This window comes from Aphelocoma coerulescens, chromosome 2 (genome assembly GCF_041296385.1).
Source record: "Aphelocoma coerulescens isolate FSJ_1873_10779 chromosome 2, UR_Acoe_1.0, whole genome shotgun sequence".
Taxonomy (NCBI): Eukaryota; Metazoa; Chordata; class Aves; order Passeriformes; family Corvidae; genus Aphelocoma; species Aphelocoma coerulescens.
This window is the reverse complement of record NC_091015.1, coordinates 106,367,143-106,439,231: the sequence shown is the minus strand read 5'-3', so window position 1 is coordinate 106,439,231 and position 72,089 is coordinate 106,367,143. Positions and strand designations below refer to the sequence as shown.

Sequence of the window (72,089 nt, the reverse complement as noted above, 5' to 3'; positions counted from 1 at the left end):
GGCTGATCTTCACCATTGAAGTGTTGAAACTGGGCAATATCCATTATACTTGGTTTCTTCTTTATGTCACTGCCAAAATAACGTTTCCTGCTCTTGCTCTCATGTACCATTAATGATGGCAATGAAAGAATATGTGCAATTGCTAAGCACACTACAGGAGGGAACTCGATGTAGTAACCAGTCCTTAAATTGTGTCTCTTGTTTTGTTTCCTTGTTAGGTGTGACAAGTAGACACAGAGAATTGAAACAGTTTTTCAGTAAGGCTATGAAACCCCCTATCAGCCGCCTTAGCAGAAGAAAAGAATAGTGTTTCACTAGAAGCTAGTTAGAATGAAGGATCCCTCAGTGGCAACTCTTAACACATTTTGCCTGGTGAGGGTTTCAGCAGAAAAGGCAAGAGTAGATTTGTGCACAACCACAAACCTGTGCATGTGTAACACAATTGATATTCCAGTGAGCAGCACAGCACAAAGCAAAAACAGCGTGTGTTATTTCTGACAGTAATACAATAATACTGAAAAGACCAGACAACTTCAATGTTACACTTTTCTGTTTTGGAAACCAGAGAAAAGAGCCATTACCTTGTAAAAGGCCTTGTAATTTTCTTCTGCAACATTTTTGCGCTGACTGAATTGCCACAGGCTCATCTCTGAAAGCTTGAGGACAGCCAAAAAATGTCTTGATTAGAGATACTGTGCAGGTGGATAAATGCATGAAAACTTTATGATGCATTAAAGCACCAGTAAAAAAATACCTACGTATGTAGAAAGTGCATGTTGGTACATGCTGTAGCTCCTGGCATCTTGCCTTTACTGTGGCATGTTGCCTCCTGCTTACAACTTGTATTGTGCTATGCATGTTACCATTAAGATAGAATGACAAAAAAAAGGTTTTAGTAAGATGTCAGAGGTTTTGATGGGACCCCACTATTCCCAAGGCAAGAGCCACTCCTGTTCTTTGACTCAGCACCATTCTCTTTCTCTATATCAATTCCTTGTAACAGTAATAGCCCATCTGGGCATATTAGCAAAATAAAAATCTGGGTCTGCACTGAGACTAATCAATGATTCATGAACATGCTCTAGTTCCTTCCTGGTCTGAGCATGCCTTTATGATTGCCATAAAGCAAAACCCACCAAAGTTTAGAGCTAGTGTATGTTTATGCATAGCCACACATAAACGCTCATGATGATTTTGCTCAGGGTTAGCACATGAATCAAAAATAGTTGTGAGTCCATCAGTTTAGAAATAGAATTCACACTTTGATTCATGTTCTTTTTAACTATGTAACACTCCTGTAAAACATTACCTTTAAAGAATAGAAGGGGGAAGGGATTTTTGCTTAGAAAACCCTACAATATTAGAAACTTTTCCATTGACTGATAACAGTGTCGTCCTTCACATATTAATGGCATATTGAGTTTCTCAGGCAGAAGAATTAGTACAGTTGTACTGCACATGGGGTTCATTTGAGAAGCAGTGCAGGGACTGTGGCAGCAGTAGGAGCAAAAATGGGAAGTTCATGTTGTACCAATCCTTTTATTCTCAGTTATTGAAGGAGACATACCGAGAGACACTGTTTATATCACCCTGTGAATGAGGATAATTTTGCAGCTGGCAGGAAGAAATTGCCCTTTTATTAAGAGCAGGCCAAGAGTTCTCTGACAAAAGAGTTCTGCATAAGAAACACCTGTATGTGAGTCATTTCAGGGTTGTCAGCTATTGCTGCGGAGTACCCAGGCATACTCAGTGGATGAACCTTCAACACAGCCAGGAGAGATTTGCTTTCATTAGATGAAGTCCTGTATGGGAACAAAATAGATTTATGAAGCAGGCGCTGCAAATGGACTGTCTCGTGAACATTCTAGGAAAAATTATTTTCTACTGGAAGAGAAATTAATCACCACCATTTGTCTTTTATCTCTGGTACATCCTCGTGACTACTTTGCAAAATAAACCTGCATGCATTTGTCATGTCAGATGCTGAGTGTTTCTCCCACCTCCTTGATGTTTTCCCTCTCATGTGATACAGGGCTTGATCCACCTTCTTTGACAACCATGGAGCTTGGTAAGACTCATTTGCAACTGGTATAGGCTATTTTAAACAAAGTAAAAACAGTCTTCATCACAGCATAGCTTAAATGATTTTTGTTAGGCATCAAGTACGTGAATAAAATCATGTGAGCTATCTTCAGGATACTTTTAAAAGAGCTTCCCTTCCAAAGAAATTCTTAGTGTTTTATGTTCTAGTACAAGCAGGAGAGTCATGTTGAACAGAGAACATGCTGTTCTCTGGGATGATGTACTCTGAAGATGGATGTTGTGCTTTGTGCTTAGATAACATGTGAGTTCACTTGACTTCTTTCAACAAAGCTCAGTATGTGGAAAAAGCCTGGCACCTTTGCCTGGAAACAGGCTAAATTGCAACAGCAGCCTTTACTTGACACTGCACCATGGTGCCAACATGCTAAGCAAATAGAAATACAGTGTAGCAAAAGATGCATAAGAAAATAAACTAAAGAATTTGAAATGATAAATGATAGGATTTGCTGTGTATTTGACAAACAGGAGGGGTAAGAACACTGCTGTCAGCAGGCTTGCAGGGCCCTGCCATGCTCTGTACCTGCTGTGCTGCACCAGGCACTTCCCCTGTACCATAATAGGGTATGAAACATTATGATAAAAGAAGTACATCTAAAGTGAAATGCTTCCTTCTTTAATTTTTTTTTATTAACTATTAGGTGAAAGTGTGTTATCCGTTCTGTGAGAAAGATGTTTTTAAAATTGGCTTTGCTTCCATTTACAAAGAAAAATTGACAGTGGGAAAAAAATTAGCAACATGAAAAGTCAATATTTTAACTGATAGCAAACAATCCTTAAAAAGAGAACATTCTTGAATAGCTGTATAGAAAATCCAAATTAAGCCTTACAGTATTTCGTTTAAAATATCACCCTGATTTGTAAGCAAGGGAAACTAAAACATGGGAAATTGTTTTTTATCAAACAAGCATGAGAAGTCCCTCTGATTTCACCCAAAAAAGAAGAAATTTGGTGTAAATAGCTTAGGAAAAATTAAGGTCCCAGATTATACATTGATATGACGTGACTGGCTCTCAAATTTATAGTAATAACACTAATTGATGCTTGCTTTAACTGTAAGAGTTTACGTCTAGCATCAAGTATTATTCTTAGAGAAAAATTATTCTTCCTAAAGGAAAGACAGTCCACATTTGTATATGTACACAAAAGACATTCATGGACTGCTAGTTTGTGTGAAAATTATTATTTCCGTTGGAACGTTTTTTTTAAATCATGTCAGTGCGAAGAATAGTGTCCATCATCCCACGTTTTTTTAACATTTCTTTTAAATGTTCCCCATCATATATTACTGATTTCCTCATAATAGCTCTGAAAATAAAGAAAAAAGATGTCTTTTACTGCAATTCCCATCAAGACTTCAGAGGAAATGTTTTTGTTATAGGCACTTTGAATGAGTGTGTCATCTTCTAATATACTTCAGAGTTTGATAAACCCTCTGTTTCCAAAATGTTCTCTTAAATGGACAAAGGTATAAAACCCCAAAGATTTAAAGCTCTGTAGGGAAAAAGCAAGTTGCTGCAGGTATTTTGAGTTATAAACAAGGCTAAATTAAAAGCTGTAAACCATATGAGATTACTCCAATTTTGAATTAGAACTGTGCTGTTCCTTATAAAACCAGTTCCTCTACAAAAGCCCATTTCTTTCCATGAACCTCTGTAGAAAACACCATTATCCCTGCACTTCAACTTCCACAGTGCTGAAATTAACCAATTGCATATTAATTGGTTACATATTGTAAAGATTTTTCAGATTATTCTTTTTATACAAACATTGCTACTGCTGAAGGCAAGAGTCAGCCAATGCTACCAGAGAAACAGCTACTATGTGCACTCTGTTAAATAGTACATGGTAGGACTACTTGTCTTGCTGATTTGATCTGCAGTTCGTGGAGAAATACACCAAGAGAGAAAATGAAAACTTTGTCAGGGATATGATTTAGGAATTACTTTGCAGCCATGTTTTTATGATGACAAGTATACAGAGAAAGGAAAAAGGATCCAATATCAGGTAAATCTGCATTAAGCAGCAAAAAGGACAAAATTCTCTCTTGATGCCAAGGGATAAGTTTTAGTCCAAGGACTTTTAAGCAATATCTTGCATGTATATATACATATGTATATGCATTCTAAGACGGATTTTCCCGCAACATAATTCCTCCATACACTTGCCACACTTCTTTATCCTTACCATCTAGTCTTCATTTATATTTGCTTCTTGGTAGCCAGCAAGCGGTGAAGATCCCATCTGTCTTTGAAGTTGATAGCAAAATGTTCACTGTTAAAATGTAGCAGGAATACATTTCCAGAAATAAATGCTTTGTCTGTGAGCAGCGACAGTAGTTGTCTTGACTCACATAATGCATATGTATACTTGCAGAATGTTTGAAGAATCTCACATAGATAAAAATATGAGTCAGGTTTCAAACTGAGATAGACAAAACAGTAGGAGGAAGTACAGCCTTCCATCTCTGTCTTTTGAAGACACAGGATACTTTATTAGACTATATGTTTAGATACACAGGTTGTCTGTTTATCTATCTATCTGACCTGCAACGGTGTACAAAGCCTATTGACCTGTAGTTAACACTTCATCCAGCTCTGACTTCAAGAGAAAATAAAGCAGACATGTGGCCTTAGAAATTCTGAGATGAAAACCAGAATTGATTCCAAAGTGATTAAGCTGCAGAAAACCACATCTGTGACGGCGTTCCTTCATCATGTTGTAAAAACAAGATACACCTGAAATTAACAGGTGAGGAACACACTGATATCAAACTGGTTTGGGGACCTTTTCTGACATGCTGAGTGTTCAGAGTATTTGATTCTGACAGCTTATTCCTGTCAGTAAATAAGGACTAAAAAACCCCATGGCATATACAATTGTATGCTTCGTCATTTGTTGCAAAGGCTCAGAGAATGGTTCAGTGTAGACAAAAGCACAGTGTTTGTGTGAATGTTTAAACAGGGGAACTGTATTTGGTTAAAAATAAACTCCTTTGGAATAGTTCTGCCAATTAAACAGTATCAATAAAGGGTTACTTTCCTGAATTTCTAGACAGAAACCTAAAAAACCCCTTGAAATTCACTGTCTGTCCATTTAATCCACTTCACTCTCATGCTTTAAAAGCGGTCATCACTGCAGTTCCTGCTAGGACCTCCCTATCCTACTCACTAGAAATGCTTCTGCTGGTCCTGAAGTAGATCTTAGAAGATCAAAATCAATAGTAGCTGCTGCTCTGTCTCTAGAAGCTAGGCTATTTCTACCTCTCTTTCTACATACCCCTCTTTTCTCTATCTACATATCCTTCTTTTGCACATCTAGCCAAGAAGGGCACATTTACACTAGCAGTTAACAAGGGGCCAAATATTCAGGTGGGGGGGGGAAATAGTTATGCTGAATTTATAGCTTAGTCTCTCCCTTTCCCTCACCCAAGCCGCAGGGAGACCAAATATTGGGCTGTCAAATACTGGAAAAAATCTTTGTTCTGTTCCCCTGTGTAACAATGGAACTTCACTGGGAGTTGTGGCATTAGTAGACCAGATACTTTTCAAAACAAATTGAGTAAATATGGAATATAAAACACATTTTTCATTCAGACTAGAGGATGAGATTTTCTCAGTTGGCCTTTTAAACAAAATCATACAAAAGTGCTTTTTTACCATCATGGAGATTTCAGAGAAATGGATAATTAATAAAGAAATGCACTATCACTTTTTTTTCAGGTGGCTATGAAGATAATGACCTTATATCCTATGAATAATTGCACAAAACATCTTCAAAAGTGCTGCACAATTTTTTATCATGCAAGATATGCAAAAACATTCAACTGAGTAAATAACAAAAAATGCTAGCATGCCTTTTTCATGTCTCTGGCTGATAACTAAAATGCACAGAACTCTAAAAATATCTGGTGACAGGATATGTAAGCTAAGTCTTTTGAACTTCCTTCTCTAGATATGCAAAGCAATTTAATTAAACGAATCACTGTAGAAAGCATCACACTTTGAAAAGCACAGGCAGAAAGGGACATTTCTGGTATCTATGACCCAGATCAGAAATAACCCATATAATGAGCATTTCTTAAATAATATTAGCTTAGTAAGTGGTTACAGATTTTTCAGGTCAATCAAATCATATCCTCTCCATGTGGAGTGAGATTAAAGAGAGGGCTCATAGTGACCAACTTTAAATGCAGTAAACTGAGCCTTATATGCCCTCTCTCAAGCCTTCCTTTTCCTTTCTTCCTACCCTTCCTGTTTCCCCTTCTCCCTCTTCTCCAAAAAGATCCTTTTTACAACAGGCTCAGTAAAATTGTTCTAAGTATATATAGCGGGTTCAATTATTAAACTGGGCAGAAACACCAATTAAAGTGTAGTGGTTTGGTGCAAAATACTCATTACTTACTTATTTACCTTCTGTGAGATAATAATTAGGAGAAAGCAAAGCAGGCACAAAACTTGAAAGAACATAAAGAAGTTTATTAACAGACCTAAAAGGAAGGAAAAAAATCAGACCAAACCTTCACAACACTTCTCCTCCCCCCACCTTCCACCCTTCTCCCGCTGACAATGTAAAAAGACAACCCTTGAGATTTTCAGTCAGGTTACCACTTCTGTAATAACCTTGTTCAGTTCACTTAGGGAGAGGAGTCTCTCTTGCTCACGCTATGGAGACATCTCCACAAGAATTTCTCTCATGGCTTCAGTATCAAAACGAGACAGCTGCCCGGGTTGGTTCTCTGCTCGCATGTGAGAGTCCCTTCCCCTGACTTACAGCTTTCTCCACAACTGCTTTTGAGGGTCCAATCTTGAGCTACTGGGGTACCATTTTAAGGATGAGCTGTTCAGAAACAAAGGTTCTCTTCACCCATCTCTGGGAGCATCTTCATCTCTAGGAATAGAGGTCTTCCCCTTCCCTGGGAGCAAAAGGGTCCTCATCAGCTTCATCTCTAGGACTATCTCTGGGAGCATTTCTAGGAACAGAGGTCTTCTCCTTCCGATTGGAGCAAGAGTCCTCATCACTTCCATCTCTCCCTGTTCAAACTTCTCCTCAAATTACAGCTGCTTCAGCATTTGCTTGTTTCAGCACAGGTACTTTTGCTCATAAGTACAGTTTGAATGCTCCATCCCCCATGCTTTCATGAAATTACAATGGGTACTCTGATGTATCATAGTCTATCACCACCATAGCTTCACAACAGAATTTCAACTTTAAGCATCTCCTCTTTCTCCTCCCTCAGGGTTTCAGCTCTTCCTTCTTTACTGACTTTGGTGTCTCTATGGTGTTTTCTTCGCCTTCCCTCTTCCTCAGACTTGGAAGAGGACTGATGTCTTCAGGCTTCATCTGTTCTGGAAGAAACTTAAAGCACTAAAAGAGTTAATCTCACCTGGGCCCTGCAGCTGGAGTTTGCTTATCGCTGTAGGTCACACGATCTTTGCCAGGCAGCGGGGCTGCGGTCTCAGACGAGCCCTGGCCTCACCAGGGGCTGCCTGCACAGAGCAGGGCTGGGGGGGCCATGGATGGAACAGGGCCGTGCCTCGGCTGACCCGGCCGGGCCGAGCAAGGCCTGGCCCGGCCCTGCTGGGCTGCCTGCAGCCGCCCTCCCCCCGTGCTACCTGTCCAAAAGCTGGAAGGCAAGGGGGCTTTCCCGGGCTCTGTTCGTTCTTAAATGTGGATCACAGAGGTGTGTCAGGCTTCCTAAGTGGCCCAAAAAGTTGCCAATATTCAAACTAGCCAGTTGAGAGGTTCTGTTAGGTCATAAGCTGTAAGCACCTCTTTGCAAGATAAACACTTCCGTAGCTATGCTAACCTATGACATTCTACATCCCACTCTCCCCCGTGCAATTCACCAGAGAAGTCAAATTAAGAGATTAAGAAACTCAGGGTAAAAGATTTCTAGGAGTTTAAAGTACTCCTCGCTGGAATGTATTGCCAATAGCACCCTGCTTGATAAAACAAGTGGCTCTGTATAAGCAGCTCTATGGGAGCAGGTCTGCTGGTTGCTGTATTATGACACTGAGAGGGAAGTAGAAGATGCTTACTTAGGTAACTGATCTAAGACCCATCTATAGTCAGTGTAATCACTTACTTGGAGGTCAGCAGAATTGAAAAGGACCCAAGGTTCTAAAGTACACAGACATTCCTAGGTGTCACTATTATTTTCTCAATGGTTATGCATTTTTCTTAAGTGCCCTCTTCAAAGATTATAAAAGAAAGTCAAGTACATCTTTAAAAAAATACCCTTTCCAATTGCTTGGTTCTCAAATCACTCCCTACCTTGCAAACATATCAAGAGCTGTCTTGACAGATTTTGACAGACTACTTTTAGCAAAAAGGCAGCCACAGGTGTTTTGATTACAACAGATTCACAAAACTTCAGGCATCATAGAGCTGTTGTATTTTCAACTTCTTTTGAATTTATCATCGGAATTAACATGTATTATTAGGTTTAGGTTCCAGAACCTACAATCCTGTGCTGGACTGCTGGCATTTTTTATGCTGAGGAACCTATGCATGCAAGCCCAGCGAGCACATTTATGCAAGGAGAAGAAGCTTACTCAAAAAAAACCTAAAAACCAAAAAACCAAAACCAAACAATGACCTTTGCCTCAGCTGAATTATTTTTTGAGTTTAACAAATGGAGACAAAACTTTGATAAGAACGAGTGCTCTGTTTTAGGAGAACAACTCCTCCTGCTTATGCAGCTTCTTTGAGGAATTAGCTCACTGGTGCCTCAGTTTTCTGAAGTGCACCTAAACCACTAGCAAAAACACTAGATGTGCGAGCATGATCATTGTATTTGAATTTCAAATAAGAAATTAGTCTTTTCCAGTCTGAGGGGAATTAATTGATTTTCAAATAAATCCCGTCTGAGGAGAGAAGGCAGCCCACTAAGCAGCACACAGGATCAGCATCAGCATAGTAGGAATGCAATTATTATATCCCAACAAACAAGACAGGGTGAGAAAAATAACTATCAAGATGAGATCAAGCTGACATTGGTGTGTTGCAGCAGGAACTGCTTCTGCTATAAATCCTACTCATGAAAAATTCTTTAAACTGGAAGCTGCAGAGGAAAATTAGATATGAGTCCTCAAAAAATGTAACCCTTTACAACCTGAGAAGATGATGTGATGAGGAAGAACATCATCAACCACCTTTGGTCCAATTTTGCTTTCACTTGGATGGGTAAAAGCCAACTAAACCAGTGGTTCCAGAAGGCAGCACTAATAGGAAGAAGAAATAAGTCCACTGTCTTCTGCAAACTGCTACTGAAACCTCGGAATTCACAAGTAGGAATCAAACACTTGCTCACAGGGCTTCAGTCAGTGAATTGGCACCACAAGCAAACACCGGTGTTAGACATGCATGCAGCAGTGCTTACACACACAAACGTTTTGCTTGAATAAAATAGATAATGCATAATTAAGAAAAAAAAAAAAAAAAAGATGAGCTAATCACAAATTTTCTTGGAGGAATTTTTAACAGTTTTGTTTTAGTGTTCCAAACTGGAGATTCTGTGAAATAAAAAATACACATACCTCGGCATAGCTCTGCTAGGGCAGACTGAAAAAATGTAAAGACAATTCCTTTCATAAATACACTGACAGGAAAACTGAGTTCTCACAGTTATAAAAATGAATCATTCTGGAGCTGTCCTCCAGAAATATATTTTGCTGGTAAATAGCCTGGAAAGAGTCATCTGAAAGATAGCTCCATTAATTTTCAGACCTCACATTACAGGAGGCAAGCACAGGGAGTAGGTAAGTAGTGTCGTCTGGAATCCACCCATGTAACATGCTCTAATTATAACTTGTGTGTCATCTTTCCAATAGACTGTGTGTTTACGAGAAACTGTCACTGGCTTTTGACATATGTGAGAGCAATTGGGTTGATCAGTGGTTTTAACCTATGGCATCTTGAGAGGATCTTATTTCTATTTATGTTTTTACTTCTCAGTACAGTGCATACCGTCAGGTGCTGTAGAGCTCTGATGTGGGTGAGTAGCCTAGCTTTCCTTGGTAGTCAGCAGAGAGAGTTGACCTCTGGAGGCCATTTTAGAGTACTTAAATTCATCATTGTTGTTTACTTATGGAACTTCGATTCCTGAGAGAAGGCACATAAATCAGGTAATTTCCGAGCATTAAAAAAACACCTCCTCATTAAAATTTCAATAGTGTATATTGATCTCATAACTAAGTCCAGATCTTGATCAGAACTTGCTTTTATTCTTTTTCTGCCAAGGTGAGCAAGTGAGCAAGAGCTTTAAAGCAGCTTTATCTGGTGACCTTATTTGTAGTGACGGATTCCTATAAAATGAGTAGAATGAGCAGCAGAACATAGCCTTGTACATGTGAGTGTACTTTAAGAGAACACTCCCATTCATACAAATTACTGGGAAGCTTTTTCAAATAAGCGTCTTGAAAGTGTTTGGTTTTTTCACCCATTTTTTTTACCTGTTAGATTGATTCACATGAGTAATGAGGTGGTATAAAAAGAATGGCATCCTCTGCTGCTGATTTGTGCCCTTTGTGCAGACCCAAAAAATGCCCATCATGGGCCAGTATTTAAATTCATTGAGAAAGAAAGTCAGCTTGATGTGAGAATTTCAAAGAATCATATGAAAGAAAACCTTGCAAATAGCAGATTGGGTGCCTGATCAAATTTTCTTTCTAAAGTCTCATATTTTTAAAACTAATGTCATAAAAATACAGAATTTCTTTATTGATTAATAGGGAAATTACACAGGTGATGTCTAGCCTGGTGAGCAGCTGCCAAGTAAAGTTAAGTACTCAGTGAACTTTTCACTTGGGGATTGAGGTCTGGATAAGAATCTTGGAAATCCATCCAGACCTCTGTGGTTATTGGTTACTCAGATTTATTTTTTTAAGGTTTTTTACATTAATTTGATTTTATACTGTCTAGAAACTTACTAACATATTTTTGTCATAGTGCCAAATGTGATCTGAAACCTTTCTGTTTTCCTGGACTGAAAAATAAGGGCATGCATGTGTGCCCACGCACACAAATAAACAGAAACAGCTCTCTACCCACAAAACACCAGAAAGGAAAATAACCATATGAAACCAGAAATGTCAAAGTCTAGGTAGAGAATCACAGAACTGATTTAACACATCCTAGGTGTTCTTCAAGTTCGAAAGTGTGTTGGTTCGTTTTTAATCACCATTCTCTTAGAACAATGGACTTATCAAAAGGCGAATAAAATTGGATGTTTTCAAGGAAGCAGTGGTTCAATGATAGTGATGAAATTCCTGCTGCTCCATGACACTGAGGGGACTGTACCTTATCCTTCTACAGTGATTGCCTGCAATACACTGACCTAGAAGGTCGTGCCTGGACCTGTATTTCTTTATGTAGCTGACAAAGAAATTAATGTGAATAATTTTCAACTCAGTTTGTTATTTATAAACATCTTTACAGCATTTGTGTGTTTCATGTGAAAGAAAGAGGAAAAATACTGGAACATTTTTAACAAGCAAACCCACCACTTCAGCTGATTATTAGTTCTCAGAGAACAAAGCTTATTGAGAGCCATTATCAGTTTGAAGTAAATAGTACTGTTGTGATTCAACCCCAGCCAGCAAATAAGTACTCCTCTGCCCCCAATGGGGAGAAGAAATGGAGAAAAAAGAAGTAAACCTCGTGGGATGAGATAAGAACAGTTTAATGGCTGAAACAAACTCAAATATACTCATAATAGTAATTAGAATAATAGCAATAATCATACTGTTTTTATTTAAAAGGAGGGAGAGAACGTAATAAAGCCCAAGAGAAACAGGTGATGCATAATTTAATTTCTCACCACCCACTGACCAATGCCCAGCCCATTCCTGAGCAGCAATTAGCAGGACCTGATCAACTTCCCCCAGTTTATTGACTGAAAACAACATTCTAGGGTTCTTTGCCCAGTTTGGATCAGCTGTCTTGGCCATGCTCCCCCCACCAGCTTCTTGTGCACCTGCTCACTGGCAGAGCATAGGACACTGAAAAGTCCTTGACTTAGGGTAAGCACCACATAGCAACAACCAAAGCATGAGTGTGTTATCAACATTATTATCACACTAGATCCAGAACACAGTACTGTAGCACCAACTAAGAAGAAAATTAACTCTATCCCAGCCAACACCAGTGTCTGGGTTTATTAATACAACTATGTTTTATTTATGATTAATAAAGTTCAATATAAAAGGCTCTGACTTGTAGCAGCTTTTTAATAAAAGTGAATCTAGCAATGCAAGAAGTTAAACACCATTATTTCCCATTGAGATGTATTTCCTTAGCACAAACTCAAGCAAATTTCAGGCATGATTAATCAAAGGACTCAGTCAAGACCTGTTCAAATCTGTTGTTCTTATGAATTCCCTCCTAAACACCACTTCAAATCGCTAAGATTACTATTATGCAACTGCATTTATTATGAAAGACTAGAATGGGCTAAGGTGTCTATTTATTATTATTTACATGTCAAATACTAGTGTCATCAACTGTATAAGGAAGTTACAAATTTTTTGTGCAAATGCTTCTTTATTTTTCAAATCGCTTTTCTCTATTTGTCATTACTGTCAGTAAAGGAGATACTAGGGCAGATCCACTGCCAAGTGTAACACTCATAACCCAAGCAAACCCATTGAGAAGGGATACTCAGACCACCAAAATGTCAGCAGTAGTCCACTGCTGCTTAAGTGACTGATTTAACAGTTGTTCACACCAAGCACAGCAACAAAACCTCTTCCAATTATTCTACTTGCTATAAAACGTCCCCACACTTACTGTAACAGGCCTAACTTTGGCCCAAATTCAACAAATTATTTAACCTGCAATTACTGCTCTAAAAAGGTGATTTTCTTCCTGCCTTCAGGCAAGAGCTGCATTTTTGCTGTGTCATGGGACCAAGTAGCACTGCCCAAGGGGAGCTGGTTGGTCAAACCACACGGTTAGTGCTGGGGACCCAAATTGCAGAATGTCATGGGTTAGCAAACATAGTCCCAGAAGTGATTTTCTTGCAAAGAGGTGCTTACGGCTTCCTCTATGACCTGACAGAACCTATCACCTGGCTAGTTTGAATATGGACAATTTTTTAAGCCACTTAGAATTTTTACTGCCGCTGTGGTCCACATTTAGGAATGGGCAAACCCCAGGAGGCTCTCTTGCTTCCGGCCAGAGGACTGATAACTGGCCTGGGCCCTGCTGGGCCCTGCCGGGACCTGCTCGGGCCAGGCTGGGCCACAGCCATCCTGGAGCCGATGGGCCCTGTTCCACCCGTGGAACCCTCCCAGCCCAGCTATGTGCAGATGGGCCGCTCCCTCTCTCCAGTGTGGATGAAGATTCAGCTGAAGCTGCTCCGCTGCCCAGCAAAGATCATGTGACCAACAGTGATAAGTGACATTCCAGCTGCGGGGCTGGGTGAGATTAAGCCTTTTAGTCCTGTGAAGAGCTGAAAACCTGAGGGAGGAGAAAGGAGATGCTTAAAGTTGAAATTCTGTTGTGAAGCTATGGTGGTGATAGACTATGATACATCAGAGTACCCATTGTAATTTCATGAAAGCATGGGGGGTGGAGCGTTCAAACTGTACTTATGAGCAAAAGTACCTGTGCTGAAACAAGCAAATGCTGAAGCAGCTGTAATTTGAGGAGAAGTTTGGACAGGGAGAGATGGCAGTGATGAGGACTCTTGCTCCAAATCGGAAGGAGAAGACCTCTGTTCCTAGAATACTCCTGGAGATGGTCCTAGAGATGAAGATGATGAGGATGCTTTGCTCCCAGGGAAGGGGAGGGCTTCTATTCTTAGAGATAAAATGCTCCCAGAGATGGGTGAAGAGAACTTTTGTTTCTAAACGGCTCAACCTTAAAATTGTACCCCAGTAGCTCATGATTGGACCCTCGAAAGCAGTTGTGGGAAAAGCTGCAAGTAATGTTGCTCACATGATGTGAGCAGAGAAACAACCCAGGCGGCTGTCTCCTTGTGATAATATCTCCATGGTATGAGCAAGAGAGACTCCTCTTCCTAAATGAACTGAACAAGGTTATTACGGAAGTGGTGAACAGACTGAACATCTCAAGGGTTGTCTTTTTACATTGTCAGTAGGAGAAGGGAGATAGTTGGGGGGAGGAGAAGTGTTCTGAAGGTGTGGTATGATTTTATTTTGGTTTTTTCTTCCTTCTTTTAGGTCTATTAATAAACTTCTCCATATTCTTTCAAGTTTTGTGCCTGCTTTGCTTTTCTCCTAATTCTTATCTCACAGAAGGTGAACAGTAATGAGTATTTTGGGCCAAACCACTACACACAACAAACACATTTCCAGCAGTTTTACCCTAACCCCACTCGGTCTGCTTGAGGCACTGGACATCCACCTGCTGCTGCAGCACATGGTATGTATTCTGAAGTGTATCATATCCCCAGCTCAGCTTCAGCTGTAAGGCAGCCTCCAGGCTCAGCCTGAGTGGGAAGAACTGAATTACAGGAACAGGTGTCAGCTGGGGATTTGCTTCAAAAACACACTCCTGAGCAAAATTAATATGCTAATGTAGATATAGCCTAAGTGAACCCTTGAGTTTCCCTGCATTCAGTCTTAATTTATCTGTTTTTTATGTTCTTCACTTTTGCCCTTGATAAGAATTTAGGCAATCTCCAGAGCCTCATTTATGCAGGCTTAAATCTGTGGCTGAACTGCAGTGGTAACTTCAGGGGAAATGACCTTATCCAAAGCTGTTTGGATATGCTACATTCCACTAATACAGGGATTGTTCTTTGTCCATAATCCTTTAACCAGTTTCTCATTATATTTAAACTCACTGTTTTGCCCTTCCAGCAGATTAGCTCCTCATTGTCATTCAAGGGAATATTGGACTTTAAAATAAATGCAAAAACCAGTTCATTTGCAGGGATTTAATTCTGTATGAATCTGTACTTCTAATTCTGTTCAAGTTAATGGCTATTTCTTTCTAGGTGTGTGTGAGAAATATTTGCAATCTGAATCTAGACAGCAAATTTGAATCTAGATATCTTAGAGCAAAATACTGTTCTATAGTATGGCCAGCATGAAAAGTAGGGAATATTTTGTGCTTAAAAAATATGTTTAAAAGGAGAAGCCCTTCAGTGATTATCTGTCTTTTAACACATAGTGAAAAATAACTGACCTTCCCCCATGTCAAAGATGATTAATTAAGAAAGGTAATTTTATCCCTCAACTATTTCTGTACTGACCTGAACCTGACAGAGTTCAGTATTATTTAGCTTAGCTTTATTCAAAAACTGAATCTAGTTCTTAAATGAAAATGCACAAACTCAGGAGACAGCTGAAGCAAGACACATGAATTGTGGGGTATTTCTTAGACTCTTAATGTTAAATCTTATAAACTTTGTGAATAAAAAAGTTATTAAAACTATTCTTAGCATAGTTTGTGATAAGAATGAGTGCTTCTAACACAAATTTTAATGACCAGTTTGGCATTTAGTTCAGTAGGTTGGCATTACTCTGAAAGTAGAACCTGACTTATTACCTAAAACTATTTTAAATACTGTCAAGTTTTGCGTTAGCTACAGTATGATGGTACTTTCCATGATGCCTTGCATTTCTGTGCCTTTTGTGTCCAGTCTTGATGAGATAAAAAATATTAAGGGGGAATCAAGGCATAAGGATTCTACCCTGGAAATAACAGATGTCTAATGGAATAACCCATGGGATAGGGCTGGTCCTGAGGCCTTGGCGTGAGCTGCTGCATACACAGCCCACAGGCAACGCACAGTTTAGATCTTTATGAACCAGTGCTATACCTCAGCCGGTCACTGATATGGAAGGAGGTGGATTCTTCAAATGGAAAGAGTCATCCTGAAAGCACAGGGATTTGATCCTGATCATGACAGTTTAAGTAATGTGAAGAATCCAAAGAGGGGGATCTCATTGAGGGTGCTAGTTGAAAAAGTTCGACAACTTTGGCGGGGGAAGTCATTGCAGACAACCAATATGATTGATAAAAGCAAGCTCCCTTTTTTAGCAATCCAGAGGCACTTATATAGTATATCAGCTTGTTAACTCTTAATTGGCTTAAACCTATCAAAGCGCATTTCTGCTTCTACATAATTAGCCTACATTGGCAAGCTTCTACTAGTTATGTTATGATTAAAGAATTCAGAGTTCACCCTCCCTTCTCATGGTCAGTACATCTTATCTGCACAGCTGCACATCCCTTTTTGTTCTCAGGCCTGTTTCTCACACAGGTGCTTTCTCACACAGGCAATTTCTCACACTAGCCTTTGCTTGCAGGCCTTTTGCTTGTACAGTTCTGTTATTGATTTGTTCCCTTTATTAACAATCCATGTCCCTGATCCTCTAATCATTCTGCAACAGGTGCTTAATGCCTCTGAACTCAGCTTCTCATACATCTGGTGTTGCAGCTCACAGCCTCATTTCATCTGCTGCTGTTACAGATCTTACTCCTGCCTCCCCATACATTCCTGCATTACCAAGTAATTAATACCAGTGAAGTGTTTAATATCATTATAGAATAAAAAACTTAAAGCAATTTCCTTCATCTTTTTGAGTTCTTGCAGCTTTTTCATAAGATTTAATGTTGCCTTTGAAATCATAATCAATGATGCTTCTTTTTCAACATAAACATAATCTCCTTTGAGTAATAAGTGATTATAAAAATTTTATCCCAGAAAAGCAGCATATAAATTTTATTTATACCAGTAAAGGAAATCCCTGAAGAAACAGATATTTACAGAAATATTACCCTAAAATTAGAATTTTTTCAAGAAATTACATCTCATTACACCATGTTTTTCTTGATCATCATATAATGAGTTTGAGCATAAAGTTGGTAGCTCAAGCATAAAATTCACTTGCTACAAATCTATCAGCTTTACCAGTCCTACTAAACATCATCCCTGTCTAGTACCATTTAGGTTTATTTGCAAAAAAAGTGGAAACCATGATAAACCAAGTTTGGCATTTAAGTCTTTTGCCAAGCTACTTGATGGTAAATTTTTCCTTTGACTTCAATTCTGCAGAATTAAATTTTCTTTTTTTGCAGTAACAATGCCTTATTTATACAGGCAATATCCTCTGTGAGTACCTTACAAAAAGGTTCAAGATAATTGATAAACTGGAGATCACTCCATTAATGAAGTTTTGTACAATTTCCTTGAAAGTTACTTTTGAGATGCTAGTCCTTTCCTTACAAGCCTATTTTCTATTGTTTGTATGGTCCTTGAGATAAAATTTAAACCAAGTTTATTTTATTGCCATTTCATGTTTGTGTTTGAAGATCTGCCACAAGACAGCCTTGTTAAAGGGATTTGTACTAAATATGTAGTTCAACCTTAAATTTTCCCTAGGCCGAAAGATTTTAGGCAGCAGGCATAGAGGAGGCAGCCAGCATCAGGGAGGAGTTGAACCCTGGTCTCTACCACATCTAATCACATTTCCATGCTCTGCTTTTTCCTAGTTTTTGTTCTTCTTTCTTTTTTTGCCTCTCTGACAGGTCATAATGTCATATGCAATGCAAGCAACTAATGCTCTCGGCTGTAAGAATTGACCTCAGTCCAATCTTCATCTGTGAAATGGGATGTAATGCTCTTGCTTTTCCAATCATGGAAGGTAGCAAGTGCTCTTTTATAAATCTTCCCAAGCAGACAAGAACTGCAGTTCCAGTGGTTTAACTGTCATTAGTGATAAAAGTGTACTGATTGAAAGGAATTTTTTTTCTTTTTTAGGGTAGCAATAGCGTCCTATTTATAGTAAATTGTTAGGAAGGGAAGGAAAAAGAGAATTAAAACCATTTCATCATAAGAATTGGTTATCTGGCTTTAGATCTTGGAATGCTTTAACAAAATGTCTTTCAAGGTTTTGGTGGTACTACCACTTAAGCACCTGATTAGCTATTTGGCTAGCCCCAGAAAAATCAGTAAGATATCCTATGATACTCCTATGTATAGAAGCCATATGGTTACTTACAGGTATTTTCCATATGGTTATCTTAGTAGCAACTGAGTTTTTGCATTTCCTTTAAACACATGAAATAATTAGATATTGTTTGATCATGGACACTCGTCAAAATGTTAGGAATATAAACAGTAATTAAAAGCAGAAGGATTTTTTCTGGTTTAGCACAAATAAAACCTGGAAGAATTTTTCAAATTGCTGATAGGAGGTTGTTGTTCAGGAAGATCAAACAGCTGAATGTCTGAATTGGAGCACAAGGTTTCTATTCTTATCACTAATTGACTCACTTTCACTTTGTGGGAACAGATAAGAAAACAATTCTTGTTACTTGGTTGTTTTCAGAGAAATGATAAGACACAAACATGAGCAAAGGGATACACAGTTCACCTGTGGCCATCAGGTCCAGTAAGGAGAATTATATTGAGACTGGTTTCCCATTAGGTATTCATACATCTCTGGCCAGTAATGTACCTGAGCAACTGAAAAACTCCCTGGGAATTTACTAATGGCAAGGAAGGGGAAAAAAATTAAATCTGATTCCTTGCTCAGTATATAGCATCAAAAATGGCCGTGGAAAGAACTGAGTCTACAGCTCTCAGACCTAGTCTTCCAGCTATAAGCTTCTCCCAGAGATAGCTTGTTTCTTTTTTAGGGTTTACAAATACAATCAAAGCTGAAGAATCAATAGTGCTAAAATGTAAAATATGCTGTCTTTTTCTTCTCTGTCCAGTTTAAAAATCTAGTAGGAACAGCAACTATAAACAGAGGATTCTTACCATTTCCTCCTATTTTTTAGTGGAAGTGCAGAAACTCCAGCCACAGAGAAACACTCATTCCATTCTGTGCCTGTGACAATCTGCCATCCTTCATGACTGGATCTTGTCACATTGTGAAACAACTTGTGAATCAGAGAGGCTGTACCATAACACAGAGAGTGGGAGGCTTAGCAAACAGAAGCTGGGTTTCTGCCCGCAGTTTTTGAGGCTTGTTTCAACATGTTGCTCATTATTCAAGACCCACTATCACTCAGAGAAATTGCCAAAGAGAAACCACCCCACAGGTAACACCATATATTGTACCTATACTGTACATTTCAGAGGATAAGGTGCAAACATTCAATCAGATGTTGGGGACTGAGGACACAGTATCACAAGAAAGCCGACTTTTACCTCTGAGAGGAAGCAAGTATGATTCTTCTGATAATTACAATCATATTTCCCATATCATGCAAGTTTTATGGAGTCCAGCTATTGAGAAGTAGTCAAAAGGCCAGCACATCCATTCGTTACTCATTGGATGCACTTGTGGGGTATTTTCACTGAATTAGCTACATCTACAATTAAAATAGTCCTTGATCTGATGTTAAATCATATTATATTCAAGTTCTTCAATCATCTCAAATATGATTTTATTGCATGAGCTACCATGCAATTAAAAGATTATTTAATACCACATCCACAGTGCAACCATAAATGATCGAAACAAGAAAAACAGAAATATTTTTGTACAGCTCCCACAGTTTGTGATAGTACAGGAAGAATGTTAAAAAATTCTCATACTTCCTTACAAATCTTTTAATTTGAAAAACTTGATTCACTTTATACTGTTTAAAAATACAGAAAGGGCCACCACTAATTTTATGAAGTGGTGTTAAAAATCATCTTGCTGGAAAGTGAACCCATGGCCTTCCACAGAAGAATCTGGATCTTCCAGTGATATTGCTGAATTCTTTAGACCATCATCTTAAGAAATTACCTCTTATAATGAATATTCATTCTAATTATAATCCCATATTTCATCTGTTACTATGAGAAAAAGGCTAAGAAAAATATAGTGGTTCACTGTCATTTACATTTAGAAATGTATATCCCATTAAACACATCCAGATCCTAACTGTTTCCAAAACACAGGTGTCCATATACACTGATGAAAACGTCAGACTTCAGATTCCCAATTTAGTACAGGTGTTTTGTTTAAGTGCTTTCAAAAGCCAAATTATTTTTCTCTAAATATTAGCAGTCACTTAAAACTATTAGCTTTCATTTAAAACGGTTAGCAGTCACTTAAAACTGGTTACCCAAACTTTATTTTAAATGCATGTGACCCCAGCAATATAAAGAAGCTTCTGCCTCCCATTAAGTCAATCAGCTAGTAGGCTCCCAGTAATTAACTTCTTCTATTAACTTATTTTCAGTAGTTCACAAAGTGCACTGTAAAATCAAATAGCATCTTGTTTTGTTTGAGCCAAGAATTTTAGGAGATTTTTATTTTTATTTTCCAGTGTTCGTTTGCCTTTTTCTGAACAACATCATGTTGTTCAGCCATGGTCCAGACTAAAATCCACTATGATCCTGAGATCTTTTTCTACAGCACCTCTGCCTCACCTGTTGTTCCTCACTTGAATGTGTGTAGATGCTATTCTGCCACTAAGGGAGTGCCATTTGTGTTCAGTTTTTCTCAGATCTTTTTGATTTCTGAGCTTGCTCTTTAATGTGCTGACAGTGACAGTGTCTGCAAATTTGCTGAATTCAGTCTTCATTCTACAGTTCAAGTAACTAATGAGATTACCAAGAAGGACATATCTGAACTAAAACTTTTTGCCGTTATCCCATTTGATACATGAGTTGGTTTTGACACTGAACCATTGTTAACCTTGAAAACTATATTCAGAAAGAATATGAATGTTCTACTTTCATTTAGACAGCTGTTCTACCTTTGTTTTTCCAGTTGCCACAGTGATATCAGAGAGTTGTTACCAGTACTGAAAGAAGAAAACACATTTTTGAGTCTTTAAATCTATTGTCTTTACTTTGTTTAGTTTGTTGAATTAAAGACAGCCCTTAGGAGATGTTAGGGCAATTTATCAGCTGGTTTGTTTTTTTAAAAAAGAAAGCACTTCAACTACTGTGTACGCAATTCCCCACTAACTACTTAATTTAAAAAAAAAATCTCTAGATGTGGTTTAAAGAAATACAGATGCATCACTTAGTCTTCATTGTCCTCCTGCAGGATTTTAGTAAGGAAACCATTCATCCAAACAGATTTCATTACTGAAATAGATGGAAACGTCAGCTTGTGTAACAGCTTCGAGCATAGGAACAGAAAGGCAAGATCAGTTCTTCTTTGTCATTTTTTTTCCAACGCCATTTCTGCTTTGTCAGTTTTCCACATCGCTTGCCTGAGCAGCTTCTCGCGCTCCCTCTGGTGGCTACCGGGCGGACGCGCTGCCTCCCTTGCAGCCGCACCACAAAACCGACAGGACTGATTTCGTTAGCATTTCTTGCTCCAGTAATAATTAGGAAGCTGTCCATTTATTAAATTATAAAGCTTCGTGTAGTCTACTTGTGTGGTCTAGATCATAATATCCTTCCTGAGCTAAAAAATATTTGAAAAGTCTACAATGATTCCTTTTTTCCCCCCTCAAATTCTTTTTGGGTTTGAAATGTGAGAAATAGAAGATGCAACTAACCCGTAGATTAATATCCCATAATCCCCGTGCTAATGATCCAGATAAAACACCTAAATCCAAAATATCAGGTAAACGGCTTTAATATCTCTCTTTATTCAGGCAAAATTCTCCAATAATCTGGATGTGCCATAATTTCTCTTAGCTGACTGCCTTTTCTCCTATCTCAGATGTGGATGTGTATTTTCTCTTGATCCCCAGGATACTGCAAACTAGCATGGGACCATTTCTGTATCAAATCCCAGTAGATATGGCCCTCTTTTGAGCAGATATCCAGCCAATTATAAGGTTACTATAAATTTCTAGAAATATTTCCATAATCAGTATAATGAAAAGTCTCCTCTAAAGGCACAAGAAGAAGGGTTTTTTTTAATTAGAGTAACAGTATTAATATTTTTATATGGTAATACTTTTTATGAAACCAGAATTATTTGAAATATGAAGAAACACAGGAAAGTTTGCACATGGCAGCCCCAGATCACAGGTCACATGCTCGACAAGTCTACTTCTCCTGGATCGCCTTTGCAGATGAACAGAATTAAGACTAAATATTTTTTCACTGAGGTCAAGCTTCTAACAATTATTGCCTTTTCAGAACTTCTTATGGTTTAAATACCTGTATTTCATTTCCAAGAAATAGCTAAGTACAGAGATAATGAGACACTGAGCGATATATATATATTTTTATGATCATGCCTTCAACACCAAGAAGCTACCTGCTCTCCAATGTATCCAGAAAAAAAATAGTCTCAGGTAAATTTTGACTGCTGGGACAAACCTGTGGAACACCCTTAGGCAGCTCAACACATCACTGCTAATGATGTACCCCTGTCCAGGTATGTGATCTGCTGATGTACAGTCTGTCTTCCTGAAGTTTATGATGGTCAGTCAATCTTGTTTTTATGGGCATAAAATGTGTTTTACTTATAGAAACTTATGAACATAATTTCTCTGATGTAATGACTATATAGAATGCCTTGAGAGAATTTCAGCTTCGTATTAAGTCCTTGTCAACAGTGCATTGTTATCTACTTTGCATAAATACAGCCAAACTGTTGTAGAAAATATGTAATTTATTACACAGTTTTTGACATGAAGCCTTTCTGTTTTAGTGATGACAAATACTAAAATAAGCTATTTTATGTGAGTGTGCAAGTGTCCATGAGTTAGTTTGGTATTGGTTGATTCAAGTTTGTCTACCTTAGGTTTTCCATGGTGTTTTAATGAGAATTTGCTGGTTTCTTTTCAATAACCTAACGTAGCAAAAATTTCAAGCATTGAAACTTTCCTTCAGAATTTTTATGAGGAAATGTGTACTATAAGACAAACCCACTCTCTTCAATCACTGCCATGTAATACTGTGACTCTCCTTGACACAAACATTTTCCTCTGGTGTTGTTTCCTCTGGTGTATAATTGCAAACATCTTGCTCTTAGAAAAGATCACAGTATACAATAATAGGAAGAAATGCAGTAAGCTCATGAAACAAAATTCCTGAAGTGCTTCAATTTCATTAAATTCAATTTGGATAAGCTGTGCTGGGGATTTAACAACACTACTCTGGGTTCTCCGCATATCAGAAGAAATGTTTTATCTATTGATTATTTTTCCTACATGGAAAAAATCGGAGGAGCTAATTCTATCTCCAGAAAGCAACTGATAGATACAACTGATGGATAGTGACCTTGACATGATATTTTTGGGTAAAAATAGCAAAAGAACATATTAATGAATAAAATAATTCTTTCACAACTAAAACAGTTTATTGAAAATTCTCAGATAAAATGAGCTATTGACTCACTCCAGTTGTCTTGTTTGAATATTTTTCTTTTATAAGTCTTTAATAGAAATGTACAAAAAATAATATAAGAAATACGACTAAAGTAATTGAAAAGTGGTTTTACTCCTTAGGTTTCTGTGGCCATACTTTTTACCTTGAGTGTTTCAGTTTTTCCTTAAAAAAAATAAATCAAACACAGACTACCATAACAAAACTAAAAAGCTTGCAATTTATGTTACCATATTAAATTCTTAAATGACTATGTGAATATAGGCTGAGGATTTCTTTAGTAAAAAACTTTTAATAAAATGTCAAAACCCTGATACAAAATTGATACAAACTGACAAGTTTCCAGCTAAGCCAAATTTCAGCAGTGATAGATTTCAAACTCAGTGAACCTAAGAGTTCACTCTAAGCTAATTGTTAAAAAAAAATAGAAACAGATTCACAAAGTTAGGCCAATTCTATAATTTACTGACCTGATACTGTGATTGATTTGTTTATAGACAATTACTTGTGGGATATCAGTGGAAGACGAACGTAATTAGAACTCCAAAGATTTACTTTTTATTAAAAAATAGAAGTTTCAAAGGGTGGTTTCTGGAGTTATTTTAAAAGGGAATGAAAGAAAAGACAAACCAAGAATCTAATCAACTTAAAATGAGTTTGTGTGTCTTCTTTCTCACATCTAAACCAAACTAAAACTCAAAATCCATTTCTTAAAAATATCAAAGACAATACAGAAATAATTCCTCTTCTAACGCTGAGTTGGTCACTATGGTTAATTAAATATATAACTGCCCTATTTACATGTTGATGTACACAGGTTACGCCAGGATTCCTTGGGGTGAAACACCTCAAGAATAATGTCATGAGGGGATTTGATGACCAAAAGCAGGCACAGCTTCTCATGCTGAGCCCTTGACACAAAGGACTGGGCTGCACACCGGCCTGACAGGAAAAGTTGGATGTGTAAAGGCACAAAGTATGGATGCTCCACCATCAAGTCTACTTTCAATGCTTCTTTGAGATAGCTTATATAATCCTCTGGATTCACTAAAAATGATCATTGTACACCAAGGCACGTTGCTGTTTTTGTTCCAGGAGGAAAAGCATAGGAATCTTTGTATATTGGATCAAATTTTTACCTCAAGTTCCTCCACCAGCTGGACATGTGTGAATCTGAACTGTCTCCAGCAAGGGCTGCTTGCCTACAAATATTGAAAAGTATCTGCAAAAGCAGACAGAATACACTGTTTTCCATACTCATAGATAAGAGAGAAGCATGCTGAAGTTGCTGCACTAGGAATGTAAGTAAACAGTAACAGATTTCTGGCTGTAAATGATAGCTGAGCACTAGGAGTGTCTACAACAGTGGTGGGGTTTCCATCAGTGCTGCTTTTTTAGGATAAATAGGTATTTATGAAGATAGGTTAATTGTTCTTCTTTCTGATTTCTGTTTTCCTTCTGAGATGCAGGGCAGTTATATTGGGAGCTCCTCCAGCAAAACCCTCTTCCATGGTGCTCTGCACATGCCCAATGAGTCTTGGGAGATTAGGGAAGGGAAGGCAACCTCACCTATAATTTTGGTGAACTTCAAGTAAACCCTGAGTAATAATATCTCCAAGGAAATGTCAGAAAAATGAAAAATTGGATCAGTTTAATGATCTGGACTCTGAATGAAGCCCACTCCCAGAGCAAATTAAAACACCACACAACTGAGCCTGAATCAATAAGCACCAACTCAAGCAGTTACTAAAACCAATAAAGAAGAAAAGTCTGGCTCAAACAAAACCAAACTTAAGCTACCTCCATCCACTGCAATAAAATGCTTCACTAATTACCTGAAAGTAAAACTGGTCTCTGTTCTGTCAGAAAAGAAATTGCAAGAGCTGGGGAAAGGATTCACTAAAACCCAGAGACCTGGCAGCAGCACTGAAAATTGGCTTCTGCAAGACCTTAAGTTAAGACCTATGGCAACTATGGAATGAATTTGCTGTGTTGAATTCATCGCTTTGATATCTATTTGTTAGTGTCCTTTCCTTGAATTCTGATGCAGCCAAAGTCCTAACAGCAGTAAAATGATGTGCAGCTTACAAACATGTAAAAGAAAATAATCTTCTAGTCATCCCCAGAGCTTTGTAACTGGAATTAATTCTGTCAGGCTATTTAACTACAAGATAGGATATTTTGTAAAGCAGACAGGTTCTGTTGGTAATTGTAATAGTAGTTCTAATGAAGACTATTAAATCTGCCTTAGGGTTTTTGTTTCCTGACTCACAATTTATACGATGACAGTCTGACATACATAATTAAAATAAATGGTGAGCTAGCAGTTTTTGTCTACAAAAATCCTGTTTCTCTTTACTACATCTTTGCAAGGCCTTTGCACAGCTACAGAGGTGTATTTTTACCATTTTCCTAGATACTATACATCTCTGCTTACATAGGCATCCATATAAAAAAAATCAGTATTCCAAGAAAAATCAAAATTATGATTTACACACTTTTTTGGACATCATACCTCCAGGAAAATGTCAACCCATTCACTGTTTTTTCTCCTTCATAGCTGTATTTGGAGCCATCTCCATGCTCCTTGTGAATATGTACAAATCAGATCTTGCACCTCTTTAACGAGGAAGACTGGTGTCAAGCCAAGTCCAGGGTGCTGCTGGAACACAAGCCCTTTCTGAGCACTCTGGAAAGCCTGAAGGAGCCAAGATTGCTGCAATTGCTGCTGCCAGGATGGAGGAGAGTGTAGAGGCAGCAGTAACTGCTGGGAAAGGCATCCATCCGCTGTCCACTGTTTTCTTCTTTTGCCCGAAGAAATGCTCTGCTGACCAAGGTCTCCAGGGCTGGACAGTGAGTTCCTGGCCTTTTCCCCTTACATCAGATGTTCACTGTCTCTGCCTGTGCATGGAGCTGACCCCAGACAAAGCAACCTGCAAACTCCTGGTTGCTTTACCAGCAGCACACACCTGCTTCAGCAGGAGTCACGCTTTCCGAGTTACTCCTTTCCACTGTTGCCTCTTTCAGCCTTGATAATTTGGATGTTTCCCTATATCATGGCTAAGGTAACTTCTTGAGTTCATATTTCTGTTTTTCCTATATAGGAACATGATGCTCATTTTACAGAACTTAAGCCTTTATCAAGCCCTACGACCTCACTCCAGCCAGATGTACATTTCACGAAGCAGTTTGATGGTAGAATAACTGTCCATTTAAAAGACTTCTGCAGATGCTGTGCCCATGACCTGGATACCTGCTGCATTCTCCTGAGCTGAGTAAGATCTGATCTATTGTGTTATATTGTATTACAAGAGTTCATCAAAATACACTTGATTCTGTTTCAGACAAAACACAGCTGTGTTTTCATGCACAGGCAAGTTGCTTCTGCAGCCAACATTAAAAAGCATCCCATGGGGTAATTGGCACAAACCAAGGAAAATGAAACAAGCAACTCTCTTCAACAACTACAGAGCAAGTTCATGTTGTTAGACCATGGTGTTCAGCTTTTGGCATTTTTACAGGGAAAATTTCCGGGCACTGAATAAAATATGGACGCATGTCCTTATGTACAATTTTGAAGTCTAAAACATATCACTTTAAAGCCCTTCATAGTACTTAATATTACTTAAATAGTAGTACAATTTACAAATGGGATTTTGGAAACTTAGCTTCAAATTTACTTCTTTTGATTGCCTGCATTTTAAGTCTTTTTTAGAACTGATTTTTAAGAACTGGAATAGAGAACTAGGAGAAAAAAAATCAGCACAAACTGAGGGATGGAATGGCAATGACTCTCAAATGTATATGGGCAGATGTTTACTTCTTTCTAAATGTCAGTAAGAAGCAATAAACTTCAGTTTATTGGTGACACTGCTCCACTATGGAAACCTGAATGTAGTGACAATTGTGACCTGAGGGTTACATTATTCCCAAGAATATAGACAGAAGCAGAGTTAATGCTCATAGATGCTTGACTTTTACATACTAGTTACTTTATAGAAGGTGAATGAAAGGTTGGTTATGAATCATGGACTTTTTTATTAGGCTTTTGAATTTTATTTAAAGTTCACATCTGCCTTTAAAATGCAAATTTCTACTCCAGGAACGTGTCACAAAGAAAAGTAATGGGGTAGGATTGATGTGACTGTTGCACCTGATCTTGTTTCACAAATAAATAGAAAGAGTCAGTCTTCAAAATAAACCTGTTTTCAGTCTTTTGTTTTATAAACAAAACATGACCAAAGCTGGAGAATACTTTTTGCAGCAAAGAAAACTGGTCAATCAGCTAAGGGCTGAGCTGTCAAAAGATTTCTAAAGGTTAGGGTTACTCATATGCTTTAATATAAATACACTTTAAATGGTTTCTGTTTATTTACATGGGTGCAGTTGAGAGCCTTGAACCTCAACTCCAGCTTCAACTTCACTACAGAAAAGGGCCTGAAAACCCTTCCAAAAGACCCCAAAAGAATTTATACAGGATTTTACTAAAACTCTTCTCTGAAGAAGTTTTATATCCTATTATTTTGTTCTTGTGGAAGAAAAAATGCATAAAGACATATATCTGTGTATGTGTTTGTATCATCAGATGGTGATTTTTGTGCCTCAGTTATTCAATGTAATCAAAAGTGGGACAGTAGCTAAAAGGTACATTGTTTCCTGTTTCTGAGATGCTGATTAAATATTCATTTTAAAATATAAATGCATTTTCCTGACATTTTATTGATTATATGTTTGTTATACCTACATACGTGCATTAAATAGGAACAAAGAACTTAGAAGTAATTATTATTTTAAATAATTTCTTATTTTAAATCAATACATTGGATTTCTTATTCCTGAAATAAAAATGTACCAGTGTAAGTAAAATATTTTAATTATTGGAACCATATAAAAAATGACATACCCAACCATTGGAGTGAAGGAAGGACATCCTTGTATGTTTTCACAGTAATATTTTCTGGATCAAGCCACTGAAGAGTAAATATGAAGGCCTAGACTTAACAGGCTACATAGGTTCCCATCCCTTTCAGACATTTCTCTCACTATTTTCTCCATTGATTGCTATGGAAAATTTTGAAGCCAAACATATTTTTGGAGGTGAGTTATCTGATCAAGGTGACTGTGAATTCTAGTTACAGACAGAAAAACACTGCATGTAGTTTCTTGATCTTTCTGAAGTTCATAGGCTATTCTAGTTTTAGTAGATTGTTTCATGCCAAAAAATGTTCAGGACTAGTTTCAATAAAACTAGATTCAAGGAAATGTGTGAAGCACATACTTAAAAGATCTCTTTTGCAAAGACATGAAATTTATTTTCATAAAGTGCAATGCAATATTTTTACTGCTTTTTTTTTCTCATACTTTTTCAACTAATTTCTGTATTTAACTATATATTTATTTGTACTGAATTCATAACAGCTCTTCCATCCCAACTTTTGCATGAAAATTTTACTCAGTCTAGATAAGAAGAACAGTGGTTTAATATGTCAATACCTGTTTGGTTACGACAATCTTAACAGCAATCATGAGTGTTGTCAGTGTGGGAACTTTCCTTCACTCACATAAAATCTGAAGCCTGAAGGTCTGACAGAAAAGCTACAATATAGTTGTATTCTTGGGGGGGTTTTTCCCCTTATGCTCAGGGTATTCTTATAGGAACTATATACTTTACATAAGATATGTAGCAGAAAAGCAAACCTTGAATCACAAAACTGTCAATTAAATATCCAAAGGAAACCAACAGTCAACTCTCCCATCCAAACAATTAATGTGATTTTAAGGTTGATTTCCACTAAAACTGATTTTGTTTCTATACCCACTTTTCCTGCTTACTCTTCTGTTAAGTGTAACTTATTACTTAAGTGATATCCCTTCTCTAACCTTTCAGGGTATTCTTTTCAAAAGATAATATTTTGCAAGAAAACAGAGTGTGAGTGGTGAGGACCAGCAGAATTTCAGATGGAGGGTTGCATTAACTTCATTAGAACCAGGGCTACACTCCAGACATCCTGGAAAATGAGTGATGTCTGGCAGCATGACATGGTTCAAAAGCAAACCATCAATCATACTTCAAAACGTTTCTTCTGTCTCTCTCACCACATGAAACAACTCAGAGGCAAACACAGGCATCAGCAACACTAGGAAAATCTATAGACTACTGTTCATTTTCACAATATACTCAGAGTATTTCCAAAAAGTATGTGATATCTGATATATCCTAGAAATGTTTAACCATGTTCTTTCTCAAATCCCTCGCGCAAGTAGAGACTAGTAGATTTGCATGGTAATCAAACATGTCAAACAAAATTATAAAGAATGCACATTACAAAAAAAATCCAAACCCAAGTCTTTGAGGAATCTTTACTAGTTTGTTTTTGCTTGATATATTTATAACTTCTTAAATGAGTTACAACTGATGTAGAAACCAGTTCAATCCAAATAAAAGTTTCTGAGATCAATATAAACTGAATTGTACTCTCCCATTTTGTATTCCTTTGGACATAATGGAGCAGACCATATATTAGTTTAATTAAAATCTACATCTGCAGAAGTCGATGGCTTTGCAGTCAGCTGATGTGCAGCTGCTGAGATGCTTCAATATAAGTAGCAAAAAGAAAGGTAGAAAAACCCCCGTCAAACTGCAGACTGAAAAATATGCAAACAAAAGCTCACATCTGGGCAGTTCTCTTGGTCACAGCTGCTGCCAGCTGTAGCGCACTGACTGAATTCGAAAAGAAATGGATAAAACCCTCAGGCAAATCCGTTTCATTCACAAGGTGTATGTGCCGGTGACAATATTCTCATGAACTCGCATCCGTATGCTGGAGTAAGTTTTATGTTTCGCCTCTTTCTGAAAGGACTGGCTTTCCAGGAGCTCCAGTTTCGGCTCCGTGTAGCGCTGCCTGCGGCTGCCCGGCTCCAGGGAGCCCGCCGGCCCCCAGCACGAACGCTCTCCTGCCGCGGCGGAGCTCTCAAACGCCGAGTCGTGATTTGGCAGCGAAAAGCGGCTAGACTTCCTATTCCTATTCCTTTTTTTTTTTTTTTCTTTGCTTTATTGTTTTTTTTACAGGAAGGCGTGACAATGTCTGCCTCCTTTTGTTCTTTGAGATACTGAGTGATTAAAGGAAACCTGTGAAGGAGGTGAGAACAGTGAGCCCAGGCGATGCTTAGTTCCGAGTAACTCTTGCTGCTGGCTACCTGTTGAGGTGGGTTCACGCAGGCGCTTCATTATTTCTGTCTTTCCAAGCGAGTTCATTTAAGCCTGGCCGGACCAGCCGAGCGCCGCCTAGCCCTGCTGGGAGACGCGGCTTCCGAGCCTCCCTCGGAGCGGAGGCACCAAGCTCAGAGAAGTTTTCTGTGGAGAGGACCGGGATTCCGGCTGCCGCCCTGGGGGGGCACCTGCAAGCTGAAGGGAGGGAAGAAAAGGCGGGGGGAAATAAAGAGGGCAAGAAAGCCCCACCTCCCGTTTCCCCGAGGAGACGTTCCCGGGGAGCTGAGGCTCCCGAAGCAGCGCGGCTGCCAGCGCGGGGGACGCGGACACTGCGCGGCTCGGCGGGGCGGGCGCGGCCGGAGCGCCTCCCGGGCGGCGGGGCCGAGGCGGGCGGAGCGCTGCTGCGGGGGGCGGCGGGGCTGCCGCGCCGGCTCCGCTCCCGCCGGCGCAAGCTGCGCCCAGCTCGGCGGCACCTCCGCGCTCCCGTCCCCGCCGCCCGGCGCTGGTGGGGCGGCCGCCCCGGGCTCGCCGGGGTCCGCGGTGCCGGGAAGAGGCGGCTCCGCGTTCCGCCCGCGGAAACTTTGCCCGGCGAGCAAGGGGAAGGATGGAGCCGGGGGAGACCGCGGCGGCGCCCCTCAATCTATCCCGACCCGCGGCAGAGACGCCCCGCGGGGAGTTCAACCTCTCCGGGATGCCGGAGGCCGAGGGGAAGCCCCTCTTCGGCATCGGCATCGAGAACGTCATCACCTTGATCGTCTTCGGTGTGATCTTCACCCTGGGGGTGCTGGGCAACACCCTGGTGATCACGGTGCTGGCGCGGAGCAAGCCAGGCAAACGCCGAAGCACCACCAACATCTTCATCCTCAACCTGAGCATCGCCGACCTGGCCTACCTGCTCTTCTGCATCCCCTTCCAGTCCACGGTCTACGTGCTCCCCACCTGGGTGCTGGGAGCCTTCATCTGCAAGTTCATCCACTACTTCTTCACCATCTCCATGCTGGTGAGCATCTTCACGCTCTCGGCCATGTCTGTGGACCGGTATGTGGCCATCGTGCACTCCCGGCGCTCCTCAGCCTTGCGTGTTCCCCGCAACGCAATGTTGGGTGTGGGGCTCATCTGGGCACTCTCCTTCGCCATGGCCTCGCCTGTGGCTCACCACCAGCGCATCTTCCACCGTGAGACCAGCAACCAGACCTTCTGCTGGGAGTTCTGGCCCAACCCACGCCACAAGAAGGTCTACGTGATTTGCACGTTTGTCTTCGGATATCTGCTCCCACTGCTGCTCATCTCCTTCTGCTATGCCAAGGTGGGGCAAATGTAAAAGGATGGGGGGGACACAGTGGTGGAAAAGGTGTCCATGAGCTGTAAGACCATTTCTGGGCATGTGGAGGGACTTGGCACTGTTGGGAGAAAAAGGAGCAGGGGTGAGTTTGTGCCACAAAGGGAGAGGGCAGGTTTTATAGCTAAGGGATATCTGAGGGGGGACAACATTATGTTCAATGGCACAGAGAGGTCAGAACAGGGATTGCACGGGGTGAGTCGGGGGGTATTCTGGCAATTACTGGGGTCTCTCTGTCAGATTTCCTTGTTGCAGAATGCTAAGAAGCCCCAGTGCTCTGCTGCCTTCTCCATCATCATAGCTTTTAATTTCTTGCAGCGCTGTATGAGAAGTTTGGCTCAATAAAGTACAACAAAGCAACAAGTTGTTCAGGCTTCAGATGAACAGACTGTGTTTCTTTAAAATGTGCAGTGGACTTAAAAAAGACACAAATGACCTGTTTGGTGTTAAGAGCATAAGGTGCATCATGCTGCCTGGTCCCTGCAGTGCAATGTCTTGCCCCAGTTGAAGTTGATGAGAGATTTACCTCTGACTTCAGCAAAGGCAGGTGGTTCTAGGGAGCAGGGCATGAGGACCCAGGTGGCAAAAAGCAGTAAGTAAGGGTGCCTGAATACAAGAATATAAGGACTTTTCTGCTTAAGCAAAGTGTCACATTTTTCTGGAGTAATAACTGCAGCCTTCAGTGTACGATCCTCTGCTTGCTGCTGAACAGGATCTGGAGCACCAGGTGCTACCTGCTGAGTTACACAGAGATCCTCCTGTTTCTGTGCCAGCAGCCTTCAGTGGCAGGATTTCTCCTTAGGCAGTGATTTACATTTGAGAGGATAGGACTGCTCTTGCAAATAAGGACTGCTTAAGTGTTGAGAACTCAGTTCTTCAAATGACGAGTTCAGTAGATGTACTTGAAGTACTTAATTTGAACAAGTAATTTTATGTTCTGCTCAGTTTTATATATGTTACATCAGCTTATCTGTGATGTGCAAACTGAGGCTATAATGTCATCCAAATCTGATGAAACCAAGGCACGCAGAACACAAACGACAACATTTCTAAATTGCTGTTCATAGTGGAACAAATCCAACCTGGCAAATGAAGAAGAAACACGTTTCCATGCATAAACCAAATCCTGCTTTCCCTGAATGAATACGCTGGTATTTCATCTACTGTGTTGAATACGACTGAGCTGTAGCGATAGATCGTCAGTTTGAAGAAAGTATTACCCAGTGCAGGGAGAATGTTACAGAACGTGTGCACAGGGGGCTGTCAGCTACTAGTTCTTCCCTTTTTCAAAGCCAAAGCATCTTCAGTTTCAGCATCAGGTACCGTCCTCTGAAGTCTAATTATATGAGAGAAGATTTAAAAGAAATCTTTCAAAATTAGCATAGTCCTGTAGAGTATAAGCAGGAAAAAAGCAAATATGCTTAACCAAAATATATGCACAGCAAATAAAACACACCATCTCATCACAAAGCACATCTACAGAAGTAGATCCCTCAATGTTCGTATGAATATGTTGTTCAAAAGAAAAAAAAGGCAACAACCCCCCCCCGCCAAGCCAACAAAAGCCACGCTATGTGAAAAACATGCCTGAGAACAAGTTTGTAAAATCAAGGCCACTTGAAGTTACAATGAAATCATGTGCTTAAGCTATTGCCAGGCTAGGATCTCACCCTGGCTTTGTGATGTATTTTGAGCCTGTATGTATGATCCTGCTTGCCATGGTGTAGGGCTGGAGGAGCTAACCTGAAGGGATGAATTTTAGAAGATACCTAGGGGTTAGCTGGTATTCCCATCAATGTCAATGTAGCTGAAAAATGCCATGACTTTTACAAAGCTATCAAAGGTATTTGCACCCAGCAGCTAAAGAGTCATTCCTGCCTTCATTAGGAGCCACTGACAAATCTCCAACTGCAATATTTTGGGATGAGGGGAGTCTTCTCTTCTCAGGCCAAGCAACCCCAACTCTCTCAGCCTGTCTTCACAGGAGACATTAATCTCTGCATTAGTTTCTTATGAACTTCACTGTTTTTCATGAACTGTGGTTCAGCAAGATAACACAATCTTCTGATACAGTAAATTAAGACAAAAGAGACTCATTTCTTTATTTGAATATATTGCCTTTTCCAGACTCCTTTAAGGCAGTTCTGTTTCTTTCATAAACAAATTGCAATTGAACTTTCAGTTTTGAAAGTCTCATTTTCTAACCACTCTAATAGGGAGCCAAGTTCTTTCTCTCTCTCACACACTTCTTTATCATATTAACAGAGATTTGTATTTTCCCCATGGATAACAATGCTGTTACAATGTACAGAACTGCTGAAATAGTGCCAGGTATTTGTCCTCCCAAAATATCTCACATGATATGCTCTTCAGGCAGAGATTTATGAGATCATGCTCTGTGTCTTATGTGTACAGCTACCTCTTTTCTCTCTTCCACAAGTAATTTTTGCTTCAGTTTCATCCAAATTTTTGATAGAGGAGTGAAAATATGAGAAGGAATGATACTTCCCTAGTTTTGTGAGAACAGCAGACAATGAAGAAGGTGGAGAGTCTCGGTTATCCTCTCTCTCTTTTCAGAAGTCAGTTTGCACTCAGCTGTTAAATACCAGACAAGCTGCAAGGGAAGAAGTCTTATGTACCATCAACTTATGGAGAAGACACCTTTTTGGGGACACAGTAAAGAAGTTGCAAATTCATAGGAAACCAGCTCTTGCTGCCTCACAGAACTACTCTTGAAAGAAGCCTACTACATCAGGGAGAGGAGCAGTGATTATGTAGTGATCAGTTGAGTCTCAGCACTGCATACTTACAGACACCTTGTGTTCTGACTCTTTTATTGCTTTTCATTGTACTTGCTATTTTTTTTAATACTGACTTTTTGTATATGTTTTGTAACGCTGCTACAACACTTGCTCACTAGGGTGTTCTTAAAGGGTAAAGTGGTAAATGATTTCCAGTCAGCTTCTAACAGTTGACATCTGCTGGGGTTGTGCCATGTTACAGCTAATTTTGGGTACCTCGGTTTTTCAAGGATTCAGTCCTTGAAAGTCAGGCCTTTTTCAATCAAACCTCTAGGTTGGACACCTGTAATTATTAGCAACATTTCCTTTTATAGTATGTAATGTTAAAAGCTTTCTTTAAAGCAAATATGTCTTGCCTTAAGAATGTTTCCATTATTATCTATCATTCTGAACATTCTGAATTGATGACATGTATGATTTACAGACTTGGTTAAAACTAAGCCATAAAAAGTAAGAGCCTCAATGTAAAATGCAAGCTTATCTGGCTTCGGATATTGTATCTTAAATTTTGCTGAGCAGCAGGGGGAAAACTTTATTAAACTGTACTGAAAGAGAAAAATAGAAGGTATGACACAATAGTCACACACTTACTTGAAAGAGGGTGAAGGATCTCTTGTGACAATAGAAGTAGCAGCATTACTTTAAAACATGGACTGTAGGCAATGGCCCTTGAATGTAAATCAGGTTCATACTACAAAGATGGTTCAGAATGTAATGCTTACATTATCCACAAAACAAGCTGTTCATTCTTGCTAGATAGTGACCTTTTGCAGGCTTTCCTTCTGCATGATTTTCAATGGCTGATAATGAGGGTGTAGTCAGTGGAATGCCAGACAGTAAACATGGTTTTTAACAGTGTAGACTTCAAACTTTCACAGTGTTTGGTAGACTTATGTGAATAGCACAGATAGTTGAAGTTATTTTCTTCACTCCTGTATTGGAAAAATCTCTTTCTCAGCTTGATTTGGTCAAAGTCCTCAGTCAGGCCTCTTAAGCCATCTTGAATGTAGTTTCTGAAATGGCAGGGGGAAAAGAATAACCAAAGAAAAATTTTAAAAGAAAAGTGAAGAGAGGAGAGGGGAGGGGAGGGGAGGGGAGGGGAGGAGAGGGGAGGGGAGGGGAGGGGAGGGGAGGGGAGGGGAGGGGAGGTCTGTAGGGAAAATGAAGGGCCTGAGTCAAATGTCATGAGTGGCAGTCGTGGTCATACAGTCTGGACCAGACTAGATCCTACAAGTCTCCTTACACTCTCTTACACAACAACATAATTTTCTTACCAAAGTACCCTACCCTCATCTCCAGAAAGCAGGGAAGCTGATCTCTGAACAACAGGTACTTGAAATTGGCGTTGAAAATATTACATCTTATGAGACCAGGTTGGGACCTATTTTTTAGCAAGCTGAGTATTTAATTCCATGAGTTAAAAATGCACATGCAAATGTATTAGTGGATATTTTGAAATAAATTCTTAAGAGAAATAGCCTGAGACAAATTAAAAAGCATATTGTAGAAATATTGTTCATTCAGGCTGTTAGAGGAACAATTGATTATTCACTGGCCCAGAGGAGAGGCAATTTGAACAGGGTAGTGGGGGATTGTCTTCGATTTAGCTTGTAGTGTTTGTGGGTAAACATGGCTCTTTTTTAATACTCCATGACATTCTGTGTAGGTCTTTGAGAGCTGTTCCTCTGCTGTTGATAAGTAATTGCATTTTGCCCATTTCTTTTGCTGCTACTTTTCATGCCATCTGGTACAATACTACATAAAGCCAACATGTTTTCACTGCAAATATTTATTTTATGAAATGTGTACGTAATCCAAAAGAGGGGAAGCTAAGAAGGTTCATTTGAAGGTTATAATCTAAATTAACAACAAAACCCTCTGCCACCACCTCCCATCCCCCTCAAATATCCAATCTAACTGTTTTGTCTACTGCATCTTTCTTTGAACTGGAGAGAGATGCAATGCAAAACTTTGGGCTAAAAGTTTCAGAACAGAAGAAAAAAATGTTTGTAACTTTAAAAAAGATTTTGCAGTTCTGATTCCTGAGAAGAGTTTATCTGACTTTAGTTTTGGGCTGTGAGAGAGAATCACAGAACAGTGCAGTCACTGGGTAGCACGTGATGGGATTTGCAAAGGTCCAGTAGAAACAGCCCACCACTGTAAGTTATGTGAAGGGGGTATGATAGATGAAGCAGCAGTGATGGGAAGTGAACTTAATTGCATTCCTCCCATGCCCTTTTATTTGGTTTTATGTTTTTCAGTGATGGACTCAGCCATTCAGCTGGTTTGTACAGGGGGATGGCAAGTGAATAAAAAGTCTGTGAGCCAGTCAGTCATCTCCTTGGTCTTCTGCTGAGGTTCTGTCCTTTCCTTTGGGTCTGCTTCATACTGAAGAAGAAAGAAATGAAGTCAAAATGTGACTTTCTCAGGGAAAGCCCATTTATTTTTCTCCTGCTTTTCCTTAGCTCAGGAGGCCTGGATAGTGTTTCCAAATAGGAAGTGAATGCAGGGTGAGTCACATGTTAGTGCACAGATAAGCACAAATTATATCTCTGCACTCACAATATTAAGTGGTTACAAGTAATTTCTTATTTTTATTGTTGTTGGTGGTTCTCTGGTAGCTAAGAGTAGATACCTAAAAATGCAGTCTGCTGATGAGCTCTGGTTATTCACAAATACCATCTTACTTCTTTTAATTCAATATGTATGTCTCTAAGACTCTAATACCAGAGTGGGATCAAGTCTCTAGATAATCTTGACTGATGCCTGTCCTGGTAGTGATTAGCTGTGCATCCCAAAGAAAGCAGAGAAAATATCCCCAGATGATATAGAAGAATCTGAATTTGAACCCTTTTCCCCACCTCAAGATCTCTATGCATCCTCTATCCCAAACCTTATGTGTAAATGATTACGTTAAAATTTGGACCCTGCTCTTGGATGATGAGCCTTTTTGTGACATATTTTTAAAATTTACTTGTGAAAGATGCATGGTGAGTATCATCACACTGTTGGTAAAGGTCATGCCTCATGTGTCATGCCTCGTGTGTCATGCCTCATTTTATTATAAATTATTTTTGAAAGCCTAAGCTTCTTTCAAAGATCAAAAGTGCTAACATCTTGATTATATTAATCAAGCATCCATATGAAGAAAGCAAATTATGCAGGTGACTCAGAAAAGCTCTGACTCAAAACCCACACTTTTCTGATGTTTTCTACACACACTAAAGGTCAATCTAAACCAACAGTCCTTGCCTTTTTATGGAAGAAGAGAGATTGCTAATTCTATGTGCAGGATAGGTTTCCATCTGTTTCCTTGTTAATTTGTGATATGTATTTGTTATGTAATACATCCAAATATTTATAAAATAATTCAGGTGTGGTCTGCTTCATATTTGTTGGTTCACACAGATGCAGATACATAATTCCTTTGGTTTTCCTACTGTGCATGTTTGAAACATGTAAGTTGGTTCAGCGATGTTTGTAAGCAAATCATGCAGTACTGGAGAGCATGAGAGTACTCTAAGATACATGGGTTTGAATTTTGTTTGAATAGAAAGTGGTGAAATATGATAAAGAGATGCAAATTAATCTTTTCAGGTTCTTAATCATCTGCATAAGAAATTGAGAAACATGTCAAAGAAATCAGAAGCATCCAAGAAAAAGGTATGATTCATTCACTACTAATACCTGTGCAGTGGTTTGGCCCAAAATACTCATTACTGTTTATCTTCTGTGAGATAAGAATTAGGAGAAATGCAAAGCAGGCACCAACTTTGCAAGAATATAAAGAAGTTTATTAACAGACCTAAAAGAAGGAAAAAAATCTCCCACTGACAATGTAAAAAGACAACCCTTCAGATGTTCAGTCTCTTTACCACTTCCATAATAACCTTGTTCAGTCCATTTAGAAAGAGGAGTCTCTTCTTGCTCGTGCTATGAAAACATTATCACAAAGAGACAGCCGCCCACTTCCAAATATTGTTCAGTCCATTTAGGAAGAGGAGTCTCTCTGCTCACATGTGAGTCCCTTCCCCCGACTTGCAGCTTTTCCCACAACTGCTTTTGAGGGTCCACTCCTGAAGTTTTTTGGGGTACAATTTTAAGGTTGAGCCATTCAGAAACAAAAGTTCTCTTCCCTCATCTCTGGGAGCATTTCATGTCTAAGAACAGAGGCCCTTCTCCTTCCCTGGGAGCAAAGGGTCTTCTTCAGCTTCATCTTTAGGACTATCTCTGGGAGCATTTCTAGGAACTGAGGTTTCCATTTGGAGCCAAAGTCCTCATCTGGTCCATCTCTCCCTGTCCAAACTTCTCATTAAATTACAGCTGCATCAGCATCTGCCTATCTCAGCACAGGTGCTTTTGCTTACGAGTTGAACACTCCACCCCCCATATCTTCATGAAATCACAACGGGATACTCTGATATATCATAGCTTCACAACAGACTTTCAGCTTTAAGCATCTCCTCTTTCTCTTCCCTCAGGTTTTCAGCTCTTCACAGCAATAAAAGGGTTCATCTCACCTCGGCCTTGCGGCTGGAATGTGGCTTACCGAAGTGGAGAGGGGGGAGAGCTGAGCCATGGCTGCTCACAGCAGCACTGGGGGGGGGGGGGGGGGGGGGGGGGGGCAGTCCATGGATGGAACAGGTCCATCGACTCCAGGATGGCTGTGGCCCAGCCCGGCCTGGCCCAAGCAGGGCCTGGCCGGACCCACTGGCCCCCCACACGGGGCCTGCAGCCACCTGTCCCAGCGCCGGAAACGAGAGAGAGCTGGGGGGGAGTTTGTCTATTCTTAAGTGTGGATCACAGAGGCGGTCACAACTTTAAGTGGCTTAAAGAACTGTCCATATTCAAACTGGCCACTGATAGGTTCTGTCAGGTCATGGGGGGAAGCTGTAAGCACTCCTTTGCAAGAACATCACTTCCGAGACTATGCTTGCTAACCCATGACAACTTGTTCGATTGTACTTTAGTCTTATGGCTAAGCTAATTTGGTATTATATTGCTTGTTACTAAAGATGAAACAGAGAGAAGAAATTGAAATTAAGTATTCAATGAAGTATTCAGTGTCCCTCTGAACTTAGCAGATAGGAATCTTTTCTGATCCAAGTTTTCCATCACATTGCATCAAGCCATTACCTGAGATCCTTATATCAGAGGACTTCAGAGCATCTGAAATTTAGGCACAGAGAGACAACCTGTCTTTAGTGTTAATTTTTTTTTCCCTCACAGGCATTTTCCCCTGACTTGTAAATCATGGGATTTTTATGGTGGTTTTTTTTTGTTGTTTTTTTTTTTTAAAACTAGCTGATTTTGTAGTATTTCAGTGAAGAATTCCTAGGCTGTATGAGGAACCTTTAAAATGAAATTTATTGTGCTTCCCAATAGGAGTCTAATAAAAGACTTTTAATGATTCTCCAATTTTTCTATTGATTTTCCACACAACGTTTTCTTCTCTTACATTCAAGACATAAGTTATGTACCGGATACAAATAGAATCATGAAAAGTCTTTAAAGAAGAATATAACCTTAGAACAATATTTGAAAGATGTGTTTATACAGAGAATTTGTCAGTTAATATAATGTGGTTGTGATTTTTGAGCAGATTTGACCACAGTAATCATTTGACTAACTTCTCAGTTTATGGATGTGGAGGAAAAACCCCTTAGGCTGTAGCTCTTCATTTAATCTGGCCACTATTTTCATACGGGCATGCAGACTGTCTGCAATGCAAATGAGATATACATGGACTCAACAGGAAATAAGTACTCTGTTATTTAGGCATTCTCTATTTTTTAAAAAAATATCCTACTCAATAGATTTTGATTCCTAGAATTAAAAGCATTATGGCCCTGACTCAGTAAAATAATTAACATATATACTTTTGCATTTAATGTTGTCAAGGCCAAAGGTGCAGTTTTCAAAGACATTTTGTACATTGCCATCTCTCATCTAAGTTATTCTCAAACTGGAAATATCTCTGCATTTCCTTGAACAACTAACTCTTAAAAATTGCAGGTCTGACTAGGAATTAACTTTCCTAGCTTCAGGGTAAAGCATTACAGGCATGATCAAGACTGCTTGGATGTATCAGGGTTCAGTAGCCAAAGAGGAAAAAAAACCAAAAAGCCATCCAAAATACTTTTTTGCCTTAGAAAATCAGTTTCTAAACCTAAGGCCTAACTCATGTTTTTCAAAATAACCCTGTCTTCATTAGTGTGTTCATGCTCTCTCTGGTTACTATATTTTTCTTCTTTTCCTTCTACTGTCTTGTGAAGAATGCATTTCAGGTGTAATTATACATTTTTAGCTTTATTGAAACCTTGATCAACATTCCAGTAGAAGAATCTAAAAATAAATTCACTAGCTGTGTGGAAAAAAATAATGAAAAACATTAATTTGCCTAAATTCTGTTTTACATGCTTTTTGGTCAGAAAGCATCAATATTAACATCATATATTTCAGGTGGGTTTTATTTATTAATGCAAGCTCCCAGTAAGTAAAAAAGAGCTGCTCTTTAGTGATACCTTGTTTGCAAGACAAACTGATGATTTTGGAAAGGTAAGCTCTAAAGTTAGGCTTCCGAAGAACGAGGGGATAAAGCAGATGTTGTGAGGTTTCCTAATAAAAAAATTGCTTATTCTGCAGATATGAAATACCTTAAGTAAAAGTTACAAGAGACACATTGTCACCCTTTCAGATGCCCTGGTTATTTTTTCTTAGAATTTTGAACAAACTGGAGTAATATGCCTCTTCTGAAGTAATTGTGCATATGGTATCCTGAAAATTTGTTTTCACTTGGAATATTAAACCACTGAATACATCAATCAGAGAATAAACTGTTCGTAATTTATGCAGTCTTGTTAGAACACATTCTCCTGGTAAGACCTGAAAAAGAAAATATCTCTGTGGCTGTTTTAGAGGCAACTGACTTAAACTCTATAGAGCTAAGTAGAGGAATGGCTTGTGAAAACAGATGATTGCTTTAGACTAAACAAATTATATTAAATACAAATATAATGTCCTTTGTTTTCCGTTGTGAGATTATACTGACCAACAACAGCATTTGTCATAAGTTATTTTGGCCTGTTGCCACAGAAATGAAAATGTTTTTCCTGGAAATTTCTCTTTGCTAACTCATGTTCTGATTAGGTAGGTCAGTCTGAATTACTACTGAGCATTAATCAGTCCAAAAAGTATAGAACTTAGTTCAATGAACTCTACATATTTTCTGTGGTGCAGTATTTATCACTTTGTGGCCACTGGGTTAGTTTTGGCTGTGAAGAAGATGCTAAATTATCTGAAAAAATAAGTTATAAAGTGTTAATGTAGTAATTATAATGGCCCCCAATATAATATGCTTTGGAATTATTATTAGACTTCTATTTGGAGACTTATTTAGTTGAAAGAGATACTTGATAGAGGAATAGATATTAATTAGTTAGGCCACTGTGAAGCACTAACTCCTGTTTCTGAAGTAAGTGAAAACCAAATAAAATACTGACAGTCAAATTCCACTGTTCCCTGACAGGACTCCTTCAGCACCTGAAGGGTCTGTACCAACTGATTCTGGAGCTGTCAGAATGGATGTAATGAAATTAATGGTCCTCTCATAAATAGTGAAAGTGGAGTTTAGAAGCAACACTGAGGATATTTTTTGTTCCATTTTTTAATGTTGTGTTTGGTGGTGAACTTTCATTTCCAGATTGGTTTTGATAATGTGCAATCACCAGAAATTTCAAGCCCTTACTTCTTTTTTTTTTTTGCTAACTGTATTTCAGAATGTTTTCGTATGACTCTCCTACTGGAAATTATGTGTTTAAAGGAGACACCTGCACCTTTAGTAAGCACTTGAGCAGCTCTAAGCTCTTCCATCAGCTGCCTTCATGCATAATAGATCTCCCTTGAAATTATCATCAGAAATTCTTGTGCATTGTACTAAAACTTAGATCATTAGATCTGGATGAGATTTCCCAAAGACCCCTGTTTTCATTATTTTACAACAGGCTTAGGTCCACTTCAGAAAAGTCTAAGCTTTTGTGTAGGGGGTTAGAAACATTCTTTACTGTTGAGGAAAGTTGCATATTTGCTCTTTACTGTGACATTTTCCAAGGCTGGGGTTCTCCTTGCAGTAGTTCACTATGCAAAATAAAGCCCATAGAAGTAGTGGGGTAAAATCAGTAACAAATATTCCAGTGTGTTCCCTGTCAGTATACTTTTTGTTGTGGTTTTTTTTTCCCAAAATAGTAGCTTTGAAGCAGGTTTAAAGCTGATTCTTTGAGTGCTCATCAGACATATGTGTTTTCCTTTCCTTGTCTCAGACAGCACAGACTGTGTTGGTGGTGGTAGTGGTTTTTGGCATCTCCTGGCTGCCTCATCACGTGATCCATCTCTGGGCTGAATTTGGAGTTTTCCCACTGACTCAAGCCTCCTTTCTCTTCAGGGTAACTGCACACTGTCTGGCTTACAGCAATTCTTCTGTGAACCCAATAATATATGCATTTCTATCTGAAAATTTTAGGAAAGCCTACAAACAAGTCTTCAAATGCCAAATTGGTAATGAGTCACCTCTGAATGATGCTAAGGAAAATAAAAGTCGGATAGATACACCACCCTCTACTAATTGTACCCACGTGTGAATGTTGAGAAACCCTGTGTGTTGGCTCTTCCTTTCTGTGAACAAAACACCAAGAAAAAAAAGCACAATGAGCTTTATCCTGGGTTTATCTTGATAAAGCTAATTGGTATTTAATATACTGAGGTTGCATTTGTAGCTGAAGTTTGTGAAACTCATATGAAATAAACCTGGGATGATCCTTTGCATCTTAGATAACTTTGTCAAATAAAGCTCTTGGACCTTTCATAGATATTTGAGAAAAAAAATGTTGAGGTGATATGTCTTTACTCTTACTCACTAAGCATACAAATGTACAAGATGAAGATATTGATGTGGACAGGTAACTTTCTGACATCTTACTCCATGAAAGTGAAAAATGGATAAATTGTCTGTCCTACAGATAATAAATATTGGACTACTATCATTTCAAAGATGAAAGCTTTTGTTCTCTCTTCAGATTGTTTTGAGAATGCCTTTTTTCTTTTTTAAAGTAAACATTGGCTCTGGAGTTGGAATAAGTTGTGTACACCTTGAGGCAATTGGAGAGGAAATGCTAATTCTACCTGTTTAGCTGGTTTTAATGTGTCTTACTGAGCAAGGATGGACTGGTTTTCCACTTCCTATGGCTGCCTTACTGTATACACAGGACTTCTGTGTACACTGTATAGGAGGTTTTTTATGGCCTGTATGTAGTTGTACCAAAATGAGATTTGTGTCTGAGCAAGTCTTTTCTTCATGTGCTGCATGTGCATGTGTATGGATGTTTTCTTAATTTCACAGACCTTGAGATGGAGACACAGTTTTAAATGTGCAAAGTATACACGTTTTAAAATACCATGTTCCAGAAAGCAACTCTAGACAATGCTTAAGGATTTAAAGAGAGCATTCCCTTAAAAGTTGTAGGTGAAGCTTGATATCATGTAGTTTTAAATTGGAAATATAAAGAAGGTTGCATTTAAATTAATGCAAAGTACATAATGTAAATGGTACAATTCTGCAAATTCTTAAATAAAATTAGTAGATTCCATAATTTTATAAATGTACTTAAAATGTCTTTAGGTGGTAAACCACTAAAGAAATAATGGAAGAACACTTGCTCCTTTGAAAACATTCTTTTAGCTGGAGTAAGACATGATCTTACCTTTTTTTATTAATGACCCATAGGCTCATAGAGCAAATAAAATTAAAGGAACCTCTGGACATCCTCTCAAGGCAGGGATACTCTCAGAGTTGTATCACTTCCTTGTCTCAAGATCTGAAAGCTTCTAAGGATCACCATTCAACAATCTTTTTGGAGCAACCTGTGCTAGTGCCTAACCACCCATCACTAAAATATTTTTCCTTATCCACAGCTGGGATTTCCCTTGATGTATCTTGTGACCATTGCTTTCTGCCTTTCACTGTGTACTGAATTCTTTTCTCTAACTGACTAATATGTAATTTTAAGATGGCCATTGAATTTCCCCTCAGCCTTCTCTTCTGAAACAGTGTGCTGCTCTCAGTGTCTCCTCAGGTCCCTGGCTGGATCAGTGGCCGTCAACTGCCCTTCCTCCAATGTATCCACCCCTCTCATCAACTGAGGTATTCAAAACTGAAGGGTGCATTCCAGGTGTGGGCTCACAAGCACTGAGCGGAGTAATTGCTTCCCTTGGCTGGTTCTTGCTAATACAGCCCAGTATTATCATAATTCATGGCTGCTGATTTATATTTAATTTCTGCTTTACAAGCACTCAAGTCCTTTTCTGCAGAACTGCATTGAGTCCCAGTCAAAGTTTCAGGACTTGGCTTTGGGCTTTCCTGAACTTCATGCATTTGATAGCTGTTACTTCTGCATTTCCTGCTTACCAAGGGCCCTTTGAAAGGTACAACTGCTCTCCAGAATATTCACCACTCCCCCAGGTTTGGTATCATGTGGAAAATTGCTGAGAGTCCTGCAGCCTTCTCTGGTCTTTGAAGATGCTAAGTGGTGTTGGCCAGATGCTCTTTCAGTTTCCTTTTTCTCCACAGACTTGCTTTAAAAAAAAAAAAAAAAGAATTCAGAGTGGTGGAATGTCAGCTACAGAGGGTTAGCTCACAGAAAAATATCTATATTTATGTGTCCGTATTGTCTGCTTGGAATCAGTAAAAATATCAAAGACAAGCTACTGCATGCGTGGTGTTTGTGTCCGTTCTTTCATATGAAGAGACCATTTGATGGCATTGCTAGGAACACTAAATAAATAAATGTTTTAAAACCCCGTCAGCTGGAAAAGAAGGGTTTATCTATGCAGGGAATCATTTCCTGGGCTGGGATTGAGGTTTGGAAACTGCCTAGAAAGACGTTCCTTTGAGTTTTCAGATACTCATTACCTTAACACTCAAATTATTAAAGCATTATCAGACTTCAGCTGAATTTACAACATTTTAGGAAAGTCTACAATTTTGAAAATTGTTTTTTTTTGTTTTAAAATATTGCTATTTTATGATTTTAGAAATGTAAACATATAATTGTATAAACAATTACAATAGCAAGATGAGTTTATTTTCTCATCTGAAGAAGAATTTTCTTCCTTAGTTGTACATAGTTTTAAACCTACGTGCTTGTTAGTAATGGAGCTACATCTGCCTGAAATTTTTAGGATGAGGGAGTAGGAGGGTGAGGACTGCAAGAACAACTACTTAGAAAGGTCCCACCTTGTTCCTGGTGAATATCAGTAAAACTTCCACCTGACTTTTCAGGGAAACTTTAAGAAGCAGCTGACACTCCAAGGCTCAGTTTCCGTCCTGAAACATGCCTTTGTTGTTCCATGTCTCTAGTGTGACTTTGTCATACTCAGCTGTGACACAAGGGTTGTGACTATAAAACAGTGTTAATGTGTGCTGTGAACTGTGTCTAACCCTTGAGCAGCTGGACACTTGGTCAGGAAGGTGTCCTGCCACAGAAATGGGTGATTTGGGTAGAAAATCAGGGGATGGCTGCTAAGATCCCCTACAACTGAGTATTTGCTTCCACATTCTGAGCTTGTTGGCAGGGATTGTTGTTTCTGGTGGAAAGCAAAGGAAAAGTTTCACCTCATTGACTGGCTTAGTATGCTTTTTTACATCTTTTTCTAACCAGAAAGGTTGATTTCAGTGTATATGAAGTAAAGGCAAGAGAAAAAAAGAGATTTCTCTGGTTAGGCCAGAGGAAATAATCCCACTGAATTCCATCCTGTTGTGTGACTGAATATGTTACACTGTAAAAAAAAAAATAGGCAACAGGAATGTTTACTCAGATTCCTCTCAAACTAACACACTGCAGCAGGTTTCTAACCACGTTTGCATTGTATACATTACGTATTCTGCTTTGCACCACTTTTGCCTTAAAAAGATACAGAAATCTCATTAAAAGGGGTAAAGAAAATATTCCACCAGGGTTCTTAGTGCCGTGTTTGCTCTGCCTGATTGTGGGTAAGGTGTTTGAGGTATAATACAAAAGATTACAGCAGTGCTCTTCTTCCACAAATAAAGACTAAAATACAATTTCAATATATGTGTGGACCCAGATGTACACTGTGCACTCCTATACATAAATCAGATTTAGGATCCATATCCAAAAAACCCCAATTAAATGGCACTTGGCCAGCATACTGTCCAACATGTGCAAACACGCAGAAAAATGAAGGAACTTGTGCAACTTTATGCTCGGCCGTACTGCTTCACAGGTAATTGTATTTCCCACTTACCTAATTTTGAAGAAAGGAATCTTATTAGTTGCAAGTGAAGCTGACATTTAAGTGCTGCTTCTGAGTCATTAAACTACACTGTTCTCAGTCACAAGTATGTACTAAACATGGTACGTAGTAACGCAATCATTCATAATTGCCTAAAGATCTTGTATCAAAACATGTAGAATTTCTTAAAAATTTTCATATGTCTAAGGTTGGTAATGAAATTTTATGCTGCAATAGAAATTCCAAAAATATGCCCAAACTGGCTGAAATTATATGTAAAAAACATTATGATGGCATAAGAAGCAAACTTAAATTTTGTAGTTGAGTATTCCCATCTGCAATGCTGTCACAGTTACCACTGCTGCCCACTGCCCAGGCTAGCTCCAGCGGTGTGCGGCAGGAGTGGGGAGCAGCTGGAGGCACGGAGCTTTAAAGCTGCTCCTCTGAAGCCTCTGCTCTACCCTGTGGAACACCGGCTCCAGGCACTGTGGCAGTCAGCAGCCCTCCACGAAGGGAAAGATAAAAAGTAGCAGGGAGGCTTGCCACGGGAGGTAAACCAAGGTTTTTGAAGGGTATCCAGGGTGAACAAGCAACAGTTGCAATGCTGCTACACCTTATAGAGGGGGGTTGAACAGGAGGCGTAACCCAACTAGGGACCAATAGGCAGGCTAGGAGGGAGGGATGCTGGAGGGAAGGATTCACATCTCGTCCAATGGTCTTGGTGGGTGGAGGGAGAGGGGTCACATGCCCCAATGGGGCGTCGAGGTTTAGGGGATTTCCAAGAGGGGAGGGATCCGAGGGGGCAGGGTCTCGGGGGATTGACGGGGACCATATAAGGGTAATTAGGGAGGGCTTTGGTAACAGGCACAGAACAGTCCAGAACTTTGGGAGGAGTTTGGGCGATTGGCAGGGAAGGTACCAGAACAAAGGGAGGGGATAACCATTTTTGGGAGCACTGGGGGAGAGGCTTGGATCTGGGGCAGACCAACTGGGAGTAGAAGTGGGGAAGGTAGGGACGAACCATTAGGGTACAAAGAACATGCAAAATACAATAAAAACATTGCATCACCACAATCACAATATTTTGTGATTAAATGTGAACATTTAAAAATTCTTTTAAAGTTTTTTAATTTTTCCAAATTTGAACATTGAAAAAACCCGTATTTTTAAAACCATTAAATCTTTAGCAAAATAGGGCATTTAAATGACATGCTTTAAATTATGGTCTTTGAGCTTTATATTGCCTTTTACTTTGTATGCATGCATCTCTTCCTTCAAACCTTAACTTTATTATTTTCATATTTGATTATATCTCCATTTTCAAAAAATGGCACTATCTCCAAGAGATAAAGATTAAGCTTTACGTATTTAATGTTGCAGTGAAATAAATTTTGCTTTTCGTGTTGTAGGGAAGGACGGGGGGTCTCTTTATAACATAATTTCGTGAATACATTATTTTAGAGATTGTTATCTTCATGGTTGCTTCACAGTGAGGTGTTACACATTGAACCTAATGCTATTTGTGGTATTTTGAGAAAAGAGGACAGCAGAGGAAAGAACAGCTTGTTGCATACAGAGCTTGCGTTAGTGTTCTGTATTCATTTCATGGGCAAATGTCAAGGACCAAAAAATTAAAAATCTGTGTTTGTTTCAATGTGTAATGCATGTAAAGTAGCGTGCCGTTGTTGTGAGATATATTCTACTTTGCATGAATTTTCAAGGAATGGTTCCAGTAGGTCTGTACCATCTCTTCTTGGCTCTGTTATATGAGATACAAATTGCTTTTTTTTTACGAAATGTTTGCATAATAGTTAAAAACAAGCCGCATCTTTGGGAAAACTTCCAGAGAAAATACTGTAAACATAAAACTGAATAGAGTTTGATGGCTAGATGTCACCAGGTGTTAAAAATTTAACTGATATAAAAAATACTCTGATTTGCAAGTACTTAAGTGCAGGAGGTGTGGTCATTCAGGCTGGTAAGAAGTCTGTTGAAATTTATGGAATTCATTGATATTCCTTATTCAATTGTAGTTTAAATCTCTGTAACTTATTTATAGTTTAAGAGACAGATAAATAGACCCAGATCCATATATTTGAATATGAGAAAAAACTATGAGTTCTTCAATGATGTGAAGTCCAAACCTATTTTGCAAAAGCCTGTATGTGGCTCCACTTTTGGAAGAAGACAGTCAACCTGGTGCATATTTGTGTGTATATTTGCTTTAACGTTGTTCAAGGGCTATTTCAATACAGTAAAAATAGCTAGTTGAGCATGAAACCAAAATACAATCAGTTTTATACCTAATGAAAACCTTTTAAACCAAAAGTAAATGCTACAGCATGGATTTAAAATTATGTGCACTTTATCAATTTTACTGTGCAGTACTCAAGAATCCTTTGTGTATGACATTTGTAGAAATGTTGGTGCACCTTGGCCAGATACATTTACTGGATGAAGGCTGAGGTCTCATTTTATAGAAGTGTTTCCTTAAGGGCACCATTCTCCTCTCGGAAAACTTAATACAATTTCCATTGAATGGTCATTCCATTCCTCCCTAAACATTTAACCACATCTAAAATTTGCTGAGGAAAATAAAACCTCTCCTCTAGTAATATATCATCTGAGCTACATAGATGTTTCTGGCAATACTTGCTAAGAATTTATCAATTTGTTGAAGTTTAATATTAAGATTTTGGAAGAAGGCACAAAATTACTGCTAGTGTCTTGTAGTTGTGACGTTAACAGTAGAGGTGGTGGTGTGACAGTTCCTTTACATTGAATTTCACAATTTTGCACAAGTGAACTGGTAGTTTTAATATAGTAAAATGAAAAGTCGTACATTTAGGAAGGAAGAACATGAGTTAAAAATTTATTTTTGTACTGGAAAATGATGAGTCTGAACTTGCCAATGAGCTAAACATGACCTTCAACTCTGTAACTGAAATGACCTGCATAGCCCCTGGAGTCCTGAATTCAGAGGATATTGGTAGTGAAGTTGAGCCACAGGAAGCACTGCTGCATGGGGGGGCTTTCACAAAAACATTTCCTAGAGCTTCTTAAATAATGCCAAATACTCCAGCTGAAATCTGTTAGCAGTTCAGCAAACTCCTCTCCTAACTAGACAACAGAGAGAAAATATAAGGAAAGGCTCATTGATCAAGGCAAGGACAGAGAGAGATGACTCACCAGTTACTGTCATGGGCAAAATAGATTCAGCTTGGGGAAATTAGTTTAATTCATTACCAATCAAATCAGAATAGGATAGTGTTAAATAACCCCAAATTTCAAAAATGCCCTTTCCCCACCCTTCCCTTCTTCCTGGGCTTAACTCCTAATTTCTTTATCTCTGCACCTGGGGCACAGGGAATGGGGGCTGCAGTCAGTTCATCACACATTGTCTCTGCCACTCCTTCCTCCTCAGGAGGAAAACTCCTCACACTCTTCCCTTATTCCAGTGTGGAGTCCCTCCCACCTGTGACAGTCCTTCATGAACCTCTCCTATATGAGTCCTTCCCATGGGCTGCAGTTCTTCACAAACTGCTCCAGTGTGGGTCGTTCCCATGGGGTGTAGTCCCTCAGGAACAGACAGATCCAGAGTGGGTCCCCCATGGGATCACGGGTCCTGCCAGCAAACCTGCTTCATTGTGGGCTCCTCTGTCGATAGGGCCACAGGTCCTGCCAGGACCCTGCTCCAGCATGGGCTTCCCATGGGCTCACAGCCTCCTGCAGGCATCCACCTGCTCCAGCATGGGATCCTCCAGGGCTGCAGGTGGATCTCTGCTCCACCACGGACCTTCATGGGCTGCAGGGGCACAGCTGCCTCATGGTCTGCACCATGGGCTGCAGGGGAATCTCTGCTCCTGCACCCAGAGCACCTCCTGCCCCTCCTTCTTCACTGACCTTCAGGGCTGTTTCTCTCACATATCCTCACTTCTTCCTCGCACTGCAGTTGCCATACCCCATCCCACTCCCCTTAGCTATGTTATCCCAGAGGCACTACCACTGTCGCTGGTGCGCTCGGCCTTGGCCAACAGCGAGACCGCTATGGAGCTGGCTGGCACTGGCTCTGTCACACAGCTTCTGGCACCTTCTCGCTGCAGCCACCCCGGCAGCCCCCCTGCTGCCAAAACCAAGTGACATAAACTCAGTGCAGAGGGCTATTGTTAAGAAGTGCCCCAATAACAGCACATTGCTCTGTATACAGACAGAGAAATACCTGATGTTCTGTGTCTCTGAAACTAGCGGGTGAGTTCACAAGGTCACATACAGTGAAATTAAGCTGTAATGGTTAAATCTTAATTAAGAGGAAGCCTTTACATTGAGCCGTGGATACAAATAACCTTAGAATGCTTAATGAGCAAGTGTAATATGTTCATCTTGCTTTAAATCACATCTGGGTATTTCTTGAAAGATTTTATGTATTTAAATCTCAAAATATGGACTAGGTGGGAGCACTGCTGTGAGGAAAAAAATGTATCTTATGTAACAGAGTATCTAAACCTGACGATCGCAGTGGCCCCTTCTGGCCTCAGTCTGTCTGCACTCTTACTTCTGTAATTAACAGTATGAGAGCTATGCAGATAGGAAGAAAAAAACACGACAAAACTCAGCTATTATTCAGTCAATTCGTGATCATCTAAAGATGTAAAAAGAATGACTCCCCAGGTGGGCTACACCCTGGAAAGGTCTTATGATGATTAAGAAATCTGATTGAAAACTCGCATATGCGTTGCCATTGGTAGAGGAAGAAGGCAAATGATGCTGTATGTTCTTCTCATCTTGCTTAATTACTTTCTGCCATAATTACTCTAAATGTAATCACTTTCCATTACTCCTGCATAGCAATTTATTTTTTCCATGGCAACTACGAGCTGATGTTTGCTGGCCCATTACAAACACCTGCATTTCCCTCCATAAATTGATGTCTAAGTTTTTTATGAATCTGTTGCAAAACTATTGGAAATCTTTACAAGCTAGAGCCTCTGACAGTAAAGTTTTCAATTCCACCTTGCTTAAATGAAACATTATAAAAGCTAATACTTTCTTGAACAAACATAATCTGCCATGATGTTTCTGATAGAGCAGTCAACATTTTGGGCAGATTTGGACAGGTTGTGTGACAGATAAACCTGACTAATTATGGGTGTCCTATGTGAGTTTTAGAAATAATAGTTACAAAATTGCTCCTGTCATGAATTCTTCTCACTTGCAATAGTTGCACAACACTCTGATCGTGGTATCCTGTCCCTTTGGAGGGGTGGCCCCCTAACCTGGTGTCAGCAGGCAGCCTTTGCTGATGATGCTACATGGTCAGGCCAGAACCTCCTCCCATTTATAGCTGCTTCCCAGCTTGCCTACCTGCCATGCAAGGCTTATTGTAGGTGGGAAGGCTGATGTGAATGTGGGCTTAGCTGTTCCTGAGACTTCTACTTTCTCCTTATGAAAATATATACAGAGCAGGGTTTGTTCTGTGTTGTATTTTGTTTTGTTTTCTCCTACCTTCAGTGCTACAAGAGAGGAGCAGAGAGACTTGTTTGTCCTTCATAAGTAAGCATAACTGGATCTTGAGAAGCAAGAAAACCTCTTCTGTACTTTCAACCCTGAAATCTGTGACAGTGCAATATCAGAGTGGCCACAGGGAACATCCTTTCTTCCTTCTCCTTATCTTCTGTCCTTTGCCACTTAAAGTGAAATTCATCTTGTTCTAGTTATACAAATAAGTTACTCCCACAGTTCCATATCTGTAAAGACAAAATGAATTGCTATAGATTTAAGGATATCCTGGTAGTCTGGCCTGATGCACTAATTGAAAATTAGCATCTAATTATTAACCTCAGAGAAGGAGAAAGAAGGGTAGGAGGAGAGGGAGTAAATGTTGAAGACAGTCGTGTGTATGAATGGAATTACTTATGGTCCCACCTTTCAATCTCTGCCTAGGCAATACTTAGTGGTTTGTAGGCAGTTTGCTGCTATAAGGAATGCAGAATCCTCTGGACTTGAGTAATTTAATTTTTTTTCATGTATTTATCTCTGCATGCCTGTAATAAAGCTTGCAGGATCATATTTCTCTTAGGTTGCCACTTGTTGCTCTACAGTGTTATCCTGAGATGTGTTTTCAGATTTCCTTGCATTTATATATTTATATGAAGATTTAAATACTCTTTTTAACTCCTGTGATATTAAAACAAAAGGGTTTGTTTTACCTCCAGTTCTGCAGACACCTGGCCAGAAGGCACAATTCATGTATAAATCACTACTAAATATCTGGGGAAATAACTTAGTGGCACTTGAAATTATTATTGGGGCAAAATGAGACACAGGAAGGATGTTCAAATATGAACCTAATTTTCACTGCAGTATTACAGCTTATAATAATGTGTGACACCTGATTGGAAAGAATACTTATACTATGATTCCATGCTGGAAAAATTCTTTGTGTAAAAGTAATGCAGAACTGCACCACGAATATGGCTTAAAATACTGTTCATAAAAATGCTCATGATCATTTTGCTATGGATGAAATAATAGGTGGATATTCAGGATATTTTTAATCACAGACAACTCATTAAAATGGGCGAGGGTTGGTGTTTTGCTAATTTTGCCACATCCAAATGTAATGTCAATTGAACTAGAATTTTGTATTTAATTTTTTTTCAGTAGATTTAATTAATTTATAAGGGCAATTTTTTCTTCCTCTTTATATAAGATAGCACTAGTATCAATTGTTTAGTTGAGTACAAATGGAAATAAACGGTCTGTCCTACTTCTCCTCTGTATCTTATAGTATCTCCCTCTCCTAAATATACTATTTAGACACTTTTCCTACTTTTCACTGGTGAATACTGATTTTCTTGTAATTGGAAATCACTTCCATCTGTGTAAAAGAACTTGGTAATGGAATGGCTGCTTCATGGCTGACAAAACAAGGAAATTATTCTAGGAGGAACTATGTTGTGCACATTATTTTGTTTATAAAATTTGACTTAGACCTTGTAATTGGAATCCTTTTCTTGTGTCTGAATGTTATTTGCTGTATTTCATTCTGTCTAACTAAAATGATGCAAACAGATCATATTATTTGCTTGATGTCTCAAATTTCTAAAAAATTGTGTGTCCTAGTCAAATTAAAGCTCATGGCACTGAATGCCTGTCCATGTCCTGCATTTCTTTTCTATAAAAACCCCTCACTGTTACTGAAAAATATACTCCTTTTAAATTACTTTTATCCTTCTAACAATTGCTGCTTGAGAGAGAAAGAAGAGGGAGAATATTTGTGAGACTGTATTTCTAAAGCCAAGAACTGTGTCACACACTATTTTAAGAAGCAAAAGGGTAAATTAGCAAAATGCAACTATGGGTGAAACTGATGTATTACTGCTCCATATTTATGTAGACGACTAAGTTGAGTACATCCCTTGTACATCCATTAGAAGGATGTACTGAAGCATCCTTTACTGAAGGAAGTCAAAAGATAAAACCAGGAATATGTAACAGTAAAAGATCTTGAACGAAATAAGTGGGGTACTGGGAATGCCAGCTGTCACTGGGCATTTTGAAAGTTCTCCAGCGTGAAATTTTTGGGATGGATCACTACATGATTTAGCAGGTCAGTTAGTTTTCCCACCAGCCATAGTTCTGTTATGACCTGTAATTTATTTTGCCTTTTTTTAAAATCTGATTTAACTTCCCAGGAAGTTAGAGAGTCTTTCTAATTATTTAGGTGGAAATCACATCGGACTTTCTCCCACTACCAAATAGCGTTCAAATTGCTGTTTCTTCAGTCTTCCATCATGCTGCAGAACGGTGTTTCTGTGAAGACAGAAAATGAAGTATTCTCTAAGGAAGAAGAAAACCTCCTGATTAGCCTTTAACATAATGAAATCTGACCTTTATGTCAGGAAAGCTGCAATGTCTGTCAGGGTGAGACTTGACCTCATTTGCTATTTCTTGATCAATACAATACCAAGCGCTTAAGTTCATCCCTGGAAACTCTCTGGAAACTCCCACTGCTGCAAAAAGCAAAATGAAAAGTAAAGTCTCATTTTTCAAATGTGTAACAATTCAGAAATATCTAGATGATGCATAAACACTCCATCTCATTGTTCAATATACACTGCATATAGAATAGTTATTTCTAAAAACTGATCAAATGATTCCTGAAAAAAACCCACCCTTGGATGTTAGCATAAGCAATTCAGTTAAGAAATTATAAAAAAGCCTCTTAGAGTGGCAGCCAACAATATCCATCAGAGTTTTTTGTCTAGTTGCAGAAAGGAGGACATATGCTTTCATCTCCTTGTTTTCTGTATTTTGTCTTAGTATTGCTTCAGCTTTTACTTTGTACTTTCTGCTTACTTTGCTTTCCCTGTATGAATCATAATTTATTTAAAAAATCAAAATCACAGTTGTACAGAACTAGTCATTTACAGGCCTGATATAATTATTTTGTATTAGAAGTGTACTTTTACATGTAGCATTAATAGCAATAGCCACAATTTCTTGCACCTGCCCCTGAATTCTGTTAAAGTGTTTGTGAGCTGTGTAAGCAAGAGAAACTATCAGTTTACCCAAATTTAAGTGACCAGCCTACGTCAAATAAAGTTTCCACAGAGACATCAAACAGATGTTGCCAGAACATCTCATTGTGCGAGCGTTATCATCTCATTAGGAGCCCTGAGATATTCTGTTCCATTAAACCAGGAGCAGGCAGGCTGGACTAGGTGTCTGAAACATTATGTAGCTCTGTGTGTCTGTTTACTGTGCTTGGTCATGCCTAATCCTCACTGCTTCTAATGAGGTTTTTCATGAAGTTAATTGGATTGCGAGGTTTTGCCTCTAAGAGCTGTGTGACTGCAGTTGCAAGTCTGCTCTGGTTAAATCACTAAAAGCAGGTTCCTGCTGCATTCTGAAAGCTTATTTCAGTATAGCTTTCTTCAGAGGTTTTTCTTTAGTTATTGTTTTCTATTTTAACTGCTTATTGTTTGTCCAAATCTGCTTTTATTGATGTTAAAGAGAGTATTCTTTCTAGTGGTGGGTGCTCCATCCCTGGAAACAATCAAGGTTGGACTGGGTGGGTCTTTACTGCAACCTGATCAAGTTGAAGATGCTCGTTGCAGGGATGTCCAACGAGATGACCTCTAAAGCTCCCTTCCAACTCAAATTATTCTGGATTGCTTTCAGTGGGATTAATAACTGCAAGAAAATGGTGGTGTAAGTAATGCAATGGACCAGTAGGAGTAGACCGGGGCCTGCATGCCCTTGGATATGATGTGTCCCCTGATATCATCCAACACTTGTAACAGAGAGGTGGGGCTGCTGTCCTCCAAGAGACTCCTGAGGAGTGTCTCTCCTTCTTCCCAGGCTCCTGGAGACAGAGCTCTGACAATACAGACTGTCATTGAGGTCCTGCACAATCTCATGTGCCTTGTGCTGGAATGGTGTCTTCTGATGCAGCAGCTTTGGGGAACTTTTCTGAGTGACTGATGCAGGCCAGTTCTTCATCACTCCCATTATTTTTGACATACCTTGAAAATTTTTGCCTAGATTTTTTCTTCTGTACAAATATAGCTCACAGCACATCCTAAACAGTGTGCCTAATACATTTTGTTAATTTTATTGGAGTGATGCTCCTGAAATCCAAAAGAAGGTTTACACAGTCCTCAATGCTGTCCTTTCAGAGGAAAACAACATGTTCTCTCATACACTTCTTAAATCAGGGCCATCAAATCCAAGAATGCTGGGTAAGAAATAATGGAAAGGATTAGCAGTACAACTGTTATATCATACATCAGCAAGTCATTTGGTATTTTCAACAAATGCAAAATTATTTATTGGCTTGCTAGGCTAGCTGCTAACACTTAGGAGCTTAGCAACTAAGTTGCAGAGTCAGATGAATAAAAATATGTTTTGGAGGGAAATATTTTGGGGACTTGTAAAGAGAAACACAAAATAAGATCAGGATTGATTAGGTTAGGTTACAGAGAAGAATGCTTGAAGAATACAGTATCTCTGTGGTGAAAATATCGGCTCAGCATGGAAAAGATATCCATGGCCTTCTAACAATTCTGTGGGCCAAAAATTTATTTTCTGATCATTTCTGTGAAACCCTCAACAGTTAAATTAAATAGACCCATTCCTACTTAAATCTAGTTGACCCATATCTTTTGCTTTCCCAAATATTGTATGTTTAATCTTAATTCACTCTTCCTTTCCTTTGTCAAATGCAGACGTAAAAAAGCTCTTTGACCCAAATTGTAGTGGGTCTAAAATCAGAGAAGACAATTAAAATGAAAGCCTGGTAATCATGGAAAATAAATCTTAGAGCAGTACCAAAAAATACTGGGGTCATATGTATCTCAGAATGTTGTTTTTTGTTCTTTTTCCTTTCAATAAGACCTTTGCTGAAGCTATTGCCTGGGTCACCTGCAAAGGCACCTTATTCCTGCCATGGAGGAAAGTGTTGCTCCTCCAAGGTCCTTGGGTTAGCAGTAACAGCACAGCAGTGTGGGATACCCCAGGGAAACCTGATTGTGTCACCTGCCAGGCACAGACCACTCTCGTGTGCCTGGGGTGGGCAGCTGCAGCAGCTTTGGCTGTCAGCCGTGGCCAGGCAGGGCTGTAGGGACGGGGCCAAGCTGAGCCTGACTGATCCTGGCTCAGGGTCCATGGCCATGCAGGGTCAGGCCGTGGGGAACTGAAGACCGGCCCTGGTGCAGCATCCCTGGGGCAGGGGCTGACATCCCACGGGCAGGTGAGGGGGGCCCCTGGGGTTGGGCAGGGAGAGGCAGGGCTGTGGGTGTTCTTGGGACCCTGGGATAAATAATCAACATTTTCGTTTGCAAACTCATCAACACTTTAACCAGAAGATGGAGCCTGAAATTAACTTGTGCTAATGATACAGAGCTGACTGGAAAACTTTGGAGGAATGCCATATAAACCCTGTGTAGTGGTGACAGAGCAGGTAAGTCCAGTGAATTCAGACCAATATTAATACGCATTTATTCCATGTAAAATCTCAAAATATTCATTGTTTAGTAGGAGCTGAGAAATAATTTTTAAGGATTTGAATACATAAGACAAAAATATTTCACAGCTGTAGCATATTGTAGACAAAATAATCTATATTGTACAAGGTAGTATTTTCCATATAGTACATAAATATAGGGATAGTGTAAAATTGTGCCTTTTTTGCACAATGTACCAGACTGTATAATTATCCACTAGATCAGCCTAAGGGCATGGTTCTGAAGAAAGTATTTGCCTAATCATCTTTCCAAGGTTTTTGTTTTTTTTCTTAGCAGGAGCATAGGAAGCAATAAAAGTTAAATAAGGTTAATATGAGAGAGTTATGGATCATTCATGTTTTATAAATATGGGTGGAAAATAATAAGATTATTAATAGAGCTAGAGCTCTAAAGAGACAACAGATTGCTAAGCATCTACTTTTCCTACTCTGGTGAAGATAACAATAAGAATTTGGGTTTCGTATTTATCTGCAATGACGACCTACACATCATGTGAAAACACATATACAAATGTGCTTTTATAACAACAGTGATTTGAATTTCTATTGTTCTACATATATATATTTCATCTTGGGAATTTTGGTTGCAATTGGAACGAGCTATTTGTAATGTTCCATGTTTCTGTAAGCAAAATAACATATAAATGAGGCCAGCTGATGAGATAGCTGTGGGTTCCAATGACCAAATCTGTTGCTAGGCTCATAGTTCCAAAACCAGAAAGTCCACAGCCTCATAGAACAAAGCACTGGTAATGATATAAACTCATTTTTTTGGCTCTGTTTCATAAAAAGCTGACTGTTAACTTGTTGCCAGAAAGCTTTGTGCTGGATAACATTCTGCAAACTATGTAAAAGACACATAAAAATACAAGCTGACACAAACTCCATATTGTGTACAGATTTGAAGTAGTATATTCACATCTAACAGGGATCAAACTGTGTTGCTGAGTGATTGAGTGGTGCCCAGAGGTGAATGAGAACAGTCACACATCCAGGGAGTGCCTTAATAGAAAACAAAAACCAGAAACATTGCCTCTTCAAAACAGAGAATCTCACAGCAACAAAATTCTTCGCAAATTTTACTGATGGCAATGGTAACTTAAGACAGCATGATCTAATAAAGAAAACAAAGTAAAACAGTGGCTAAAGGTCTTATGCTTTGCACACTAAAGCTATTGAAACTTTGCTGTTGTAGTTGATGGACACAGCAATTCACAAAAAGAAATCTAAATGATGTGAGAGTTAAATCTTCCATTAATTGCATAATTAATGCCTAATGATTCCCTAAGCTTGTATGGTATTTTATATCTGCCTGATGTTAATGCCGATCCTAGTAACTTTAAATGCTATGTGGGCAATCTATGAAGGGACAAAACGGTGCATCCTCAATTAAATAGGTGGTTTGCATCTTGTGCCTTTTTTGCATTGCCTGTTTACATGTCTCTCTCCAGGATTAGAGAAACTACCTTGAAAACGACAGTTAAAATGCAGGAAACGAAAAAAAGCACCACTACAGATCTAATTTTAAAAATAAATAATAGAAAATTCTAGCTAGATACGTCAGGTTTTTAAATATACTTACCAAAAATTATGAGAATGTGGTACATTCCCAAGCTGTTGATATTGAGGTTTTGTTATTTTAAACCATTTTTGTTTTGACAGAGCTCCTTGTTTTCCTCTTTCCTTGCCAGGACACTATTACAACCAAACATTCTTTGTTATTTTATTGTGTGAGAATGACAGGTTCTTGAAAGGAAATGAGCGGGTTTGTTTACTACTAAACTGTTAATATTAATCTATAGTTATTAATAGGAAGAAGGATAGTACCAGCATTTTAATAATGACTAAAATCATGCATTTCTAATTAGATATAGCACTGTTAGATAATATAGTTTTGATTGAATATAGTATTTGTTATTGTGTACAGTTTAAAAAGCTAATGCTAATTATAGTTGGATACATTTTGAGCTCAGAGGGGAACTAACATTTTCTTTTGACAGATCTCCCTAGTTACACCAGTCATAAAATTTCATCCACCTCAGCTACAGGTTTCTCAAGGAAAGGGCAGGAACTTGCTACAGGCACATACACATTTCATTTTAGTATTTTCTGTACAGGTTCTCTCAGTCAAAACTGCAATGGGAGTTTTGTGGCCACCTTAAACCAACATATCCTTAATCAGATTCTCTGTGAGATTTAGCATACAGCTACCTGAATGCAACTTGTGCCACTAGAACATGGGGCAATAGAGACAGAGGGTGAGCACCTGCAGGCAGGAGATAGACTGGATTTTTTGACAGCTATGCCTGCTTTATGTCATTGTAAAGCAGTTGTGAAATTACAGCTTGTCATTAGATTTCAGAGATATCTTAGAAATGTCCACTAGCAAAGGCAATGATTAACATTAAATCTCCCTAACTCATGATAATTATTTTCTTATGTTCCTTGTCTGCATTAGATAGAAAATATATTTTTCCTATATTTAACCCAAGAGTCTGCTTTGCTTATATCCTTAGATCTTAAAATTCTAAATGAAAATTGCCCATCTCATTCCCATTCCAATCTAGCAGCAAACTCAATGCCATCTCACTGCCCTCTCCTCTGTGCCACAAAAAGAGCAATTTCCATCCATTTCCATTCCCTTTCTCTACTGACATTTCATGTATTCAGACCAAGTGTTCTTTAGTGTTCAGCAAGAACATTTTCAGGTTTTTTTGAATTTATATAGCTCTGCAAAAAGATGTAGGGGTCTAATGAAACTTTTCTTCTTGCCTGGGGGCAAGCTGTCAGTAGCAATGAGCTCAGTGCAGTTTGGTTTGTCAAGTTTCTCTGACAGACTAAATAGTCACACCTTGCTCCTAGATCAGATGAGAAGAAGACTGGCATCAAATGTGCTGCAAATCCAATAAATAGTGTGCTGGTTCTGTGGATAGTCGAAGCTAATCACAGCTGATAGGAAATGCTTCATGCAGGTATGTTTTCTGATGGACATATATTTTTCCATTATTTGATATTCTGTTAGAAAAGGCCTTAATTCATCTCCCCTTTCTGCCTGCTTTTTATTTGACTTTAGAAAAACAAAGTAGCCTAGCTATTGAGTTATTTGACTAGTGGAAGTGACAAAACTGGACAAACCTGTGGTACAGAATTTTTTTAATATTATCTTCAAAGGGGCAAGTCTGAAACATGAAAAACACACTGAAAAGGTGTAAAGATGGATTACACTTAGGGGCTGGAGTTGTTGCAGAGACTTGCCAGGGATAGGTGGTTGGTGCATGGTGAGAATGCAATTTGCTGTCAGCCATGTCTTGTTTTGGAGTGCACCATGAGTGTGTAAACACCTTTCCACTTACCACGGAAAATTTGCTGAAATAATTTTATATTACTCCCAAGTCCTGCTCAGATTCTGTCACAATCCAGATTATAAAACCAAACAAAAATGTCGGTACAATTCATGTACTGAGCAGTCTCCTAACTTCAGACACCTTCTAGAGCATATTACAAAAACCTGTCACTCAAATACAATGACTTTACTTGCCCATATTTCCAAAGACACACCACTGGGCCATTTCACGACTCCACCCCTTGCCAGTCTTAATTTTGAGCAATATACATACAATGAAATATAGAAAATATATGCATTTACACTGGAATTTTACTGTTTTTAGAGCATATTGAAAGTTAAAACAGAAATGATGATTTATTAAGTTTTGAGTGGTTTGCAGTTAAGTTAAAATAAGCTAAATTTCCTGGTAATTTTAAAGGCATTTCTTCGTGATAGATGATGAACACTAAAGTTTTGAAGAAAGTATAACCCCTGAACTAGAGCCTGTCTCTGTTTAGATTGCTGAAAGAAAATTGTAATAAAATTTTAAGGTGATTTGAGTAGCAACTAGGACTAGATTTAAAAATCCTAAACTTGTATTAATTGCATCTAATGAAATCAATTTTTTTAGGTTAAAATACATACTACTGATAATTTATATTTTTCTTGTGTGACATATATTAGGTAGTTTTATATTACTAATGAAGAATTTAAAATTATTAATATGAACTGAATTGGACTTCTGATTTCCATAAACATTCAACATTTTATAAATATTAAAGAATGGTATCAAATCTGTAAAGAAAGTAGTTTAATATTTCACTCATTTAAATTTGCCTTATGAATTTATGCCTTTATATAATTAATTAATATTTTAGTAGAAGTTTAGCATGGTCCTTAGGTAGTTCAAAGCATAATTTTATATATCCCTATGATACTAAGCAAGGTGCAAGATCCTGCCCCTGTTCAAGGCCACATTGGATGGGGCTTCAAGATGCCTGGGCTAGTGGGAGGTGTCTCTGCTTATGGGAGGAGGGTTGGACTAGATGATATTTAGATGTCCTTTCCAACCTGAGCCTTTCTCTGAATCTGTATAGTTCAAAATTGTAGGGTTTTTTAGGGAGTTTCATATAGAAATATAAGATTGCAAAGTAATATTTATTTTAGGGTTTTTTTTGCTGTTTGTAGATTTAAATAACCATCTGAATTTATCTGCCTTTTCATGCATATTTTGTGTACTTTATTGGTTTCCATCCTCTGCTGCCAGAAGCTAAGATATTATCATACCACTGCTGGATTCTGAGGTTGCTGTAGTTCTCTGATTTTCAGAGAGGAAAAGGATTAACATCTTCAAACTGTTATAGGCAACTTGAGTGTGCCTATTTCTACTAGGAAAGGAGACATGCAGTTCCTTTTTACCTCTTTTAGACTGCAGGCTTTTAGCTTGAAATCTTTTTCCACAGTCCAGATTTTTCAGTCAGGCAGGCACTCAGGCACTCACTCAGGGTCTCTGTCCCTCTTTTCCTTTCCCCAGGTCACTCTCACACTCTTTTTGTTTTCGTAATCTGAAAGGGGTTTTCTTCTCATCCACTGGAATATTTACATCTGAGAGATTTCCTCGTGACTGACACTGTGCTTGCGTAGTTGGATTTTTTAAAATCTCATGTTTAACCTGATTATATTATGCTGAAAACATCTTGGAGCATATTAGAGATGTGCTAAATAAAAAGACATATGTACATTCTTGATGTATTTTATACATGATATCTTTTTTAATCCATCTGTCTCTTTACTTCAGCACACTGAAGGCATATGAAAGATTATTAAGCATTCAGGGATGGCTGAAGTGCCAAAGTAATTGCAGAAGTGGTGCAAGAAGCAAAGGGATACTCAAAGCAGTTAACAAACTCTCATGGCAAATATCTTGTAACGATCAGGCTCTGCCTTTATCGGGGTTTCAGAAACAACTGGGGATAAAAAAATCACATAAATGTATTCAGGAGCACAAATCTTCTAGAGTAGATGTCAAAGAAATTGTAAAGTGCAGCATCTTTAAAATTAACAACTAGTACAAAGAAGCATGTGTCAGATGCTAGGAGGACCAGTTGATTGCTTTTCAGGTATAGATCTGGAGGGAGCAAAGTGGATCTTTAAATGTCACTTGGGAAAGGGCAGAAGAGGAAGGAAAAACTAAGAAAAGACACCCATGAAGCAGAAGAGTCTTTAATGTATTTTGAGATCTTGACAGATGTACGTATGATTAAGCTTGGCTGTGAAAAATATGGATGTCATTGTTGTTTTACTAGTATGAGACAATAAAATGCCAGTAACTCACAAGTAACTGCAACTCATATAAGCCACGAGGATAACAGAATCTTGCCAAGCTCCACTGGTAATTATACGTGTACAGGCAGCAGTTTTAACTTGCTCCTGCAGAATGTAATAAAAATATAAATCTGAAGTTTAATCCTGTAAATTTACTGTTACTAAATGCCTGCTCATAACATATTTATTAGAATTTAGGTCTGTGTTTGAACAGTTTGTTGCATAGTGACAGAACAGTCTACAGTATAAATTGCAAAGCTCTGGCATAACATCAAAATGAGTTTCAAACGAGATAGTTCTACAAAACAGAGGCCGTGTAAACATCTGGACTGTTTGTATAGCTTGGACAAGGCTGAGGAATGTACTATCCTAAGTAGGCATAAAATCTAAAGCTGGGAATTTAAATTATTTGTTTTAGTACAGGTACGAACCACTGATTTTTATTGTTAACGCTGACCACTGGATGTTTCCATTAACTCAGTAAGGCAAAACAAAGTATTGAAGACCTAGTAAGCATTGTTTGTAAGCTCAATGTTTCCTGAAAGGGGAAAAAATATTTCTGTAGTAGTATGTATTGCCTATTACTGTGAACATACAAATAGATCTAGAGTTCCTGAATAGCAATAAATGGGTAGTATTGTGCAGAGATAAATTGGAGCCTGTCAGTCTCCTGTCTTCCTATAAAATAGTTGTATAAGATGCATTTGAAGAAGATGTTGTCCACAGAGATAAATATTGCCTGTATGATAGCAGAGGCAGTGGAAAAGGTATTGAGTTTATCAACTTGTCTGACATCCATGATAATGAAAACCTTGAAAATACAAGAAGGAAGAAAAATATATGCTGTCAGTTCTTTCATACTTTACAGCTAAGGAGAAAACCAAATTTTTAGAAATGCAACTGATGCCATGAAGATTTTTTGCCTTTTCTTTTATTCCCCTGTTATACCTTTTTTACAACTTCTGTATTCCTAGTGCTTTTCCCCTTGATTCTTGGACTTGTTTGTCAAGCTAGGACACTAAACATTTTAGAAGCTTTGTAGTTAGGGATCAGTGTGCCCCAGACCCCAAGGTCCTCTCCAGAACACATTTTGTAAACTAAGGTAGAACCATCCAGGGGAAGGCTCCTTGGGGAGGGGGCTCACTTGAGCCTCTCATTGGGGGATCTTTGATAGATATGGTAATTAGTAAAACCTATAATGTTATACCAGATCTTTTGGGGGGGGGGCATTCAGCAGGGTGCATCTCGATGCATATGACCTGGACGTGGGCACCTAAGGATCCTTAAAATGAATACCAAGGCAAAATCCCTTTTCCCCTTCTAACCGTGTATGACTCTTGATTTTAAGACCAAGAAAAGGCATCACAACTAGTTAAATTTTCATTATTGATTAAATAAAGAAAAATATCTAGGTAATGATAAGTTTATATGTGAAGAATCTGAGACTTTAAAAGCAAAAGTTTAGTTGAATTCCTGATTGCATAATTTTTTCCCTTAAGTGTGCTGTGAAAAGCAGCTGCATTAGTAGCAACTGTGGGAGCTGGAGAGAAGCTTACAAAATTATCTGACCCCTACCTGACCATCCATAAGCTTTTTAATTAGCCACAGCAACTCTCAAACTGTTGCCTGTAAGAATAGTTGAAAGATTTCCTTAGTAGGATCTTGATCAGTACAAATGTACTGGGTTTGGAGAAGTGTTTGCTCCTGTGGGCTGGCCTAACAAATGAATGCCCCAGCAGCACCAGCAGCTAGGTGGGGATGGAAGTCTGACTGTCATTCGTGAGACCAAAGGCAACTTCAGCCTGGTATCCCATTTTCAGCAGTGATCAAAAGTGAAGGCTCAATAAATAATGATACCACTGAGAGAGGTTATATGGCAATTCCTTCTGATAGTCTTGCATCTTTGTCCTATTTTCAGTTCAGGGACTCAAGAGTTGGATGGGATTTCCAAACACTTTGTGCCACACAATGACTTTTTCTCCAGTGTATTTGTTGGATTGCAAAGGCTACTGCATCTTCAGTTCAGTCTTTGGTCTTCTGGAGATCCCCAAATTGCAGATTACCAGAAACAGGGAAAATAAAACAGAGATACATTGCTATCTTTTCCCCAAGTTAGTAGGGCAAGTGCAAAGCTCAGTGTGCTGTAGCAGTGCAGACTTGGTCAAATTCAAAAAGTTCTCAAAAGCAGCAGGAGTGGTCCTGTGTCACAGAGCTGTGTACTGCAGGCTTTGTTCATCTTGAAATAATACAGTGCATGACTGGAGGTGACAAATAAAGCAGAAAGCCCTTAGTTTAGTTCACACCAAAGAAGCAATCCCAGAAGCTGCTGTCAGTGACTGCTGAGGACCATCGATAGGAAGAAGCTGCCCTGTTGCTGTTTCAGAGGTCTGTGAAGCATGTGTGAATGTACTGTACTGTGACAAAGGAAAAGACAGTGACATTTTAGGAAAAGGTTGTTTATGATTCATAGCATCTTCCCCTGTGCCACTGCCTTTTCTATGTACTCCTGAATCATAAAAAAGTTACTGTTACTTAAACCTCCCCGATGTGTCAGCTTGCTGATCTTTCTGGCCTTAAAATTCCATCCAAGCCCACCTCTTTTCCTGAATCATTTGCCCTGCTTCTTCTGCCTGCTGCTCTGTTCCAAAAACAAAACTCTCTTTTCTGTATTTTTTAGCCCACTCTACTTCACCATTACTGAAATTACAGGGACAGTTTAACAGTTTTCTTCTAAAAGACTGGTTCAAGTGCAGTTCCAGCTGAAGTAAAAAAATAAAAGTACATTTATTAGTACTGCAGTTTCCATGGCACTGAAGAATTCAGACATTTTCTCGCACGTTTTGACAAGCTGTCTTTGTACTGAGAGACCACAGAGATCACAAGTGGGTTTTATGCTGAATCCTTTTGTGATATCAGCTGCGTTTTAATCAGGAAATGGCAAATATATGGATAATAGGGTTGCCAGACATAAGGGTCTAGTAGTCTGTCACTCTTCTTCATACCACAGAATTGGTCTCAGAGAAATTTTGACTATATGAATGACAGGAAGATGCAGAGCAGAAGACATGCAGGTAATTACTCTGAGGTTTTTTTGCCATTGAACCAGCTGTCTATCTTTGTGGCCTGGAAGCGAGCACTTGGTTAAGAATGATGATAGGAGTGCTGCAAAGTAATCGTATATGCCATTCTTCAGAAAGTGTCTCCCTTAAGCTTTGTTGAGTACAAAGGTGCCCGTGCCAGATGGACAAAGACAGCTCTATCAGATATGAATTATTTTACATCTCCTGTCAAGGTACAGCTACTGTGTGTTTCACATAAGCTGCATAGCTTTTGGGGCTAGCACCACCCTCTCTCTCTCCCATCTTACTTACTGTCTATCTGCACTGTATATCCAAAATATTCTATTAACTGCTGAAAAGTGAAGCTTTTGATAGCAGAAAAATGCTAGGTTGAATTACTTATAATTTTTTTTTCATTCAGTTATTAAATGCTACAGAATATACATTCAGTAGTGAATCCATTTCACAGAGTTAGGTAGTATATGATTAGTACAATTAAAACTTTTTCAGACTCTGAGAGATAATTTAGATGATATGTGTTACTACAGTCAGGAAGTTTCATTTGAGTCTTCTACATGGTAAAGCAATGGAAGTTAGTTATTTTGAAAACCTGATGGCCTAACTAGATTGGCTTGGAGAGTGATCATGCTGAGATTGGAAATGGGAATAAAAGAAGAAACCCTTGTGGAAGGTGTTAAATCCATCAGCTGTCTGTCAAATTTTGCATGCATCATCACCCCTCTAGGGCAGTCACGAGACAACCAGATAGCATCTGTCTGAAGACAAAGGTGTGGTTTTTCAAGTGACTGTGAGGCAGCCTCCCTTTTCGCTACCCCTTTGTACTGCTGGCTTCAAGAGGAGTCTGGATAGGATCCTTGTGTCTGACCAACACAGAAACACTCAATCAGCACTGAAAACAGGGAGATCTGTAGTACTGCATGTAGTGGAGTTTAAGGTAAAAAGCAAAAGTATTCCAAGCCAGTCATGTATTCTCCACACCGCAGATTGTCAGGCACTCATCAATTTCTTATCTTCTGCCTTTGGGAAGAGTCTCACTGTCTGTCTCAGTAATTTGTCTGCCTGTCTCTTTGGGAAATTTCACTGTGGAGAAAGACAGATTTATCAGCATTTGGTTTTCACCCAGAAACAGAAGCATTTTTCAGGATGTATTTAAAAGCAGTATTTCAAAGGATGGACAGCCACAGTTTTATTCCTTTTTCTTTTTGTAATCAGATTTTGAAAAGGAAAACACAGCTATTAATTTAATGGAATGCTTGCTTTTATGAAACTGATCTTTGCCACAGCAAATGACCAAAGGATACTATTACCTTGGGTATTTATGGATGTATTTCCTCAACTGGAAATATATTTCCTTATAAATTAGACAATAAGGTATTTTATCAGAGAAACAGATTTCTTGTCTGTTTCAATATTGCTGCTCATACTGGCATGGCGTTTTATTTCTTAGGGTGGTTACAGTAAGCCTGAAAAAGAAAGAATTGTTTTACTTCACCCAAGGTGTTACTGCTTAATTAGCACTCGTTTGATTTTTTATGTGTGTTGTCAATGATCTTTAATAGGAGGTTGCAAAATTAAAATAGTGAAAATTTTTATACACTTCTGTTTGGCATCTCCATAACCTGAGGATTATTTGAAGCTTCAAAGTCACTTCAGTGAATTTCAGAATTACTTTTGCAGCCCCTCCCCCTCCCCCTTCCCCTTCCCGTTCCCCTTCCCCTTCCCCTTCCTCTTCCCCTTCCCCTCTTTTGTTTTAATAAAACATGAATCTATATTCAAAACTAAGTGAATAAAGCAATTCAAACTCTTTCTGCTCAGAGTAGGTATAAGGCAGATTATAAGTTTTTTCCCATTGGCTTTCAGTTCAGAAACTAACCCTCATTGTCTATAAGAATGGATTTCACTGTGTACAAACGTGATTTTTTGAGGGGGATATGAATATACAGGTTAATAATGAACAGATATATCTGATTCCTTCTAGCTCTACGTGTAAATTACAGTAAAGCTTACCCCTTTTCAAGGTAGCTTGCCCCTTTTCAAGAGGTAGAATACTCTTTTGCAGTTCATTTTTGCATTTGAATGTTATAGGGCCTTGTCTAGTGTTTAGGGCTGCACATGTATTCTTCTATTTGGATAAGAACCAGGCAGTACTCAATGATAAAATAATAATGATAATAAAAAACCCAAGAACAACAGAAGCAGATCATTGGAGAGAAGCTATGAGGCTGCTATCAAAGAGCTCACAGCAATGATGTTATAGGTGTTGTTTCCTGATGTTGCTCCCGAGACATCACATTTCTACCACAGCAGAAGTACTGGGATTTTCTTATATTGGCACAATTAATTTCTGATTCCCATATATTGGTATAAAAAGCTCTTTTTTTCTGGCATGGTACCACAATTTCTTCTGAACTAGCTGGCTATGGATTCTTTCAGTCACTTCTTACAGGGACAAACTGAAAGTGTTAAAGGAAGAAAGGGAGCACAGATAGGAGAAGAAAAAGGGTGGGAGAGAAGAAACTGCTATAATTGGTTCCAAAAGGAAGAATTTGTTACATTTCCAGCTCAGCATGCTCATCAACACCGCTGGAGAATGTGCAGTGCATGTTAAACAGCTCCTTTCTGCTCTGTAAACATAGGCATGATTCCCTGCAGTGCACAAGAAAAACAATTCCACTATCAATAATCTGCAGAACCTCTTCTACCAGCCACCTCTGTTTGATAAAAAGTTACATCTTTCTAACACTTCTAACTTTCTAGGAGCTGATGCATCTTTTTTATCAGTTCCTTTTTTTTGAAATTGATCAAGACCAAAGACCATTCTCAGTCACAAACATTTAAATATTTTTTAGGCTTTGTTCAGTTACTTTCTCCCTAACCCTTCCTAGAAATATTGTCCACATAAACTTCATAATTTGTATTTTTACATCTATATTGTATCTGTAGCTATTTATATACTTGATTTATATTGATACAGTAATGTCTAAACTATATGATTGGACATTGGAATATACTTTCTGGTAACAACAAAAACTACAAGTTTGGGATTCGTATCCTTTCCTTTACTACCTATTTCAACATTTACTTTAAAAAGTCCTTTCTTGCTCCAGCAGTAATGTAAAAAATCCTCATAGATCAAAGGCAGATGTAGCTATGCAGAAAGAATGGCAATCCCTTTTCTTCTAGTCATTCAAGTAGATGGTACAAGCCAGTATGAAGGCAGACAGAGCATACTGCACCCTAAGACTGCTGAGATGGTATCCTTGGGAAGCTTGTGGAGCTTGAGATAGTGAATGAAACTACATTTTAAAATGTAATAAAAATTACTATGGGCATAGGAGTGCATAACTGCAAAACAGAAAGTGGAAACTTCAGATCTGGAACTCAGAGACATGGTTTGCTCTTTCTTGACTTTTAGAGAACCCTCTCCCTCTCTAGTGAATACTACTGTGCTTTGGCAGATACTTAACTTTTACTGTGGGAGCACCAGATGATCCCAAAAAATGAAACCATGCAAGCTGAACTCATTTCAGAGAACTGAGATATACTCTGGCTTTCCCAGAAGACTAATCTTCATGGTTTATTTAGCAGCAAGAAGGGCTTATGTCCATCACTCCTTCTTAAAAAGCATGGTAACACTGAAATGTTTGCCCTTGCCTCTTTCTACACAAAAGGTGGTTTCTTTGAGGAAAAAAAAATACAAAATTGAGACAGGTGGCATTGCTGAAGATAAATAACTGTGACTCTCTCCAGAGCCTGTTGAAATGACTCCTGCAGAAGGCAGGTATCTATCATCAGAAGGGATACAAATGGCCCCTTTGCTCCTAAGTAATGCAAGGTATTATAATATTTGAGGTAATTTCCTCCTCTCCTTTAACACTGCTGTTGCAGCCAGCAAGCATTCAGCTTCCATTAGAGTTATTTAGTCAGCCTCTTTGGGATCATGTTTGTTAGGCAGTGACCCATTCTTTGGCGCTCCTCCAGGGGAGGTGCCTGGCATCTGATAGAAACTACAAGGTTATTAGGCTTATGAAAGCCCTGCTCTGCAAAAATAGATGTCTTGCAGCAAGTACCACATTTCAACACACCATTCTCCAGTTCAATGTCTAGGCTGCAACACCACACAAATAAGACAATGCTCAGTGAATATTCACTCCTCTGTTCATCCTGGCTGAGTTGTATGTTGCAATTATCTAATTTCTTTTCTCAGGGTGAAAGTTACTGTTCAGTAAACAAAGGATTTCTCCATAATCTCTAAGATTTTCTGTTAATTTTTTAAATTGAAGCTACATCTCTAGAAGAGATTAAAAGTGAATTTTTATCATTAAGAGCATTTTACTGTCTGGGAAGCATGTTGTCCCCTCTTTTCTACTGTACAGTTGAAGTAGATACAGAGGGAGCAAGGTTGCTGAACCTCACCCTGAAAAAGAAACAGAATTAAGATCATGCCCTCTACACATTAATTCAAGTTCTGGATTAAGGTTTAAGTACTGTCTCTGTAGTCTTGGACTTATTTATTAACATATATCTCTTCAGAAGGAGAATATATTTGATGCAAACACTCTGTTCTGTCCGAAAGTACTGATCTCTTTTGGCACAATCACTCAAAAGGCTTAAATTTTGTATCAACTGTAAATGCTTATTTCATCTTCATTGTATTTTACAATAGTACAAAACATACTTCCAGTTAGTTTGATTCATTGTACTGCCTAAGGTAATGATGGTCACTGGAAACACCATTTCTAAAATGTAGAAAGAAAAAATATATGTAAATTTTTCAGACATGAAATTTCTATAAATTGACATTTGCAATACTGTTTGAATGACAAGAACACAAAAACCTCATTGGAAATTTGACATTTACTTTCATATATTTTCATTTATCCAGCCAGTGGGGTTTTTTAATGGGATTATTTTTCAAACTTTCTTTTTCTATTAGTTTTTCTTTACATTTCTTTTTGAATTCATGCATTTTTTTGAGTTTGTTGTAGGTGGGCAAATGGAGTTTCTAATGAAAGGCAGTCCCATAAGACTGGTATGCTGAAATGCACAAGCTGAAAAACTGAGCTTCTAACATTTTGTTTTTCTTCACAGCCAAGCTAACAGCTTTTTTTTTAAAATGTCTTTCAAAAGCAAGTTCTGTTATGGATTTTGAACACTGAATACACTGAATTATATCTTAGCCTAGATGAACACTATCACAGGGATCAGTACCTTGAGAGCCAGTGGCTACCCTTAATTCCATTTTTGTAAGTACATAAGTTCTGCAGCCCCAGTATTAATATTGTTATAAATATGTAAAACATTATTCTAATTAACTACTTAGCTAATCTTATTCTTAACAAAATAATTAAGGC

General features: G+C 38.8%; 1 protein-coding gene across 1 annotated transcript; it reads left to right on the top strand.

Annotated features, from left to right (window-relative positions):
* Nucleotides 1-31,137: 31,137 nt before the first annotated feature.
* Nucleotides 31,138-43,341, top strand: GALR1 (galanin receptor 1). Its single transcript, XM_069004303.1, has 3 exons — nucleotides 31,138-31,839; nucleotides 38,271-38,336; nucleotides 42,992-43,341. Exons 1-3 carry the CDS (start codon nucleotides 31,138-31,140, stop codon nucleotides 43,307-43,309), a joined length of 1,086 nt encoding a protein of 361 aa, XP_068860404.1. The 3' UTR covers nucleotides 43,310-43,341.
* The last annotated feature ends 28,748 nt before the right edge of the window (nucleotides 43,342-72,089 follow it).

Bases quoted from the DNA above. Each gene is read 5' to 3' on its own strand.
- GALR1 (XM_069004303.1), top strand. From the start codon at position 31,138: ATGGAGCCGGGGGAGACCGCGGCGGCGCCCCTCAATCTATCCCGACCC. The intron at 31,840-38,270 runs GTGGGGCAAATG...TAATCTTTTCAG, and splicing joins TCTCCTTCTGCTATGCCAAG to GTTCTTAATCATCTGCATAA. The intron at 38,337-42,991 runs GTATGATTCATT...TCCTTGTCTCAG, and splicing joins CAGAAGCATCCAAGAAAAAG to ACAGCACAGACTGTGTTGGT.